This window comes from Talpa occidentalis, unplaced genomic scaffold (assembly GCF_014898055.3).
Source record: "Talpa occidentalis isolate TD23 unplaced genomic scaffold, MPIMG_talOcc4v2.1 talOcc4.11, whole genome shotgun sequence".
In the NCBI taxonomy this organism is placed as follows: Eukaryota; Metazoa; Chordata; class Mammalia; order Eulipotyphla; family Talpidae; genus Talpa; species Talpa occidentalis.
This window is the reverse complement of record NW_023601104.1, coordinates 1,178,018-1,238,965: the sequence shown is the minus strand read 5'-3', so window position 1 is coordinate 1,238,965 and position 60,948 is coordinate 1,178,018. Positions and strand designations below refer to the sequence as shown.

Here is a 60,948-nt window from a genome sequence, read left to right as displayed (position 1 = left end):
GGAGATGCACTTTCCTGCATGCATGCGATCTGCCCCTGCTTTGTCTGCCCGCTCTCCCTCTGGGCTTAGACTGCTGGCCAGAAGGGGCCTGGCATGGAGGTGCTTCCCAGCTCACCTCTGGCTCCTTGGGGTGCTTTCTGCCTGTTTCAAGCAGTCTTTATTGCCAAAGTTATAATTTTTTCTTTCTTTTTTTAAACAAATATACATCTTTTAATTAATCTTTTGATAGAGACAAGCAGCTCTTGCTTTTTAATTTATTAGTTTTATTTCTTAATGCAAACAAGATCTGGGATACAGGCCAGATATGCAGGGGTGAGAGGATTTACCAGAGACAGAGTGGGGAGCAGAACAGGCAGATCTACTGAAATACACTGCTGAGGGGAGCAGCGGGCGAGACAGGAGAGGTCTGCTCGCCATGTGGGTTGCTCTGCGGCTGGTGGGGATCAAACAGGCACTGCAGAGGCTGCAGACAGCTTCACAGCGCTGCGCCCAACTGCCTGCACCACCAGGGAGGCCCGAAAGAATGCATTCTTTTATTCCCGTGGGAGGCTGCTATGCAGCGTCTGCAGCCATCCACAGGGTAAGATCGATTCCAGGGTCCTGGCAAGGCTGGGCACTGGTGGGTCCCTACTGGCCACACAGGCAGGGCAGGTCCAGGCGGCGGCTGCTGCCTGTTGCTCAGAGCTTCTCTAGGTAGGAACCAGGGACAAAACCTCGCTGCCCATTCCGTTCCACTGTCCACCAGCCATCCTCCCCCTCCAGGATGACCTCCAGGATGTCCCCTGCAGAGATATCCAGCTCTTCGGCATTCTGGGCAAGAGAATGAAAGCACATGAACTGGAGGGACTGCTGGGATGGCCGTTGAGGGTGGGGGGATCTCCCACCACAAGAAAAATGTGAGCTTGTCTCCCCCATAGGCTGTCAGTGGAGACTTGTCCAGCCTTCTGGGGCTGCCAGTAAGGCTGCTCTCTGGCCTGGGGCAGCCGTGGGAGACATGCTGCTCCATGGACTTGGCCTCCAGTCCCCTCTGCACCCCAACCCTCAGTTTGTCATCACGGGGCCCCCACAACCTGGGGTTTCTTTCCTTCTCCCCATCCCACTGCTGCAGACAGCAACCAACTCAGGGGCCATGTGTTCCCTGGACCCAAGTCCAAGAGCACACTCCAGGCTCCCCCACAAGCCCATCCTACAAGCACATCACCATCTGGACTCATCCAGGCCTGGACTTGTGGAGTTGGAACCCTGCCCGGCCCAAGGTGGACCCAGGATCCAGCAGAGCAAGGAGCAGGTTGGACTGTCCAAGGACCTCAGCACAGCAGTTCTGTCGCTGCGTGACCCACCCTTCCCCATGGACCTCAGAAAACCCACCCAATACAGCTGATGACCTGGTCTGACCTTGGCTGATGCTTGGCACCCATGGCCCTCACCCAAGGATGCAGAACCTGAGCCTCACCATTCCCTGCAGATCAAACCTGGCTCTGTAGGCCACCTTGCACATGCGCACATGAAGATCCAGAGAGACACAGGCCTGTGCCTGGCAGGGCAGGAGGGGGTGCCTCATCGCAGCACCTGTAGAGCCCTTCCTGAGTGCCAGTTGTGGGTCTGAGGGCACTCTTGGTGCGTGTGCCTATATGTAAGCACCCTCAAGCAGACATGTACCTCCTGAGACAGGGGCGAGGGCCTACCTGGGCCACATAGTCGTAGAGAGCCCTGTAGTCCTGGCCTGGCAAAGTGGGGGGTCTCGGCACCCCTTTCACTGCGATGGCTGCATAGGCTGCCTCGTTCTGCCCACGTGTGGGGGTCAGAGTCTCTGTGGAGGTGAGAGCAGGGTGCAACCTGGAGTCCCTTTCAAAGGACAGTGGCCCCAGAATGCCCTCGCATGGAGCTTTCCTGTGCTGGGCTCAGCCTCTCCCCTTCCTTTGTGTCCGCCTGCTGTTGGAGGGCCATGCGAGAGTCCCCTCCTCCCCCCATGTCATCCCCACTTACCTGTGGAAGCTGCTAATGATGCTGTCTTGGAACTTCCATGCAGCATCCCAGAGAACCTGTGGGCAGGTGGAGAAGACCAAAGCGCCCTCTCAGAGTTCCTAGTCTCCAGCACGGATGGGATGAGGGTCCCCCAGAGGGTGGATGGTACCAGTGGCCCTTATTTTGCCAGCAACACTCTCTCAGTCCCTCAAGTTGGGACTATTTCTCAGCCTCTGCTCCTTTTAGGATACTTTTGGGAGACCTTTGTGCTACAGCTTCCCTGCCAGGCCCCAGGCCCAGCCTCCCCCTCAGGCCACACGCTGCCCTTTAGGGCTCATTCCACCCACACCCCACAGGGACCTTCGCCAGCCTGAGCCTGACCACCCTTCTCCCTGTGGCCCCACTGCGAGCTGGCCTGTCCCACTAGTCCCTGATGGCACAAGCAGAGTCCCTACTACACGGTGACTTTCGGAGAACAGTGCTTGTCTGGTTCACCCCTTTCCCGGTGCCTGGCTCATGCCTGGACTGAATCAGTCATGAACGTTTGTTGAATAAAAGGAAAGAGGGAGACACTGGAGGTGCAGAGTGGGGGCAGATGGGAGCACCTCATGATGCAGACAGTGCCTAGGGGTAATTCAGTAGGACTGACACTTCTTCCCTAGCCCAAGAAAGGATTCCTAGTGGGGCTGAGCTAAGATTTCAAAGACATAGATTTAATAGGCAGAGACTGGGGTACAAAGCGTTGCCAGGGAATGGAAAGGGGTACATGGGTGCAGAGGAGTCTGGAAGTGTGCTGGGCCGGTTGGAGAGTGTCTCTGCAATAGGGCCTAGAGAAGACCCCAAGGGGCCTTGAGTGCCAGGTGAGGCCTTGAGTGCCAGCCCCGTTGGAGGCTTTCTGTAGTTCCAGGCAGGACCCGAGGGACTTTTCCCTTGGCTGAGAAGGTTTGTGGTGCTGAGAACCTGGGAGTGAAAACACACACCCAGGATGGATGTACAGGGATGTGCTTGTGTGAACCCAGCACATGCGAACAGGCCAGAAGCTAACACAGGACACAGAGAGGCAGCACTCATGGGGTATGTAGGGGCTGGGGCAATGCCAGCAGGACTGTAGCTGGGTAGTGGACCTGGTGGAGGGAGCTGTCTACACTCCAATTCTCCCTCCATTTACTTCCCAGCCATTGCCCTGCCCCTGTCACTCCAGCCCGGCTTCTGGCTATCCCTTCCCCAGCCAGTACCCATCTGCTCCAGGAGCCAAACTCCCTTGCTCCACCCTGTTTCTGTTTCTCTCTCACTTATCCTCATGGTGGGGGGACCCTTCTCTGTTCCCTTTAAACACTTCCCCAGAAAGCTCTTTCATCAAGTTGTTTGAAGGGCCATCTTGGGGGACTTGGGAAGGGTGGCATCAAAGGACATTCCCTGTTTCACTTTGCGAAGAACAAACTAAGGGAAGTCCAGGTGGGCCTTGGACTCAGTAACTCCCATGACATGGGACAAAACCAGAGTACCTCACAATTGCCAATGCCTGCATGAAACAGACACTGGGAAAATTCAACTCTGTGAGACAAAATGATGAGTGGGGGAGAGGTGTTCACTGAGGTGGATACTGCAGTTCATACCCATGCCTGGGAAGGGTAGAGCTGAGTGTTGCAGATGTAACCGTGGGAGATATGGACAAGAGTGCTTGGGTGAGCCATGCAGACAGGGCCCCAAGTGAGAAAGACAAAGATCAGAAAGGTGCAACTCTCCCTACCCATTTCCTTCAGGAGCAGGCAGATTCAGGGACCAAACAGACAGTGAAGCAACACTGGAAAGTGCCATGGCTACACTGCAGAGACACCTGCCTGAAAGCTAGAGAGGAGGTCTAGCAGTGGAAGCAGACATGAGTCATGCCCACACACACCATTTTCACCAGCAACAGACCCCTCCAGCGCTCTCCCCCACTCACAAAGGACCCAGCTAAAAATTAGTTCTCCCTGACATACAGTGCCATCTACTGGAAAAGTGGAAACTCTGAACCCTTACTACTTAGAAATCAAAAAATGATGAGAAGAAAAAAACACAACAAATGGCAACTTAATTCCTCAGGGAAATACTACGCCACAAAGAGAGAACAAATCTCCAGGACCCAACCACAAAGACATGGAAGATACAGATTTTCTCCATGTCAGATACAGAGTTCAAAATAGCCATAAAGAAATTCAGAGAAGGGCCTCCTCCCCTGGTGGTGCAGCGGTTGAGCGCTGGAGTGCGAAGCTGCCCGCAGCCTCTACAGCGTCAGTTCGGACCCCGGCTGCAGGTGAGGATCCCACATGGCACACAGACCTCTCCTGCCGTGCCAGCTGCTCCCCTCAGCAGTGTGTTTCGTCAGTCTGCCTGTTCTGGTACCCCTCTGGCTCTGGTGAATTCTCTCACCCTCCCACGCTTCTGACTATATCCAGTGCTTATATAAATAAACAAACAAACAAACAAGCAAACAAATAAATCTTTTAAAAAAAGAAATTCAGAGAAGTGGGGGAAAACACAGAAAAGTTGATCAAAGATATAAAAGAAAACTCAGAAAAATGAATGTTCTAAGAAATAAAATTAATGGACAGAAAATCAAAATTTCTGAATTGAAGCTTTAAACAAGAAAATAATGGAGATGAAGGATGTACAAAGATACATAGATGAGATAAAAATTCTGGAGAAAGCTATGGAAGTAAAATAGACCAAGTGGAAGATCATTGAAAATGACAATGCACAAAGAATCCAGGTGGAAGAAATGACATAGGCAGGAAAAAATGAAGAAATACTTCAAGAATTATCTGATTCCAGAAAAAAAGGCAATATAAGAATAATGGTTACCCCAGAAGGGGGAGAGTAAGAGAAGGGAACAGAGAAATTGTTTTAAAAAATAATAGAGGAAAACTTCCCAAACCTGGAGAAGGAACTAAATACACAATTCCATGAAGCTAAAAGAACACCAGGTTATCTAAATATAATGAGTCCTACTCCAAGACACATAGTGGTGAAACTTACAAGAGTTCAAAACAAATAAAGACTGTTGATGCTAAAGGGGATGAAGCAGATCATCCATAAAAGAACTCCAATCAGGCTTATATCTGACTTCTCTGAGAAACACTATGGGCAAGGAGAGAATGGAACAATGTGATCAAAATACTTAAAAATAAAAATTGCAGCCAAGAATACTCTACCTTATAACCTTCTCCTTTAGATATGAAAGAGAAATAAAGGCCTTCTGAAACATTAGATCCCCCCTCCAAGAAATATTGAAAGATCTCGTATGTATGAATCAAAGAGTATATCCACAAAGAACTGAACAAAAAATAGACAGAACCACAAACTTAAAGACAAAATGGCAGTAGCAATGACTCTAAATGTAAATGAACTGAACAATTAAAAGGCACAGAGTATTTGGTTGGATTAGAAAAATAATCCAACTTTCTTCTGCCTCTAGTAAATGCACCTGAGCTCCAAAGAAAAACAGAGGTTTGGAGTAAAGGATTGCAAAAACAATTCTACAAGCAAATGGAACCTAAAGGAAGGTGGGGCAGCCATATTATATCAGATAAAATAGATTTCCAACTAAAAAAAGGTAACAAGACGTAAGGATGGACATTATATGATTAAGGGAAAAATAGATCAGGAAAAGATAACACTCATCAAGATATATCTACCAAACCAAGAATCATCAAAATATATAAGGCGGTTACTGTCAAATTAGAAAACAGACATTGGGAAAAACACATTCATAGCTGAGGATGTCACTCACCAATGTGACAGATCAATTACACAGAAAATAAATAAGAACACAATAGCCTTAAAGACTTAATAGGCATTTATAGGGCACCCTACCCAAAAAGGGCTGAATACACATTCTTCTTAAGTGCGAGTGGGACATTCTTAGGACTGACCATGTACTGGGTCATGAAACAAATCCCTGAAGACTGAAATCATACAAAGTATCTTCTGTGACAACAATGGTATCAAACTAGAATTGACTACCTAAAGAAGGCAGGAAAAACCTCTAATATGTGGAGACTGAGCAACATAGTACTGAATGGTTATTGGTTAATGAGGAAATCAAAGAAGAAATTAAAAAGTGCCTCAAGAGAAATGATAATGAGGACATAATCCAGAACTTTTGGGACACAGCAAAAGCAGTAGTAAGAGGGAAGTATATAGCAATACAGGCCCACATCACAAAACAAGAAAGAGCTCAAATAAATAATATTTTTCTCACCTTAAGGAACTAGAAAAAGAATAAAGTCAAAAACCAGTGGAAAGAAGAAATAAGCTGTCTTCAGAGGACCTGGAGTTCCACCAGGAGCCCCACCCCCGCCCTCACCCACCTCCCAGGGCAGGATCTTCTTTGCACAAGAGGTCATGAGAGCCCACCACAGATGGGCACCCTTGCCCCCCAGGGACCAGTCTGCTGGGGGACAGCCTGAGCAAATATGGGCTGTCACCACTGTCTCCCAAGGCCTGCACCAGGAGGACCTGTTGGTTCTGACCCCAGAAATCACATACCCAGGCCTAGAGAAGGTGAGTGACTTGTGCAGCTGATGCTGAGGTATGGCGCTAGGACCCTGGCATCCTCTGCACCCTGACCAGGGCGGGGCGCAGAGGGTACCCGGAGAATTCTCCTGCAGCACTGACTGGAGGGCCCACTCCTCTGCTCCAGGCCAGTCCTAGTGGAACGGTGTCATCACTGCAGCCTGACAGTCCCAGACCCCGACCCAGGGCCCAGGGGACAAGGAAGCCAACCTGGTACTCCCTGGGGTTCTGGTCCCAGTCACTAGTGAATAAATGGGTGTTATTGTTTATTTAATGTCTGGGTCCCCTAAGGCTAAGGCTGTATTTGAGCCTGCTCTGGCCTTGAAGAGTGCCCAACCCAGCATGACACCAGGCGCCTGGTAGGCACTTGTCTCAATGAAGATACAAGGGAAAACCGGTTGCAGGAAGCGAAGCTGTCCCCACTTCTGGCCTTCACTCTGCATCCTGCCGCTGTTGTCCATCCGGGAGCCTCACCTCTTTATCATGCCGCAGGATGGCGGAACGCCAGGGCTGCCAGATCCTGGGGCCACCTCCCGATCGTAGAAGTTCTGGAAGGGCACCGGAGCTGCGGGCGGCAGGCTATGAGCCCAGGGTGGCCAAGGGCAGATCAGGCAGGACACCCCAACTTATTCCTATCTTGGGGCCTCCTTCCATCCCGGCCCTCTCCTAACTCTGCTTGGGAGGGGCTCTCGCTTCCAAGAGGGACCCTCAGCGGGAGCCACGAGACCAAGTGTTCGCACTCATGGCCCACGCAGGCTCCACCTCTGCTGCAGGCCCTCACTGCCCCCCTTGAATCGTAGGGCTTGTAAGCGCTGGGAGCTGCACGGTCCCCACCATCCAGCAGGGTGTCGTCAGCCTCGTCTACTGTGCCCTGGCAGCTGAGGCTCAGGGATGAGGCCAGCTTTGTGGCACCAGGCCGCCCGGACAGTCTGGGCTGCCTGTGGGTGGGCGGGCTCACCTGGGGGCTCGGTGCCCGTGCCCTTGACCTGGATGAAGTTGTTGATGTCGCCGTCCACGCTGCAGGCTTCCAGCACGACCCGCACCTCTTCATAGAGCTGGGAGCAGAGAGAGCAGGGCTGAGGGCCAGGCCTCACCTCCATGCTGCCCCCGCGCAAGGCCTGCCTCTTTGTGAGCATGGAGGAGGGGGCTCTGCCGCCCCCGCACGGGCCTGAGAAGGGCTCAGCCCCTGGGGTTTGGGGTGTTGGGGTGGAACTGCCGTAGAACTGCACTAGGAGTCACAGCCTGCCTCCATTTTCCCTATTTTAAGGGTGAGGAAAGTGGGGGACCAGCGATTTGCATAAAGTTGGCAAGAATTCGGCGCAGCAGGACTGCAGGAGAGGAGCCCTCCCTGCCCAAGAAGTCACCCGCCGGCAAAGTCATCTGGGGAGGAAAACCCCCAGCCCAGTGGCTTGTAGGCAGCGGGGGTCAGGCCGGGCAGCACACTGGGGGGCCGGGCCGCTCGAAGGAGACAGCGAGAGCTCATGGCTCTGGGGCTGCCTGAAGAGAGGTCGGGGAGGCCTTCTCTCCTGGAGCACCCGGCCCACCCGGTGTGGGGCGCCCCATACGGGGGCTCCAGGGAGATGTCCGGGGACCTGGAGCAGGACAGCCCGGGGTCCTTTAGCCGAGGGACTCTGTCCACTTGGCTCCTGCACCCCCGTGGAGGAGCAGACGCGGTTAAGGGAGTTAAGGACCAGGGAGCAGGCTGAGCAAAGCCGGCCACACTGCGGGCAGGAGAGGCTGCAGCCCCGAGTGGTCCCGACGCCAGCCCTCAGTGCCCTGCGGGGGAGGTGAAGCGCGAGGCCTGGGTTGCAGGACCAGGGCTGGGTCGCAGGACGAGGAGCTTGTTCCGGCACTCAGGTGGACCTGAGCCCCGTGCTGCTCCGGCCGCCCTCTCCTGCCCCCGCCCCTGGCCCCACCCCCGGCCATACCTCATCATCCTTGACGCACTGCAGCGACAGCTGGTTGCAGTGCACCCACAGGGAGTTGCGGAGGATGGTCAGCCTGTCAAACTCTTGCAGCTGGAAGGCCTGGGGGATGCGTTGTGGAGGGAGGTGAGGAGTGAGATGGGGGTGCAGAGCCAGGCAGGTTGGGCCCCACCTGCAGCCAGCTGGGCAGAGCAGCGCGCCCCTCTGTTGGAAGACCCCGCCTGACCTGGGAGCCGACCCCGAGGCTTCTGGGAGAAAGGCTGAACTGCTGGTGGGAATCCTTCCCCTGCCATATCCTGCACCCCGGGCCCTGCCCTCCAGCCCCACCACATGCTGAGAAAGACCCCAGGGGGAGGTGTCACGGGGGGATCCCTGACCCCCGTGGCCTGGCTCCCCGCCCTTTCCGTCAGCGGGGCCCAGGGAAGCTACGGGCTTTGTCTGGGCTTCAGCGGAGAAGGGTGTCCACCTGCAGGCGGCACCCAGGCCCCAAACCCGGCTGTGGACTCCCTCGGGGGCAGTCCGGCACAGGCCTTAGGGGTGAGTGGAAGAGGGGATGGGTGCAGGAATGGATTAATGATGCCTCCGCCCACCACCACTGCCTGGTTTTCCCCCATGAAGCACCAGCACTGCTGGGTCTTTCCCCATTTTTGTGGCTGGGGAAACTGAGGCCCCGGGGCACTCACCTCACAGGTAGTGCGGTGTTCCTGCTCCCACTCGCCCCGCACCTTCTCCAGCTGCTCGATGTTCTGCCTGTACACCCGCTCTGAAAGCACAGGCTCCCTCAGAGAGGCACCCCCACACCCCACCCTGCATCCCAGCAACGCCCGCCCAGCGTGGCCCCTTCTCTCTGGCTGCCGGTGCCTTGAACACTCGGCTCTCAGCTGCTCACTGAGGTCTGAGATGCCCAGGGCTGGGCCAGCGCCTTGCACACCCAGGGTCACAATCCAGGCTCCTGTCACTCCCAGGCCGCACCTCTTACTTCCCGACAGGAAACCGAGGCTTGGCTAGGGCAGCAGTAAAGGAGACAGAGGGGCGCATCGGGGAGTTGGACTGGGAACCCAGTACACTTGGGCTCCAGATATCTGGGGGTCACCTAGTCCCCCGTCAGGGGAGCAGCTGGCTGGGAGAGACAGAGGACAGGGGAGAGCCCCCCTAAGGACGGAGCAGGGGACCTCTCTGTCCCGGGAGCTGTGGCAGCAGGGACGGGTTGTAGGGGTCTGGCATCGGGGGAAGGAGTGAGGAGGCCGAGAAGAATGTGGGCACCCGTGTTCGCAGGAGCGAGACAGAAGGGGGGAGGGAGGGGCACATGCGTGCGCGCGCACACTTGGGCAGACACGCACACGGGGGCCTGTCTCCCGGGACCGTGGCTGTGGAAGTCCTGGGCTCCGGCTCATTGTCTGCGACCTCGGGCAAGCTAACCTGTGTGCCTCAGTTTCCTCGTCTGTTCAACATGCAGTGGGTACAGAGCAGTGCAAACATGCAAGAGGGTAAGACCAACCCAGCAAGTGACAGGAAAGAAAGGTTTACTTGCGTAAACGTGGAAGTGCATGCGGCTCTAGTCGGGTGTCCCCAGGGGAGGGCCCAGGCGCCCACCCCGGCTGAAGAGCAGGCAGGGCCGCCTACCTGCCTCCATGGCTGCGTCCTTGCACTGCTTAGCTTTGTTCTGGCTCTGAGGAGACACAGGGACCACTGGCTGAGCCCCCAGCACCCACCCCGCTCCGCCCCGCGCCCCCAGCCTCCAGAAGGCTCAACAGTGCCCCTGCCACACACCCCCAGGGGTAGGGCCAACGCAAAGTCCCTTCATTAATCCAGCCTCATGCCACCAAGGAGCACCGGCTGGTTTCAATAAAATAAGAATCACAACAGAGATCTCCAGCCCGGGAGGCACCTGTGAAAACTCTGAGGCCCTAGAAGGAGGCGTGCAGACCATGGACCCTGAGGCCCCTCGTGACCTCTCTGGGGTTCTGGCCCCGGCTTGCTGCCCTAACTCAGCCGAAGGCTCTGCCCTCTCTGGACCGCAGCGTCCCTGTCTGTGCAGCAGGTGGAATGTGCTCCTGGGCCCGGGGTCGGAGCAGTGCAAGCTTGGGCTCTGGACAACCTGGGCTTGGGTCCTTTCTGGTGGCTTCCTGCCTCGAAGACCTTGGACACGTCACTCACCGGGCCTGGGCCTGTCTCCTCTGTGTGCCGGGAGCCTACCGGGCCCTCTCTGAGGTTGTGTGAGGGTTAGCATCTGCTCTCACTGCCTGTGAGCTCGGCCTGTGCGCACTGGCCTGCTCTGAGGACTGGGTCCTGGGGCGCGGCCTGGAGATGGCAGAGGGGACCAGGCTGACCCTGTGTGTGCCCTGAGATTCTGGGAGGCGGAGTTTCGGGTGGGAAAGGAGCAGCCGGCGTGTCCTCATGCAGACCTCGCCTGGGGTGTCTTTGGCACCCGCCCCCCCACCGCCGGCCCCGCCCCCACTTGGCCCTCACCTTCTCCACCTGCTTCTGGTGGCCGTTGGTACTGACGCGCTCGAAGGCCTGCTCGGCGTCATCCGAGTCTCGACACTTCTGCTCGTATGTCTTCTTGGACTGGGGTGTGGAGGGGTGTGACTTGGGGGGCTGCACAGTCTAACTCTGCCATCCCCCAGAACCCAGCCTCCTCCCCGCCAGGGCTGGGGATCTGGAGTGATGGTGGACAAGCAATCTCAGGACCCTTCCCACCAGGGACAGTGCAGCCCTGCAGGTGGCCCGGGCCTGTGGTCACCTCCACCCACCAGCAAGTTCCTGAAAATGCCAGGCAGCATAGCGATGCCAGCCTCCACACCGCTGTCCCTCCCTCCATGGCGCCTTTTTCTCCTCCCCAGGGGAGCAGCTCTCCTATTGGAACCCCAAGCAAACAGCACTGGGGGCTCCTGTGGGTTACTCTGTGAGCCACTGCTCGCAATGAACCCCTGGCCCATCGGCCAGTGCCTCCAAGGGCAGAGCCTGGGCCCATCTGTGTGAGGCCTGGGTGTCTGGTGTAGCCCAAGCACCCAACAGGCACTGTGCATATTTTGGATGGAGATGTGCTGCCAGGTTGGGGGTCCAGCCTGAGCCCTCAAACTTCTGGGCCGAAGACACTGGCACTCACCTCCATGGCCTTCTTGTAGAGCGACAGCTTGGTCTTCTGGATGCGTTCCATGACGGCCTCATACTGCAGGGGGCACAAGGTGCTGAGCCGGGGGCCACGGCCTCAGAACACTCCCCTAGCCAAGAGGATGGGGTGTCCTGGGATGAGGCACAGCATCCCCTCTTGCCTCTGAAGGGGCAGTGACAAGATGCCCTCTCTGCTTTCACAGTTATGCTCACGACAGAGGTGGGGGGATGCCCAAGGCATGGGCGTGCCCACGAGTCCTCTCCCTGCAAGTCTAGCCAGGATGAGGTCTCTCCTTGGGAGCAGTGACCTCCCCACACGTGTGCGTGCTTACACACACACACACGCACACACACACACATGCACACACACATGTCTTTCACTCAGCTTCTGTACCTGCTTCCAGCAGTCACACACTACATACGCACCCCGGCACACACGCACAGCAAGTCCCACACGACACGCATGGAAGTACACACTAGCAGGCTCCCCCTGCCCACACATGCACACCCAGACCTGTACACACACGCTCACAGGGCATAGAGACACCCCTCACAACAGGCTCCTGTGCCGCCCCCCGCCCCGTCCAGAGCGCACACACGGCAGACTCAGTCATGGCCACTGCGCCCCACCGCGCCCCCCAGGCTCCTTGCTCAGATGGAGACGCCAGACTCAGCCTGGACGGCCGGGGTCCCACGGGCGAGGACCAGGGGAGTGGAAGGCTCACGTCGGGGTTGGAGATTTTGCCTGGGATCTGAAGATCCCATGTCGGTGGGGAGACCTCAGACAGGGCGCCCATCAGAGGCTCAGGGGCACAGCGGTACATGTACACACCAGCACGCCCCACAGGCAGGCACTGTGCCCGTGCTGCCCTGCACACACACGTACACACGCACACTTGCGCACACCCCCAGGCAGGCTCCCCGCTCCCCATCACAGCTCTGGCCACTCTGGGGAAGGCAGCGCTCCGTCCAAAACCACTTTTTGCAGACTTCTCAGCTCCTCCGGCCACAGGAGAGCTCAAAATAGCCAGCTGGTGGCCCAACGGTTGCAGCAGGCGCTGCAGGGACGCCTCATTTCCTCAGGGCTGAGCTGTGTCTGGGGACCCACTCTGCTCCGGAACCCAAATTTAGAGCCTGAAAGCGAGACCCTGGCGGGTGGATGGGCAGTTGATGTTCTGGGACCCCTGAGGGGAACCCGGTTCTGGCGGGTCCTGGAGTTCGGGAGGTGGACAGATGTGCCACCCTGCATGAGGGAAACTGAGGCAGAGAGAGGGGAAGTGGCTTGGCCAGGACACCGGCTCCACCTGGTCTCATCTGAGGCCTGGCACTGTCTTCCCTCTCCCGGCTCAGTGGTCTGGACCGCACCGTTTTCAGTTCTATGGACAGTTTACGATGATCCTGCCTCTTCAAGCAAGAAGTGTTCCTGTGTGCTGGCCTCCGCCCCAGGTCAGGGCGCCACCCTCCCCTCTAAGGCCTGAGATGCTGCCCAGGTGTCCCCAGCTGCCCTCCCCGGGACTCAGGCTTGAGAGGGGGCCCTGGGGTACAGATCACCAAGTCCCTCCCCTATCCCATCTTTGCGGCTTCCCTGACAAGTCGCCCCAGTTGGGCCTGATACCTCCTGGCATGGGAAACTCACGCCCCTTCCAGGCAGCCCCCACCCCCCACTGATGGCCCAGAGTGAGAAGTTCCTTGTATGCCAAGGAAAGCCTGACACCCCCAACACCCCCACTCCTCAGAGGCCGTGTCTGTCCCCTTGGTTTGGGGCAGCCTGGCACAGGGGTCGCAATGACAGGTCCTCAGGTCTCTTTCTCTTGGACAAACAGCCCTGGCCCTTGAACGCAGGACCTGTGGCCACTGCGTGCTGTGACTGACCCTCTAAGCTGTTGTGGGGGTCGACAGGGCCCAGTCTCTTGCCCTCTCCCGGCAGATGAGCCTCAGGCAGGAACCCCTTGGGGATGTCAGACCTGAGAACTCAGCTGCCGTCCCCCTGCCCCGGGCCTTCCCTCCTCCCTTGGATCACTCTCACCTCCCAAGCCTAGGGTAGGGCCCTCCCCACACCAGCTCCCTCAAGAGGGCCCTCCACAGCCTTGGCAATGGGGGAGCAGCCCCACCTCACCCTCTTCCTTTGCTCCTTCTGCCTCTCCCGGAACTCCTCGAGGCTCCGCAGCTCCTCACGCAGGGCCAGGGCCAGCTGGATGTGGGAGCTGCCCACGTTCTCCATTTCTGGGAGCAGAGTAAGGACACGGGGCCCCGATGTCAGATCTGAGGGGCCCCTGCAGGCGTCAGCCAGCCCTCACCCACAGCTTGCCTTCTGTCACCCCAAATCCCCTGCCAGTCTGGAACCTGGGCTCCCCCTCCCAGCCAGAAACATCCACCTATCTGTGGGGGGCGGGGGTGTTCCCAGGGGTGCTATTCCCCTGCAGCCTGGGCTGGGAAACAGTTGAGACTTACGCTGCTTCAGGGAGTCAAAGGAGGCCCTCAAGGAGCTGCAACACAGAGAGGACAGGGTCAGCGGGGCGGACACAGTGCGAACCAAGTCCTGGCAGGCTGAGAGGTTTTATTTTGGTGGGAGAGCCCCAGGTCACTCACACCGCTGACCTGGACCCAAGGAAAGCTGGCGTCAGAGAGCGGCCACCCAGTTGAAGCCCAAGCTGGGATTGCTGCAGGCAAAGCTCTCTCTCTCTCAAAGCAGGCGAGCCCCAGCTGCGGCGGGATGCTGGCTGACCCGAGACTAAGCGACTGCCTTCCGGGCCCTGTCCCTCTTCAGGAAGAGCCGAGACTGGAGAGGGCTGTGGTCAGAGCAACTCAGCAGGTAGCCTGAGGACATGCCGGAGGAAGCTGCATGGGGGGCTGATAGTCAGGGGGCCCAGGACAGATGTGGGGCCCTCGGACAGGACAGGCAGGAGCGAGGACAGTGAGAGCTGCCAGCTTCCCTGGTCCCTGGCTGGGGCAACTGGCCGATGGTGGTGATGGCCCAGGGAGGGACCAGGAGGTAAGATGGGGAGTTCATTTTAGGGTGCACTGAGCTCAGGTGCTGGAGAGGCCTGCAGGGAAGTCGGAGCAGAGACGCAGCAATGTCCACCCCTGGACAGTCACCAGGCGCAGCGGGGAAGGGGAGGGCTGCCACGGGGTACGGGCTGGTGCCTGGTGGGGAGCAGGGTTGCCAGAGGAAGCAAAGACTAACATAGGTTAAATCTGAGTTTCAGATAAACTACAAATATCTTTTGAGAACAAGAAGGCCCTGTGCAGTGCTTGGAGAGTACTTACACTCAGAAAGTCATTTCTCCGAAATTCACACCTAATTGGGTGTCCTGTATTTTTTCTGACGCTCCTATTCAAAGGGTCTTCTCTAGAATGACCGACAGAGCCAAGACCCGAGAAACAGTGTGGGAACCCACCCAGGACTCAGTCCTGCCGCCTGAGAGGTCAAGGGGACCCACAAAGCCCAGAGGTCCTTGGGGCAGGAACAGGACCAGTGGGGAAAGCTCTCTCTTCCCTCCACTCTCAGGGGGGAATTCTTTGCCTGCATTTGCACCCCATTATCCACAGAGGCAGCTCCACGGTGGACCCCCTTCTCACCAGGATGCCCACAGAACTGGGGCCAGAGCCTGGCCTCTGCTGCTGGGGTCAGTTACCCCAGCCCTCAGGCCCTCTGCTCCCTTCCCGCCCTGAGCTGGCCTCGCAGGCCGTGCACCTGCCCCCTGGTGGCCAGTGGCCGCAGGAAGCCTATGGAGGCGGGCGAAGCGGGTCCTGCCCTCTGCCCTCTGCCCTCTGCCCTCTGCGGGCCATCCTTGCCGGGCCCACTGCCCATCACAGGACAGCTAGGGAACCTAGGCCAACCTGGGCAGCAGCCCGGCAGTCCCCGCGGGAATCAGGGGCTGAAGGAGAACCGTGGCGGGCCAGTCAGTGCCAGCCCTGGCCATAAACTAGGGATTTTCAAGGTAAGCTTTGCAGCCGCAGCAGCAGCAGCAGCACCAGCTCCTGGAGCTTGTTTAAAACACAGGTTCATAGGCTCACCAGCGTCCTTCTGAAGACTGAAACTCGGGTGGGAACCAGGGCGCAGTTTCCCCAGCCCCCTGGAGCTGCTGAAGTGCATTCAAATGTGAGAACTGCTGGCCCAAAGCAGCTCCTCCTCACAACTCTGCCCGAGAGGGGCCGAGATTACCCCCATTTTACAGAAGAGAAAAATCAAGGCAGAGAAAAGTGAGAGGCGGAGTTGGGTGAGACCTGGTCCAGCCAAGGCTCTAGAGGAGGAGAGAGGTGACTGCCAGGCGACCCCTCTATGGGCCATGGAGTGGGGGGGTCAGGACTTTCCCCCAGGAAATGACTCCTTGTCAGTCATGCAGCTCAGTCCCGCTCCCTCCCCTCATCTCCTGCCTCAGTCTCCCTTTCTCTCTAGGTCAACAGGGGACCCAGAAAAGATGGTTTCTCTGAGCTTTCCCGCCAAACTGGGTCCCACCACCTTACCACTTGGGCGAACGCATCATGTCCTCACTGCATGTCAAGAGCGGGGACTCCCCCCACTCTGGAATGTCCTCGCATCTGACTCTTCCCAGTGCCTTTTGGACTCGCCTCTCTGGCAGTTCGACCTGAAATTCTGTGCTCAGACTGAGTCTAGATTTTCAGTGACGGCGTCTCTGCTATACCCGCCGCAGGGCATGCTCCACCCAAGGCCCCGCTTTGGCACCCCGAAGCCCTGCCCAGTCTCTCGGCTACCGTGAGCCGACTCCCGTTGCCTCCCTGTGTGAAGCTGGGCCCCCTGCGAGGTGCGCCGGAGGACCCTGGACAACAACGGGCCCTTTCTCCCTCCAGTGTGGTGTCCTCCCCGCTCTGAGCTCAGAACAGAGACTATGAAACAAGAGTTTCTTCTAACAGGAAAACCACAGTACTTCCTTGCTTGGGGTAACTGCTTTGGGGCTCGACAGAAGCTCCCTAGCCCTGCTGCCAATCCCCTTCGTTTCCTGGACCGTGTTGCTTCCGGGAGCCGCGCAGGCGGCAGGCGGCGTCCTACCTGGGGCCCGATGAGCAAGAGCGGGAGGAGTGACAGTGTTTTTAGGGGTGGTGTTCCAGGCAGACCTCAGAGGATGGGTGGGACTGGGCAGGGGCGAAAAGGGGAGCACAGTCAGAGCAGAGGCCCACAGGTTTGCAGGAGAGAGCGGGGCAGGGACCTTCTGCAGGGCAGGCTGCAGGGTGGAGGCCCTGCACCCAACCCGATGCCGCATTGAGAGGGCCTGTGGAGATCCCTTACATTTGGGGACCAGGTCTGCAATATTGTGCTATATCAGGAAAATATACATATATATATATATATATATATATATAAATTTGGTCTTCATCCATAGCTCCCGGCTCATGGCTTCCAAAACTCCTGGCATTTCCTAAGTGTTGTGAGGGCTGAGGTGTCTTTTGCCATGTTAATGAGCTGACTTTTGGTGTTGGTTGTCCTGGAAAGCCATGGACTAGTGGGTGGGACCCTCGGTCCTGCCCCCAATGTTCTGGGAGGGGAGGGGGCTGGAGAACAAGTTCAGCTGCCCAAGGCCAGAGAGTTCTCACTGGTTCCTGCAGAATGGAGCCCACATAAAAGCCCAAAAGGAGCTTCAGATAACACAAGAAGGTTTAGGGAGGGGGTGGGTGGAGAGGCAGAGGCGCTCCATGTCCTGTCCCCACATCCGGTCCTGAGCATCGCTTCCTGAACAATGTCCTCTGGAATAGACTGTGACCTAGCGAGTGTCTCTGGGTTCTGTGAACAGCTCCAGCCAATCAATCAAACCCAAGGAGGGTTGTGGGAACCTCGGGTCTGCAGCCTGTTGGTCAGAAGCACAGATAACAGCAGGGCCTGGGGCTGGTGTCAGAGGCGGAGGCAAGTCCGGAGACAGCCTTCCTGCAGGATCTGAGGCGCTCTTTGGGTAGATAGGGCCAGAAGGAACTAAGTTCTCGGAGTCCCTGCTGGTGTGGAGAAGCGCACACGCCCCATGGCACACAGGTCTGTTTTGTGTGTCCTTTATCGCTGCTGTTCAGCAAATATTTGCTGAGCTCATGTGGAAAGGAGGTGAGTGCTAAGGAGCATCTGAGTCTGTAACTTCCCCTTCATGCATGCAGCCGAGCCCCCAGGCCTGAGTGAGGTTTCTGGCTCATCTGAGGTCGGGGATACAGAAGTGCGCTGTCTTCAGACAAGAAGAGGGGGGGCGGCCAGAGGTCTGGGCCTTTTCTGGGGTCACTTCCTGTTGCTTGCCCCCACTCTGTGTAACTGCCCACCCTCCAGGGGGTTGAGAACGAGCATCCCACAACAGGACACAGGGTGCTTGGCCATGAGGAGGCAGGAGCTGCCCCCACTGAATCCATTTTCCCTGTGTCAACCCCAAAACCCCTTACTTCCTCCCCCTCTCTCCCGCCAAGTTTTTATGATGAGGAAGTGACCCGGGTTGTCATGGCCACTCATTCTTTCCACAAGAGTCCCTCAGGTTGGCGAGGGGACAGGGTGACCTGTCAGGCAGGACAGGCCCAGTGTGTGGGAAACCCCAGAGGAGCTGGGGCGAGAAGGGCCCTGGAGAAGTTCTGACACGAAGGACGGGGCAGGGCCGTGAAGTCTCCCTTAGTGGGGCTTCAGGATGGCAGAGTCCTTTATTGTGTTTTATTTTAGATTTTTAAATCCCCCTGTTCAGCTTGGAATGCTCCATACAAGCTTGTAAATGGGTGGATAATGGATACGCAGATGACAGGAGAAGACAGAAAAGCCTGAACGGTCTCACTCGCCTAGCACCTGGGGCGAAGCAGCCCTTGTGGAGCACCTGCTTGTGCAGCCAGCTGAGGTGCTCGGCCTTGACTCTAGCGGATGCAGAGGTGAGCTGGGAGGGGTGAGCTCCTCCCCTGCTGCCTGACCCACCCTGCGCTTCCCACCTCCAGCCTTTGCTATGAGTTGCCCTCCCTGGTCCTGCAGCTCTGCCACGCTCCTCTGGCCCCTCAAGCCTGATGTGGCTGGACTGTGGGTCTCTGGGGTTTGCTTCTCTCCTGCTGCTGACTTGCCCGAACCTTGGGCTGGCACTCCTGCCAAGGCAGCAGCTCCTCCAGCTCCTCCGTGGAGCACAGTGAGGCTGGCCCTAGGTCTGCCTTCCGCCCCAGCTTGGGCCCTACTGTTGGCACACCCTAAACGAAGGCTGTCCCTCCAGGGGCTCCCAGCACCAGCTCTCTGGGTCAGGGAGTGGCTGGTCCCCACCGAAAAAACGATCTACATTGCCCAGGCAGGCTTCTCAGCCCAAACTAAGCAGGGTGACCCCAATTCCTTTCACTCACTGAAGGATCTGCGAGACTGCAAGGAGCCCCGATATTTATGGAGCATCTTTGTGGCTTCTTCGGCTGGACATTGTGACTGTCCGAGCAACTCCTGGGGTGACCATCCCCTTTCACAGTGGAGGCTCAGAGAGAGAGAGGAAGTGGCCGTCCCAGGGTCACACAGGAAACAGAGTGGGGGACCTCGTCCTCCTCAGCCTCCCGTAACGACACCAGGTGTCAGGGCACCCAGACCCTCCCATTTCAGAGCCCTAAAATATGGGACAAGATGTAGCCTACTTTCCCACCTTGACACCCACCCCCCCACACACACCCACCCCGGCTCCACCCTATTCTAGTCTATCCTTTAGTGGCTCCTCCTTCCCGGTTTCAAGTAGCCTGTGGCTCACAGTCCTGGAGTGTGGGATCCATCCCCGCTCTGCCTGGGGCACACTCTCCAACAGTCACCCCTGCCATCACCACCACCACCAAGGAGGTCACCTCTTTTTCTGGACAAGGCCTTTTTCAGCTGGCCAGGGAGGTGGCCAGGAGGCAAGCAGGACGGCCAGGTCCCTCAACCCCACTCTGAGAGCAGCTCCGCTGGGGAAGGGGGTCGACAGACTTCCACTCATTGCTGACTGTGTCCTGAGTCCTCCTCTGAGCCCAGCATGCCCTTGGGAAGCCCTCAGGCCATGTTCCTGCACAACAGCCCACTGAGGGGACAGATGAAGGCCAAAGTCAGAGAGGTCAAAAGTCACACAGCTCCCGGAGGCCTGGCGAGACCTAGCTCTCCCGTGTTCCTGCTCCTGCGCACTCTGGTCCAAAGTATGGGTCCTCTGGGCATCTCCCCGAGTTCATACCACTTTTAAACCTCCTTCTAACCCTTCCTGTGTTTCCCCCGGCTCCTTCCTCTGGAAGCGGGAACCAGCCAGGGTCCCTGCGCCTGTGGAGCGCCCGCAGAGTGTCATAGCTTCAGGCACTCCAGTGAGTAGCCGGTCCAGGCTTGGACCGCAGCCTTCAGGGCCATTTTCCTTGGCAGGGCTGGACCCTCACAGGCTTGGCCTCTAGGGGAGCAGATGCTTGACCTCCAGGGGAGCAGGTTCAGGGGCTGCTATGGCCACTGAGGGCTAGGGGCTGACCTCAGGGCGCCTGGGTGGGAAGTCGCATCAGAGGCCTTCCAGAACTTGAAGCTGAGTGCTCCGTCTGCCCCTCAGCCTGGGCTGGGCTTTACCCCTGGGGAGTCACGCTATCCTAGGGCAGGCCCTCTGCTCTGCTGCTGGTGATTTCTCCTTCAGCTACCCTCAAATCATCACCCTCTCCCCAGAGGCTCCCCTGAACCAACAGAGCCAAGCCCAGGATGTGCTTAAACCTTCAAGAAGGCTGTATTGTTATCCTACTCGCCAATAACGAGATGGAGGTACAGAGAGTGTTGGCAACCAGCTCAAGGTCACACAGCTTAGACAAGGAGCTGGCTCCGAAACCCATGCGGGCCCTGCCTGGAGGGCCCTGTCTCTGGCCACACCTTCTGCAGCCCAGGTGGCAGACCAGCGTAGGGCCTCTCCTCCCACTCAGCACTCTCAGAACTGGGGGGAGGCCGCCCAGGTGGTGCGGCTGTGCTACATGCACCTGAGGACAGGTGGACTCAGGCCCCCTGCCCTGGGCCTGGCTGGCATTGGGACCACAGGCTTTTCTCCATACACAGAACCTGAACTCACCCGGATCCCCAGGGGCCACCGAGGCCCTCCTGGGCTCCCCCAGTCCCTCCCACGCCAGGAAGCCCTGAGCCCTGTGTGAGGGCCTGGAAACGGCCACACAGCTGGAGAGGGAGCCGGGCCGGGCCACTTACTTGATCTCGGACTGGCCGCCCGCCTTCCGGGCTATCTGCACCAGCTCCTTCCCATAGCGCTCCTCTGCCTGGGCTCTGCAAGGACACAGCGGCTGTTGACCCCTTCACCTCTGCTCTGCAGGTCCCTCGCACACCTGCGCTGGAACCCGAGGGAACTCGCAGCCCTTGGGTGCAGGCTGGCCCTGCAGGCTCCCCCTTGAGGACATGAATTCCCCTGCCTCTAGATCCACAGTGGCCAGATACAGCCCGTGGGACACCCCCGCGTCTGGGAGGCCAGGTCCGGGAAGCACAGGGCGGTCACCCCTGACCTTCAGAGCAGGGGTTGCCCTGGGGCGGCTTGGCTGGATGGGGTCCCCCGCCCCCTCTGAGCAGCCAGGTCAGAGTGCCTCCTCTCTGCACCCCGCCCCGCCCCGCCCTGCCTGCCGGTGCTCACCTCTGCCTCAGCAGTTCCTCCACGTCCTTGCACATCTTCCTGCCGTCCAGCAGCCGCTGCAGCAGCACCTCGTAGCCCGTGTGGGCGGTGAAGTCCCGACACTGCGACAGAACAGAGGGCCGTGTGAGGGCCACTCGGGCCACATGGGTGGGGAGCCCGGTGTGGTGAGGCCCCCCCTCCATCTGCTTCTATCGCCCCATTCAAGGCTCTTGGGATCCAGGACCTGCTTCATGGGCTCACATTCCCCCCACTTGGCACGGGTGGGACCCCACCTGGTGTCAGATCTCACAGTCCAGACAACCAGCCTCACCCCACATGGCCCTGGGAAGGGCCACCCAGGTGGTGATGAAAGCCTGTGGGGGGCCTGGAACTGCCCACTCCAGTCACCCCACCAAAACCCTGTGATCTCAGGGGTCCACGTGAGAAACGGAGGCACGGGGGTGAGGCATGCCAGATGATTCAGTTTGACAGCATTTGTCTCTGCTCCATGCTCTTCCCTCTGCACCACACAACTTCCACATCGTTGCTGCAGTGGTCATTTCTCAACCAGTAACTGTGCTGCTCTACTCTGGGCTGATGTGCCTGGCCGTCCTCCCGCACCCACCCTGGGAAGTGATCGGGACCAGGGCACTGCTGACACGTCAGATACATGGCACACGCAGGACACAGCTGGTACACCCAGGACACACCGAGTACATCCACGCCTAACACGCTCTAGGCCCAGCTCGTAACCAGGGGGAGAGGCATTTGGGGAACCCTCCAAGGCATCGCCTCTGTCACTTGACACTTGCTCATCTGTCCTGGTGTTCTTCTTTCTCTCTCTGAAGTAAGCTCTGAGTTGCTGGGATGGGAAGTTGGAGGAGGGAAAGAGCACTTGAGGACTATTTGGGGACAGAAGGTCTCCTGGGACATCCCTAGGCCCAGGCCGCCCCCTCCCAGCTCTTGTGGGCCCTGCGTACACACACACACACACACACACACACACACACACACACCCCTGACTGCTAGGAGAGGGAAGTGAAATGATATGCTGAGAGTAGGGGCTTCTGTGCCCTTAGCTGAGCCTGTCTCCCACGTCCTTTGCCCAAGAAGGACGCCCCCCCAGTGTGCCAGCCAGGTGATTGCAGATCAGACAGTCCCTGGGATTCGGCCCCTCGTCTGCTTTCTCTTCCATCCTACAATCCCCCAAAGCCTGGAGACTGAACCACATCTAAACCCCTCTCAGAAATGAGAGAATCTGAGGGGTGTCCCCAAGGCCATACTCTTGGGGGAGGCAACTCTAATCAAAGTGGGTTCTGCTCCACAGGGTGACAAGGAGGTCCAGGCTTGTCACCCAAGAGGGAGGAGAAGTTGTTCCCCAGCCCTGAGACCTGTCCTGAAGCAGACATCAGCCCCAATGTTAAGGCCAGCCAGACTTCCATGTCTAGCTTTTGTGAGCAACCACTTGCCCACCAACAAACCAGCACATCATGGCCTCCCACGGCCTCTGCCCTCTCTCCAGACCCTCATGGCAGAAGCCAGTACTAGGGGAAAGGAAAAGGAATCTGCAGCCTTAGCCCTCTGCTCTCTCCCTATGAGCTGGACACCTGTCTTCTGAGTCAAATTCCACAGACCCCTAGAACTGGGAAGCTTCTTGTCCCGTGCCCCTCAGTCCTCAGGGAAATCGAGGCCCAGAGAAGGAAGCACTAGTCTGAGGTAACACAGGCACAGCTGGGGCAGGAACCTGGATTTGCAAGCAAGCTGATCTAGTTATTACTGTGTTGCCTCTGGGGCAGTGAGATGAGCTGGGAGACACCAGCCGGAGCCCAGTCTGCTGAAGGACCTCTGCTCCTCCCTGCAGCCCACCAGCCTCGAATCTCCAGGGAACTCTGCATCCTTATCGAGACCCCGCTGTGGAAAGAAGCAAAACCAAACTTACACTGGCCATTCTGGAGGTGGTAGAAGGCAGTGAGGGGCCCTGCAGGTGGGGTCCCCGGACCTCAAGTCCCCAAAGTGCCGCAGGCTCAGGGATCTTGTCCAGCCCCTGCTCAGGGCCACCGTGTTGCCAGCAGGCGCTGTGGCTGAGTGAGCCACTGCCACAAGTGATTAGACTGTTCCAGGGAAGTAGCTATTCCCAGGGGCTGCTCATGATGTATGCCTGGTGCTACACCCCTTCCCCCAAGCTGCATCCCCCGCTTTCACCCACATCCCAGCCCCTTCTCAAGAGGCTGGGTTCTGATTCATCACTCAATTGGGCTAGTTGGTCACAGTTGCTGTTGAGGAAATGAATGTCCCAGCCATTTGGTCATTCCTTCTGTCAGTCCTGCAGCCCAGAGACCCTCCCTGGCCCCTCTCCCCACACCTACCAGCTCTACCCTGAGTCCGGTCCCTCTTGTATAGGCTGAGGCTGACATTTCCAGAAGATGGTAGCTACCAGGGGCAGGGTCTTTTACCTCCTCTGTCTGCCTGAAAACTGCTCACAGCCTGGCCCTTTGTGAAATGGCCATTTACTGTTGCCCATTGGTCACACTGCACCAAGAACAATATTGCTGTTACCATACTAAAAATGCCACACACCCCAGGGAGTTAAGGATGGAGAGAAGGAGGTGACGGGACTGCCCATGGTCACTCAACTTGTAAAAGTCTGAATCTGGGCCTCCCCTGGTGGCGCAGCGGTTGAGTGCTGGGCTGCAAAGCTGCCTGCAGCCTCTGCAGCGCCGGTTCGTTCCCCGGCTGCCGGCGAGGGTCCCACATGGCGCGCAGACCTCTCCTGCCACCCGCTGCTCCCCTCAGCAGTGTATTTCATCAGTCTGCCTGCTCTGTTCCCCGCTCTGGCTCTGGTCAATTCTCTCACCCTCCCACGCTTCTGACTGTACCCAGTGCTTGTATAAAATAAATAAATAAATCTTTAAAAAAAAAAAGTCTGAATCTGGGCTATGAACCCAGGTCAGCCTGTGCCCCAAAGACACATGCCTAGATCAGTCACCCCCTGGTTTTCATTTTGGAACAGTAAAAAATGATCTCGAAATATAAATTATGAAAATGATTACTCAAATTCTGTCCACCTCAAGTCAAATCTGTATTCTGGGCTATAGTTCAGTGACCCAGGGTTCACAGAGGCCAGGTCTACACCCAAGCTGGATTAGAGGGTGCTACTCTAGAGCAGCTGGGCTGCGAGGCAGCAGTCAGGAGCCACAGCCATCAGGTGGCACAGGGCCGTCTCCTCCAGTCAGGGTTGCCAGCTGCAAGCAGGTGCAGTCCCTTCCTCTGGGAGGCCCATTAGATGCAAGAGCCCAGGCCTTGGACTCCATGCTGGGAGACAAGGTTGGGCCTCCCTTTCTCTGAGAATGGGCCAGGCAGGGTGCAGGTTGCCTCCCAAGGCTTCAGGAGGAGGCTTCACGAGAGCTCTGGGCAGGAGATGCATATTCCCTCCTCAGCCCCTGGCTGATCGGTGCTGGTTTTCCCCGGGGACAACCCACTGCTTCCTTCTCTTGGTGGTATGAACCTTTGTTTAGGCTTCGAGAAGCAGTCTGTACCCTTTGTGACTTTTCCTGCTGCATAATTCTTGGTGGTTGCGAGATGTGACCACACAGACCAGGGCCCCAAGCAGCCACTTCCCTTCTTGGGACCTGCTTTCCTCACCGAGGAAGTGAACATGGAAGCCGACCTATCTGCTAGGTGACAGCCAGCTCTGGGGCACGGCCCCCTCAGGCCTGGTCTGAGGGACGGGAGAGAGTTGGGCAGATGGGCGAGCCCTTCACTCCATACCCCGTGACCCTGGCTGTTCTCAGCTTCTACTTGCCTCCCTGCAACAATGGGCCACCTAAGCTTTGATCTGCGGGCGACAATGTGTGCGGGTGGGCAGAGCGGACGCAAGGTCAGAGCTGGCCTGAGGTGGGGGTAGGGATCCGATGATGACCACCCCCACTTCACAAATTACCTAGTCCGCCCAGGACCTCCGGGACACAGTAAGTCCAAGAACTTGGCTCTGAAATTCCCATCCCTGAGTGCGGTGTCTGTTCAGCAAGTAATGGCTGCCCAGGCCTGGCCCCTCCCTGCCTGCCTGCCACTGCCTCACCAGACGGAATCTCCTCCAGGTTGGCCAGGCTGGAAAAAACAACTCATCTCCCCGCCACAGCGCACACACATTCCCTAGCCCCCAGCACCAAAGGGTTCATTAAAGGCAGCACAACCTTTTCCAAATGCTCCCTTATATGGAATTCCAGAATGTAAAGTACCTCAGAGGGGAGTTAAATGTCTACCTTGCAAGGAAGAGCCCAGTTGCTATCAGCAGGGAATAAGCTGGGGAGTCTTGGTAAAGCTGCTTGCCCTCCCCGGGCCTCCCTATGGAGTACAGGGAAAGGATGAGCCTTCCGCCACCTCCCCAGAAGGGAGCTGATGTGCGTCTGCTGACTTTTGGAAGCCGTTTTGAGGATAGGCAGTGGGCAGCAGCTGCCTGGGCTGGGAGGTGCCTGGGAGGTAGCTGGGCTGCCCAGGAGGTACCTGGGCTGGGCATGCTGGCATGTCTGGGAATTGACTCTGAAATTTTCCTGGGAACCAACTGGGGGAGTGGAAGGTGGCTGGGAAGAGCTGCATCTAACTCTGACCACCAACTGCCTGACGGCGAGGGAAGAGCCCCCAGAGTTGTGAGGAGTGGACTGCTAGAATGACCGTGAGGGGTCAGAAGGGGACAGCCGCAAGAACAGAGGGTGAGTCGCCAGAGGAGCTGCCAAGTGGGCCCGGAGAAAAAGAGAGGACCTGAGACACCTCCACAGCGTCACTGTCCTCAGGCAAACAACACCTCCTCTCCCTCTTGAGTTACTCATCCTAGCCCCGTGGAGGTGCCAGAAGTAGTGAGCGGAGAACAAAGTATGTGAGGAAACAGACCTATTCTCTCTTCCCACGGTAGGTTCCCATGTGGAGCTGGGAGGCTGCATCCTGATGTTGAACGAGAGTGAAATTTTGATACTTGGTTGAATGATGGGAATGAGCTACACCAGAAAAGGACTAGAAAAGCTCTAACCTGGGCCCAAGGATGGGGCAAGGAGATTAACAGTGGGCTTGGAAAGCAGGAGAAAGAAATGAATAATGATCAGAAGGGAAGAGTCTGAGGCACTCTGCCAAGTTCAAAAGTCATTTTGTAAAATGTTAACCATTGTTGTTGGAGAGCTTCCTCTTGTTTATGTGCTCTTGGGTTGATAAGTCAGTGAGTAGAAGCCAGGCTCTTTCCACAGGCTCTCAGCTATTATTCTGCAATGGGGCTCATCTCTGCTAGTATTGATTGGCAAGTAGAGGAAGGTAGAGAGCCGAACACCCAGCTACGACTTGGATGGGTGAATGGATGGATGGATGGGCAGGTGGATGGATGGGCAGGTGGATGGATGGGCAGCTGGATGGATGGGCAGGTGGATGGATGGGCAGCTGGATGGATGGGCAGGTGGATGGATGGGCAGGTGGATGGATGGGCAGGTGGATGGATGGGCAGCTGGATGGATGGGCAGGTGGTTGGATGGGCAGCTAGATGGATGGGCTGCTGGTTGGATGGGCAGGTGGATGGATGGGCAGCTGGATGGATGGGCAGCTGGATGGATGGGCAGGTGGTTGGATGGGCAGCTAGATGGATGGGCTGCTGGTTGGATGGGAAGGTGGATGGATGGGTGGAGGACCAGAGACTCAGTAAGTAAGCTGGTACCTATCCAGAGTATCCCAGAAAGAGGGGAAGGAGAGGACTCCACGCTCAGGCCCTTGAGGAGCCATTGAGAAACACTGTTACCTGCAGACCTCTGTGGGGCCACAGGGAGCCCAGGGAGCACCTTGGCTGCTGTTCCCAGCAATCCTATTCAGGACTCGCAGGTAAGGCAGGGAAACCAGCTCCAGCTCAGTGCAAGAGCCCCAGATGTGGAATGCAGGGTGAGTTCCTTCAATGGGGGGCTTCCCTGGGTGTGACAATCCCCATCACTGGCACCTATAGGCAGGGCAGGGTTCCTGGAGAGGACTCGGGTCCCAGAGGCTGTGCTGAAGGAGGTACTTAGGCCGGGGTGTCCTCTGTTTCAAGGACTTGAGGGGTCCATGCAATCACTCCAGGATAAAGGTAGGGTGATTGGTAAGTTTTTAAAAGATGGCTCAGGATAAGTGTCAGAGGGAGGGGACCAAGAAGGCAAAGATAAACTTTTATTTTTAAAGAATAAAAGCACATTGAATGTGGCTGATGAGAATTCTGGGCCCTTGCAGGTGCTTAAGATTAGGGGTGACGGGCCTCCCTGGTGACTCAGGGGTTAAAGACAGCACTATGCAGCTTTCCGCAGTCGCTGCAGCACGAGTTCAATCCCCTGCCAGGGAGCCACCCACATGGCGCTGCAGACCTCTCCTGTCTCGCCTGCTGCTCCCCTCAGCAGGGTATTTCAGTAGATGTGCCTGTTCTGTTCCCCACTCTGTCTCTGGTGAATCCTCTCACCCCAGCACCTCCGCCTGTTGTACACCCCAGCTCTTGTATGCATAAATAAATAAATCTTTTTTAAAAAAGATTAGGAGTGAGTTTCCAGAGGGTCCCAGCACTTCACTGAGTCAGAGTCTGAGGGCCCCTCCAGGGCCTCATGGGCTCTCTCACCACAGTAGTGAGCAGCCCCACCCGGGACCCTGAAAAGGTGGGGCCCCTCAGACTGGGTCCTGGCTGAGCTCCAGGGCACTGGAGAACCACGGGCCTGTGGCTGATAGGTCACTCTGCAGCCTTCAGGGGGCCCAGTCAGAGCACTGTGAACTCTCAGGGGCCCCCAGCAATCCCTCAAAACTTGGTGCGGCGGGGTGGGCAGCGAGAGCCCCAGGAGAGGGCCTGTTGTGCTTGGTCTTGGAAATGCTGCCCACAGGGTCTGCTGCTTAGGGAACGTGAGGATGAAGCTGTCTGGCTCACACAGCACTGCTGGGTAGGCCGGGCTCAGAACACGCCTGGCTGGCCAGGAAGCTGTGTTCTTTTAGAGAGGCCTCCACGATTAGTGACAGGAAAGGAGAGTGGCTGGCCACATGCTCCTCCCCCACCCTCCGTACTGTCCCTTCCCCTCCCACTCACGTCTTAAAGGCCCGGCTCCTCTTCCTTCTTTGTGAAGCCAGAGGATGTAGAGAAGTGACAAGGGACGAGTAACGCAAGGCCAGGAGGGGCCTGGGGGTGGGAATGAGCCCCTCGGGTGGAAGAGCCTGGAAGCGTGACACTGGGAGATCTCTAGGACTCTACAAGCCCTGCTCACAGGCCACAGTAAGAGGGGCTGAGAGGGGCCAAGAGGCAGCCTGAGACCAGAAGTGGGGAGCCCTGGGTCAGGCGGAGTGGGGTGTGGGACCCTCCAGGAGGTGAGTGGACCAGGACCAGTTTCCCAGTCTGGGGAAGGGAACTGAGAGGAACAGACAGGCGGAGGCTGCGTGTCCACCCCAATCACTTCAGAGGCCCCTGTGGTGTCAGTGCTGGGCTGTCATCACCCCGTGCTACAGATGAGCAGCCACAGTACCCCCACCTGCCAGGGGCACTACCCAAGGGGGGCCTCGGCACCAGGGTTGGGGAGGGTTTGGGCCCTGGGCTCCAGGCCCCGTTGGTCCCATGTACACAGGCCGTGTGAACTTGGACAAGTCACTTAATCTCCTGAGCACAGATTCCCTTCTCTGCAAAATGAGTGTGAACAAATCACCCCCTTGCAGAGGCTCTGAGGAGTAAATCCAGGCAGGAGTCCCAGTCCAGATACCCCGACTCTCAGTAAGCACCTGGGATGCACTGATCATGGTGGTTAGAACATATTAGGAAAAAATAAACCAAGAAAGGAAATTTTAAAAGAGAGCAAGGTTTGAATACCAGCTGTCATACATATTTTTCAATCTCTCACCCTTGATTTTTTCATAGGGAAAGTGGGGTGAATACTTTGGCCCTGTACCCTCACAGGGTTGTCATGGGATCTTTCTGGGTGGTTGTAAACTGCTGCAGGTGTGAGCACTGGCAGCCTACCCTGGGCTTGGGACTTGCTTAAGAGATAGGGATGGGCCCCTGGAACTGAGGAGGAGCCCCAACCCCACCAACAGCGTTCTGCAAAGGTAGAGACAGACTCTGCAGCTTCTGAAGAAGGCCTGAGGCCTCCTCTGTTGGCCTCAGCAGGTTCTCGGCCTCAGAGCTGACCCTAGGCTCTGGCAGCTGACCCTAGGCCTCCAGGATGGGGGCTAGCTGGGTTTCTACATGCATGGGGCTTGCACGTGGGGTTTGTTGCCCTTGTAGGACACTGGCATGCAGGTCTCCATACCTCAGTCTTCTCAACACACAAGTTGATCCCCACAGACATGGGGCTGGAAGCTCAGACAGTAGAGGGACTCCCAAGGCCATGCCAGGAACGTCGTAGAGCCCAAGCAAGGCACCAGGGTCTACAGAGTGAGAAACAAAAGTGGTGCCCTCCAAGCACATGTGCTGTGTTGTAGAGTGGGGGGATTTGCCTTGCCCTGCCAACACAGCCAGTGTGCATCGGGGCCTAGAGCCACGCTGTGCGAAAATGCATCTCTAACCAGAGCAAGATGCCAGCCCCTGGATCCAGGGGTGCTGGGTTGCCTAGAGAACCCTGTACTCTCTGGGGCCACTCATGGCTTAAATTCCACTCTCAGCCTCTCACATGTGTCCACATGGTGGTAAGACTCAGGCCAGATTTTTAAACCCTAGAGTAGAAACCCCTTTACGCTAGGTTTGGGGGTTATCTGAGGACTGCTGTCCCAGCAGCCACATGACAGCTCCTGCCCTGACGAGGCCTGGTCATCAGCTACCCCGGCTGCTCAGTTTCCATCCTCAGAAGCACCACAGACACCAACACGCAACCTGTGCTGTGCAGACCTCAACACCCCCTTCTTTGTCAGTCCCCAACAGCTCCAGGCGCAGTCATCCAGACTTCGGTGCTGATCCCGTGGCCACACCCAACCCTGCTTACATGGACTGGCCCCAGCTGGCTTCTGAGACCTTCCTACCACCCATATCCTGGCCCCTCACTGGCTGGGCGAGTGGGGTCAGAGTCCATCCGGGATGAAGAGAAAATATTCAGGAGGTCACCATGAAGGTGACCTGCCAGCTAGGAAGTGGGGGGGTCAGAAGTCCTGGTTTTCAAAGGCCACTCAGGTTCAGGCAGAGGAGGCCAGTGTTGACATCCACTGCTGACAGAACCTTCGTATGGTGCACTGAGGAGATCAGTGACCCTGGGCCATGGGGCAAGCCTCCTGGAATAGTGAATGCAGGTGGGACTTCAGAATATTCAGAAGCCATGGGCCTTCACAAAGGGAAGAAGACAGGGCAAACACACAAAGGAACCCATCACGCCCATGGGCTTCTTTGAGGATCGTCTCTCCAAGTGTTCACAGGTTGGGAGAGATATTGAGGATTTGTCATAGATTGATGTGCAGTCTTATTTAGTCAATGTCAGGAAGTGCCAAACCTCATTTCCTCAACCTATAACATAGGAACAATAAAAGCACTTCCACTCATGCCCCCAAATAGACTATAGTGGAAAAAGGACAAAGTTGGAAGAGTCACACTTTCTAATTTCAAAACTAACTACAAAGTTATGATAACTAAAACAGTGTGGTGCTCTCATAAGGACAGATACATAGATCAACGGGAAAGAATAGAGAGTTCAGAAATAAACATTGACATATTGGCTAATAGATATTTAACAAGGTTGTCAAGACCATTCAGTGGGGGAAGGACAGTCTTTTTAACAAATGGCACTGGGAAAACTGGTTATTCACATGCAAAAGAATGAAGCTGAATCATTACTTATACCATATACAAAAATCAACTCAAAATGGATCAATAATATAAATGGAAGATCTAAAACTGCCATGCTATGAAAACAAAACATAGGAGAAAAAAAATTTCTGACCCTGGATTTGGCATCATCCAATCTGGCTATGATACCATAAGCAGATAATCAAAGAAAAAATATATAAATTGGATTTTATCAAAATGACAAAATGTGCATCAGAAGACTAGTAAAAGAATGAAAAGACAATCCACAGAGTGAGAGAAAATATTTGCAGATCATGTATTTGAGAAGGGTTTGATATCCACAGTATATAAACAACACTTATAAGTCAACAACAAAAAGACTAACAACCCAATTCAAAAGTAGGTAAAAGACTTGAGTAGATGTTTCTCTACAAAAGATATATAAATGACTGACAAGTACATGAAAAGATGTTCAACATCATTAGTCATCAAGGAAATGCAAATCAAACTCATAGTTTGATGCCATTTAATGCCTACCAGGATGGCAGTGATGAAACCAAAACAGAAAGTAACAAATATTAGCAAAAATATGGAGAAATCAGAGGCATTGTTTAATGGGAATGTGAAAGGGAGCAGCTGCTGGGGATGAGTGTTTCTCAACTAGTCAATCATGGGATTACCATATGATCCAGCACTTTCACTCTTCAGAGTAGTCAGAAAAGAATCAAAAGCAGGAATTCAAGCAGGCATTTATATACCTAGGTTGATAACAGCATTATTCTTTTTTTTAAAGATTTATTTTTGTTTATACAAGAACCAGGGTACAGGCCAGATGCGCGGGAGGGTGAAAGGATTCACCAGAGACAGAATGGGGAACAGAACAGGCAGACTGACGAAATACACTGCTGAGGGGAGACAGGAGAGGTCTGTTCGCCATGTGGGTTGCTCCGAGGCCTGTGGGATCGAATCCGCACTGAAGAGGCTGCAGACAGCTTCACAGCACCGCGCTCAACTGCCTGCGCCGCCAGGGAGGCCCTGATAACAGCATTATTCTTAATAGTCAAAAGGAGGAGGAACATCCCAGTGCCAATCAGCAGATAAATGGATAAACAAGTAAAGGTAAAGGTGTGGAATAGAATTTTGTTCAGCCACAAAAAGGAATGCAAATCTGATATTTGTTACAGCACAGATGAACCTTAAAGACTGTATGCTAAGTAAAATGATCCAGGAACAAATGGAAAATATTGTATTTATATTGATTGATTGATCTGAGGTTTCTAGTGCAGGCAAATTCATAGACGGGAAGCAGAATAGAAGTGGAGGCATAGCAGGGAGAGATGGGGAGTTACTGCTTGTGGGTACAGAGTTTCTGGATTGGTTGCTGGAAAGTTCTGAAAACATGCAGTAGTGATGGTTGCATGACATTGTGAATCTACTTAATACCACTGAATTGCACACCTAAGAATGGTCAAAATGCTAAGTTTCATGTTACTGCTGTTTCCACAACAAACAGAAGTAACTATATGAAGTTCTAAGGCTAAAACAAAACAAAAATAAACCTTAACTTCTTCTTTTTCACAGGTGAGTCAGATGAGGCCATGCACACGGTAAAGCAGATGTTTGCTCAGTATCAGCATGGCCATGAGTCCAGAATCACCACAGCTGTCAACGCCAATGTTCTCAGCCCTGACCGAGTTTTGGAAACATGGGAGAATGCTGACCAATGCAGATGCCCAGGCACCCCTCCCCCACAGATTCGGATGGAATTGGCCTGGGGCATGGCCTGGACATCAGGATTGTTGAGAACTACGGTTCTGAAAGATCTGCCCCCTGCCACTTGTCTGATCTTACTGCTGGCCACTCTCCACCTCAATTGCTTTGCCTGGCCACACAGGTTCCTGGCCCCTTGACCAAGTATGTCATTCCCCTCCTCCACTCATCACCGCCTCCTCACCTCCCTGCTGTGGTTCACTTCTTGTTTGCCCATTTCTGCAGCTAGGGAGCTCTGAGTTCCATCTGGTTACCCCATCCCCATCCTGGCTGCTGGACCTTGGAGCTCCAGCTGTCATTTCCTGTTGCCCAACACTGGATGCCTGTCAACACCAGCGGAAGGGGCTGTCACTTGCCTGCCTGTTCTGTCACCCATTGCTTAGGGTTCCAGCTCTCAGCAAACTTCTACACTGCTGTACTAGCCCCAAAGACTGTCTGACCCGGCTTGGCCCCCAAGTCGATGGAGATGGCACCATCAGGCCCATCTCTCTTTGATGAGCCTCAGTTTTCTCTGTAAAACAGAAATAAGAATGCCAACCTCACAGGGCTATTGTTAGAATTCAGTGTATCTTGTTACTTGAAACCAGGGAACTGACTCTTTAATGGTACAATTTAATATGCAATGATGAAAAGAGTTGGGGAGGCATCCCAGGCCTGGGAGGATCCACTCGTGAGGCTCACCTTGTAGGTGCAGAGCCACCCATTCCTGGTCTGCTCTCTCCCTAGGATGAGCAGCAGGACGTGGCCCCTTTATGAAACACATTCATAGAGGAGAAATGATTCTCCCTGGCTGCCCAGCAAGCAAGGCTGGGAGCCAGGTGAAGCTGTTGCCTTCTGAGCTGGAGGACAGGGACCTTCTGGAGCTGGCCAGCAGAGCTGTGGCATGGACGGTCCCCAGGGCACAGGGCACCACTCTCTTGCTCGAAGTCAGGCAGTTTCTATTTCCATATCATGATCCCTTCATCGCATGGTTTTTAATGACACCAGCAGCCTTGGGGGAGGAAGAGGATATCCCTCCCAGGCCCCTTTGCATGAGAGGAAACACCAGAGAGGGTGCAAAGAAGCAGAAGAAAGTATCTGCCGCTCCTCAGCCTTGCAAACTGCCTTTCAAAACCCAGCTGGGACTTCCCTTCTTCTTGGTGACCTGCGAAATCCTCTTGACTGGTCACTGTCTTCCAAACTGCTGTGCCCACCCCCATTTGCCAGTGCCATTCTCTCCACCAACAATTCTGGCCCTCCTGCCATCTCCCAAATCCTCACCCTCATTTCAAAGTCCAGGCGGCACCTGCCCTCTCCATTCTGGGGGGTTACCCAGCAATCTGTAGGTACCAGGGACAGCCAGGAAAGTGATGCCGGTCCCCTGGGAACTGAAATGCAAAGAGGGTCATTGAGAGCTCATCCTGTTTTCCACCAAGAATCAAGTCAAAGACCAGGATGACATTCTTGACCCAGGCCACTACAGTCAGTTAAGAAATTCTAGGGTGACCATCTGCAAGAATCACAAAAGCAGAGCAAGTGTAACCGCAAACCTCTGCAATCTTTTCACACCATCAGAGCTGGCCACGGCCTGCAGAGTGGGCAGAGAAGAACCAGGCCCTGGTGCCCGCACACCACAAAGTATATGAAGAATAAGTAGAAAGATAGTGTTAGCAAACCCCAATTCGGTCTAAAGCACCATCTCAGCCTTGCAAACAGGATTGCTTAGTTTTGTTTTTTACATATTTGCCTTTTAATAACTGTATAATGTGTTCTTTTGCAGAAAATGAAGGGGCATATGGAGAGAAAAATCACCCTCCTTCCAATTTCAAAGAAACCAATGTTACCCTATAGGGTGCCACCCTTCGGCCTACTGGGATCATCACTGACCCAAGAACAAACCTACAAACTGAACCAAGAACAAGGTCTCCTGAATGCAGGGCAAAAGGACACGGTGTCCCACAGGGTGGGTGTGAGTCCCTGCTGTGCCCCCGACGTGTGGCCGGGGCCGTGACTGCGCTGCCCAGGCCCTGTGCTGGACGTGGGGGACACTGACAAGCCCTTCTCGCGTCGGGCCTGGGCGCCCAGAACAGCCGCTCCCCACTCTGGCACTGTTGCCGCTCCCCTGGGGGTGAGCTAGGATTCAGAGAAAACAGCTTCATGGAACATGAAAGATCTTCTTTCTCATCTTTAATTGTGCCATTTCATGTTGGCAATGAGTAATACATCTAACTGGTTCAAAACTCTAAGTGTTAAAACAGCACATCCCATCAGCCCTGCCCCCCTCTAATGTCTCTTCTCACACTCCTCCAAGTCCCACTTTAATTAGCCCCCCTGCAAGGACAATTTGCAGAACTCTCCTTGTTAATATAAGCCGGTGCCAAAGCACATGCCAGCTGCCTCCGCTTTTTACAAAGGTTGTTTACCAGACACACCATTTGGCTCTTCTTTTCCACGCAAAACCATGTCTTGAAGAGCTTTTCCAAGAGGTACAGAGAGAGCCTCTGCCGCTTCACCTCCTCAGAGTCATGGCCTCCGGGGCCTCCCTCTCCACCTTTCACATCAGCACTAGGGGAACCGCTCCTCGGCTGCTGGCCTCAGCCTCTAGACACAGGAGCCTCCCCTCTGGCAAATGCTGCCCTGAAGCCTGAGCACCCTTTGGTTCCCAGCAGAGCCACTCTAGACCTGGCCCTTCCAGGCCACTTTGGTTCTGCTTCTTGCATAAACGGTTCCTGTCCAGCCCAAAGTGACCACCAAGTCCCGGAGAACCAGCACCAGTGCTTCCCCTGGAAATGCCGCCTCCTCCTCAGAGAACTAGATAAAAACCTTCGACACTCAAGGATCTACCCCCGGTGTCACTGTCCAGAGTTGGGAACAATGGAGTAACATAATGTCCAAGAGCGGGGGACAAGGAAAACAAATCAGAGCCAATCTCCCAGTTCCACAAGCGGAGGAGCGGGGAGTGGCTGACCCGGTGTGTGGACAGTGAGGGAACCGCACGCCCCCTCCCGAGTTCAGAACCGCCACAGACTGAAAGCTGAACTGCATGCAGAAAGGTACAGACGGCACTCTTCGTGTTCTATGTATCTCACCACAATTGAAAATGGAAAATTTTAAATGCAAGGGGAAACGAGCTGGGGAGAACACGAAATTCTGCACACAACGTGCTTATGAAAGAGTCTCGGGGAAACCTAGCAAGACAGTCGCTGCTGCGGTCTCTGTGTGAAGAGATCAGGACTTTCCCCTGCTTTTCTCTCATTTCCCACCTTCCTTCTTAGAGCCCGGATTTGGTCTCTCTGGAGGGCAGATGCAGAGCTCCAGGTGCCGGGGCAGAACACGGCAGTGTTCCTGGGTGCAGGGCAGCTTCAGGACCCCTCTACAGGCTCCTAATTGGGGAACTTAACATCAGTCTCCAAAGTGGAAAGGGGAAGAGGCGCCCACAGGGGCAGGGAGGCCGGGAGGAAGGCCCCCCCACCCGGGCCCCAACCCCCCTGTCATCTCCGGTGAGTCATTCCATCCACCCCAGGAAGTGGCACCTTCCCCTGCCAGATGGGGAGCGCGGCCTCTCCCTGCTCCACACGGAGGTTTCCACATGCAACGAGCTCAGCCTCAAGAGGAGAGATGTGGCCGCAAGTCAGAGGGAGAAGTTCAGGCCTGTTCTCTGTCCCCTCTGATGGCTCCCACTCACTGCAGGGTCCTGTCTGTGGCCCAGCTTCCTCGGGTCCTTGCTTTTCCTGTTAGTGACCCCAAAAGGGATCGGACACAGATCACAGTAAATCCTGGTGTACAGCTAGATTTTCACTCTTAAAACAACATCCAGTGGCATCTGCGAAGGCAGGATAGGCCCTGGAGGTGGGGGAGGGAAGGCGCATCCGGAGCTGCCCCTGTGGCCCAGGGGCAGGAACCAGTTCTGCATGACTCTCACGCATCTGATATTGGAGGGGGTGAGGCTCAGGGGTCCAGCTTAGGCTGCAGAGCAGAAAGCCTGCTCGAAGTATTTATAGAATATAGTTAAGTGAAATGAAGGAGAAAATGGGCTCAGGAAGGCAGGTGGGACGAGGGAGACGCCACTGCTAGGTCTTTCATTCTGCAAACCTTGAATGTGCACAATGAGCAGATGCCCCTGGCAGCACAGTCTGCCTGCTGGGATCAGAGCCGTTGACCACATGATGTGCACAGAGCACGGGGGCCTATACCCCTGTGACGAGGTCTACGCCGCTTTGACGCAGCGCTGCAGCAGGTAACAGGAGAGGTCAGCCCTCCCCACTCAGACACCAGCATTCTTCTCAGCCCCAGACTGATCTCACGGGCTGGCCCAGTTCTGAGGCTCAGCCACAGACTTCCTGCCTAGCCAGGTTGTTCTTTGTCACCCTGTACATGTAACAAAATCAAGTTATCCCTTCTTTCCCCCTGCGGCTTGCCGGCTCCCACCACACTCCACAGCAGCCCATGTCTCAATGCTCTGCCACAGATAAAACGCTATTAATAAATACTGGGTGGCCACACTGACAGCATCACAAATACAGGCCCACGGAGGGAGAGGCAGGCTCGTTCTCACACTGACTGTCCCCACCACTTCTGAGCCATTGGGTCAGCTTTTAATAATTTTTCTGTCTCCTCTCTTGCCACGGGCCTGCCAACTACTGTGAAGCTGTCTCTGGCAGTTCAGGCCCAGCAACATTCCTCAGTCACCGACTGCATGTCAGGTCCCACGCAGAACCTACTCATAGCTGCATCTGCTGGTTAAAAGACCACATGGCCAAGCTCCTTAAAATTGTGGGTAAAATCAGTGTTCATAGACCCCAAGTAAGAGCTCAAGTGCACTTTTCTGAGTGCAGTGCATGTTTAAATGCAAGCTCTTAGTGGCTCAGAAACCACTTTCATTTCCCTCCGTGCTGCAGTCCAGGGCATCCAGAGTTGAAATGCTGTGCTATTAGACACGATCCTTCTAGGTCCAGGTTGGGGATTCCTTCCATTATTAAACCAGTCAATTTCAAACAATGCGCCATCCAACCGCAGGCTTTAATGGTCCTACCCTAGGCTGTGGGCAGGGCAGGCTGGGCTCTGTCCCTGGCAGCCCAGTTAGATCAGCATGCCTTTTCCATTTTACAAATGTGTCTATAAGCTGAACACATATTTATCCTGACCTCACCTGATCTTTGTTCTCTGGGAGGTAGGAAGGGCAGACTTTCTCCCTCCATTTCAGCTTGACAAAAAGATTCAGTGATCTGCCAGGGAGTGAGAGGGATGATGAAGCACCATGGGTAAGAGCCCCGACTGCTGGGGGTTAATCCCAGCGCAGACCCCGGCAAATTACTTAAACTCTCTGTGCCTCAGTTTCCTCCTCTGAACACCAGGGATAGCAATAGCATCGGCAGCGCCGGTTACTGTAGAGTTAAATGAAGAATGGACGCACAGGCCTGTAACAGCCCCTGGGACAGTCCTCGCTGCTGGGCTGAGCTGAGCCTCAGGGAGAGGTGTGAGAATCAGAACTTGGGGTCTGTGATGTCGACAGTGACCTTTGGGGGCCTCTGTCCAGGTTCAGTGTGCAAGGATCCCTCTGGCCATTTCTGTCCTCCTCATCCCCTCACTGGCTTTCCCTAGGAAAGCTGTACTCTCACCCTGGGCCCAGGGGACCAGCAGGGGAGGAGAGGTGGCACCTGGAGGCCATGACACAGAGGTGGGGCCAGTGCAGATTGTGGGGAGGTGCCCCTCAGGAAGCTGCCACAGGTGGGCCGTTTCCTGCTGCTGCCACCACACCCTGCTCCCCCCCATGCCATCCTCTCTGCCCAGATCCCGCCCCAGCTCTGCCCTAGGGAAGGTGGGCCCAGGGGTCGGGACTGGGACAAATGGCCTGGTAGCAAATCAATCCAGATCTCCTGGCCTACCTGAGCTACAGGGCACCCTGGATTTCCCAGGCCCCACTCTGTCCTTCAGCTTTGTATTCCAAGTCAGAGCAGAGATGTGGTGACTCACTGGCCCTGGTCTACCCCAACTCTGCCCTAACTCCCCCACACCCGCAAGGACCCCTGCCACCAGCCTGGTGCTTGGGATGGGCCAAGCCAGGGCTGCCTCCATCAGCTTCCCTGGGCTGGTCCTCTCTGTAGAGATGGAGAAACAGAGGCCCGCCATGCGGTCCATGCACTTAGGAAGCAGGCCGCTCACACTGGCCGTCAGCCCCAAGTAGAGCCAGACCTGCCACAGAAGGAAGGCCTGCTTAGCTCTCGCCATCTGGCCACAGGCCAGGAAGGGTCGTGCCGAGGGCATGGCTGAGCTGCTGAGCTGACAGCCAGGGTGTGTTGTGTGTTGTTAGAGGGGGTGCCCTGGGAACAACCACACCCCAACTCTAGCCTTTCCCCTTGAGCCTCTGGGGACAGCCAGAGCTCGAAGAGCAGGGAGATGGTTGGGGCTGCAAAAAAGTGGAGGAAACTGAGGTCTAAACTAGGCTTGTTGGCTACGTGGGTCAAGCACTTTACCAGATGCTGAATCCACAGGGGGACAGAACCTGATTCATCCCTGCACTGACTTTAGGGACAAAAGTGAGGGCTTGTCCAGCCCTACTGCCTCCTCAGAGGACCCCCAAGGTCTGCGAAGGAAAGAGTTGGGGTGAGGGCAAGAGGGTGAGCACTTGGCTGCCAGCAAGGTGCCAGGGACCTGATCACACAGACGACGTGTGTAATCCCCCGTTGGGCATGCATGTCCAGAGGCGCACATGAGGATAGAGTGGGAAAGCGGTTCGCCCGGCTGCTAAGTAGCAGAGCCAAGAATTGAATTCACGGTTCTCTGGCACTTAGACCTGTGACCGTCTCTCTCCTCTGCCCCACCCGGCCTCCTCAGTGCCCACCCGCAGATCAGCCTCTCCTGAAGGGATCCTGTTATGGGGGAAGGGAAAGCAACCCCGAAAGCACGAAGATCCAATTTGTTGAGAAATGAGAAATCAGCACCCCACCCCCCCCGACCCTCCAGCTCAGAGGACACAGCGGCTCGTCACCTTCACAGCAATTTAAGACCAAAAATCAATCACCAGTACAAGAAGACCCCTCTCTTGGAGTCGCGTTCCCATCCACGACCGTGGAGATCCCAGCCACATCCCACTGGCATCGTCACTTACCCAAAAGGTGTCTCTGAACAGAAGCTGGGGCATCATCCTCAGGTCCGCCGGCCACGCTCACTCGCCGGCCACAGGCAGGGCTCGGGGTGGCCAGGAGCCAGGAGCACTGTCCCGGAACTGGCGGGGCTGGCCCCGGCCCCTGCCCCACTTGGCGCTTCCGAAGGCAGCCCCGGGCCAGAGAGCTGCCGGAGGGGGAGAAGGACTCAACCCGTTTTGTTTGGGACTAGAATCAGCAGCAAAATGAGGAAGGAGTGGTGCCCAGTGATGGGAGGGCGGTTCCCGCGTCCGCCCCGAAGTGATGGAGGACACAGTCCCGGCAGTGCCACTGCGAGCGGGGATGCCAGGCGAGGGTGGCCGGCGGCGGCCGGAGGCAGAGGCAGGCGCGTCCGCGGGCCAGGCCGGCGGCAGGTAGCCGGAGGCCTGTGCAGGAAGGTTTGTGCAAGCTCCCCCAGGGTAGGCACCAGGGCCCCCACCCACAGGAAGTGGGGCAGCCGTGCTCTCCTGTGCAGCCCCGCCTGCCACCTGACACCCCGCTACTTGTTTCTACGGGCCCTTCCCCTGACCTGGCTGAGCCGCCCCCAGAGGGAGCCTGCGCCCACTCAAGGTGTGGGTGAGGAGGGCAGGAACCCAGTGCTGTCGCCCAGCCATTGGCCCCAGGCCAGGGGTGCCAGACAGCCTGCCCCGCAGACCGCTCAGGAGGGGTTCCCCGGGTGCCTCATGGCTGTCCCTCGGCACCCACCCCCAGCATCCAAGTCTGCGCCCCCACCTTGGGAACACATGGTGTGGGGGCAACACAGCCACCTTTGGGAGTCTGTGGGGGGGGGGCAGAGGTGGGAGAGCAAGCAACCAATCAAGGGAGAATAGGGGGGCTTTGTGGGCACGTCCCCCCAAGTCTCCAGATCAGACCCTGCAGCAGGGAGTCCTCCCTCTGAAGAAGGGGCTTGAAGGTGGAAGGATGTGTCTGGAGAGAGATTAGAAAGAGGCAAGATTATAAAAGCACAGCAGTGGGAGTTTGAAAACCCAGGTTACGGCTCCAGTTCTCGTTCTGCGTGGGCCGCGCCCCTGAGCGCTGGAGGAACCCTCACCGACCCGTCAGTGCTCTGCGCCTCAGCTTCCCCATTTCCACTCCCAGTCTTTGGAAAGGAGACAATACTGGACTCTCCGGTTTGGTGGGGCAGGGCTGGGGGCGCTGGGAAGGCGTGGGTGGGCCTGAGAAGCAGGGTACCCCTCAGAAGATGCTGGGAGGGAGGCCGCCGCCCAGGGTGGGTCAGCCGGAAGGGTGAGTCAGGCTTGTCCAAAGATGACCGCCCTTGCTGACACCTCCCTTACCTTTGACGGGGCCAGAAGACAGCTGGGGGCTGCAGCGGGGGAGAGTTCAGCCCTCTAGGGCCAGTTGCGAGTGCCCAGGGCTGGAGATGGGCACCCCAAGCTTCTGTGACAACCCCCTGAGGGGAATTACACAGCTGCAGCATGCTCCCGGAAATGGCCTGTCTCCAGAGTCCTGGGTTTGAGCTAATAGCCATCGTTAGCCTGGGTGGTGCTGCAGACGGTTTTCTGTTGCTTGTGTTTGGAACAGCTAACAGTCGAAGTGTCACCTTGAGCGCCGAAGGCCCAGTGCCAACATTGAACCTCATCCCAGAGGCATCACCACCCCTACAGCAATGATTCAGCCTCCCTGCCTTGGTTTTCCATCTGTCAGATGGGGTGATTCCCTCTAGTTGTGGAGCTAGACTAGAAAACCTCTGTTAAGAGAAGGCGCCTATCCTCGAATGGGCAGAAGATTTCTCAGCCGTTCTCCTGCCCCCTCTCTCCAGGGGCTCCTCCCGCTAACTTCTGATCCAAAAGGGACTTTGCCCTTTCCCCAAGGCTCCCTTCCTAACCCACCCCGCACCTTGCCCTTTGCCTGCAGACCTCCCGGCAAGCCTTTCTCCGTCTTTCTTTCCCGAGCAAACCCTCCCACCCCTTAAGGCTGCCCTGCGCAGAACCTTCTTTCTGAAGCATGCTGGTCCTGCTCCTGCAACCCCAGGCAGGCGCCAGGCCGGCCATCGGCTGGAGCAGTTGGGGAAGGAAATGATAGAAGATCCTCTAAAGAGACCCTCAACTCTCCACTACAAAGGGGTCTGCCTGCTCCCCTCCCGCTGCCGGGCCCCTGGCAGCTCCCACAGTGGGGTCACCAGGACGGCCAGCTAACTTTGGAGCACTTGTGAGCACCAGGGGCACTGGTAAGCTTTTTACGTGGGCTACCAGCTCTCTCATTCCTCACCACATCTTAGGGTACAAGGTCTCCTCATCCACACTTCACAGGCAAGAAAATTAGCGATGAAGAGTTTATTCGGCTCACCCGGGATAACAAGCAGCAGGTTCGTTCTCTCTCAGCTCTGAAAGTCTCCAGGTGTCTTTTTTTTTTTTTTTTTTTTTTAATATTTATTTATTTATTTATGCAAGCACTGGGTACAGTCAGAAGCACGGGAGGGTGAGAGGATTCACCAGAGCCAGAGCGGGGAACAGAACAGGCAGACATACGAAATACACTGCTGAGGGGAGCAGCGGGCGCGGCAGGAGAGGTCTGCACGTCATGTGCGACACTTGCCGGCGGCCGGGGAACGAACCAGCACTGCAGAGGCTGCGGGCAGCTTCGCAGCCCAGCACTCAACTGCTGTGCCACCAGGGGAGGCCATCCAGATGTCTTTTAGCCCTTACTTAAGGGAGGACTTCCTGCTTTCTTCTCCAGTTTCTGCCTCTAGCACCTCTCATTCAATGAAGAGCTGGGGAATCTGGGTCTAGGACTGCTGCTGGGCTGGTGGTGCTGTGGGAGAGAGAGCAGCCCTGGGGCAGGGCCTTCCCAGCTCACTGTGTTGGGTGTCACTGAGACAGGGCAGCAAGGGGCACTAAAACTGGCCAAGAACAGTGTCTGAATAGTTTACCAGTCACTGTCTGAGTTCACCTGCATGCACAACTGCAAGACTACTCAGGTTCAGAGAACAATAATGGGATTTATTTAACAAACCAGGGAAAACAAAAAGTCACTGAGGCCACAAATGGCTGTTTACCTCGCCCGAAGCAGTGTCCAGTGTTTTCAAGTACTAAACACAAAGGCTTCCAAGATAGCGTCTTCCCACCACTGCAGACCTGGAGCACACGGCAGCCACTACAGGCCAGGTTCCAACTCACGAAGATAGCAGAAGACACAACAAGAGATGCTCCCAGAGCTGCTTAGATGCCCAGTGCAGCACCAGACAAGACACACTCAAAACAGCAGCTGCAGTGGCCAAACAACCCGACAGATGGCCACACTCAGGCAGCTCAGCGAGGCGCCCGGCTCCAGGTCATTGCCTTTCCTTCCGGGCTGTGACAGCAGCAAAACTGGGAACGGCTTCAGTCTCTCTGCTACTTGCAAAGCTTCTGAACATTTCCTCTATGAGGTTGGCTGCTGGAGGCCTCTCCATGTCCTTCAGAGGCCCTCACCAGCCTTCTGGAAGATCGATTGGCATGGTGGGGGCAGACATAGCTCATAGCTCACTCTAGAATCACTCAACATCCAAAAATGCTGAAATCCCGAGTGACGAATCCGGAATGCTGGGGGCTGCTTCTGCAGTCCCTTATATTTCTTATCAGAGTCTCTAACCCAAATGAGATACGTTGTTGGTATTTCCCCTGGGGTGCTCCATTGCTCCATCCTCACCAGCACCCAGGGGGCGCCACCTGTAACAGTCTTTGGCTTCAGCCACCGCTTACATTATCGGCACCCATGGAGGATGATTTTGCATGAAGGAACAGAAGGAACACCCCACACAAGGGGTTTGGAGGTGGGGTAGCCTGAAGGTGGGGTACACTAGGGCCCCATCTCTGTGATTCTCCTTCATTTCTGTCCCCCTCTCAGGCGGCAGTCTGTCTAGTCTCAGGTCCAGACATAGTCACAACTATTGAAAGATACAGACTCTTTGTATCTCATTTCTGTCCCAGACCCCCAAGAACCCCTCCCACCTGTCTCATTGGTCAAAAGTGAGTCTCATGGTTATACTTGACCACTGTTGGCCCTGAGAAGGGGACCCCAAGTTTGGGTCGTGTGGATTCTGGGATTCAACAGCCTTCTCTCAACCAGGTTCACAACTCCTGCCAGACCTGCTGGGAGTGGGGCCCAGACAGGAGGGGACCACAGCCAGGTTCTGGAAAGATCTCTCCAGATGGAAAATGGAAGGGGTAAGGCCAGAGGAGGATGCTCTGATAATTCTGAGAGAGAGATGAGACCTGGACAGGGCAGTGGGGCTGGCCATGGGGGGCAGAGGGGAGTAGAGGGACATGGGGAGGTGGAGGAGCAAGGCAGAGGCTTCTGAGCCCCCTGAGAAGGGGTCTGCCCCTGGGCACCTCTGTCAGCTGCCCCCAGGGAGGGGATCCAGTCCTGAAAATCACAGTTTTTCAATGACTGTTCCAGCTGCTTCAAAACACATTTGCCTTGAGGTCTGGGCAGCTGTGCCTTGGACCAGGCGGTGGCTCCTCTTCGAAGGGGAAGTCCCTGTCACAGGCAGAACCCATCCTGTTTTGCATGATATTTAAACACATCTGCTTGAAGGATTCGAGAAGTAGTGGGCCCAGGAATTGAGAATAAAACACAAATTCCATTGTTACAACGTCAGTGACACAGCCTGCCCAGTTTCAGTTCCCGTGGCCACTTCATACCTTTGAGCCACATAAACAACAAAAACTTTCACGCTGGTCACTCTTCAGGGAGCATTTGCGCCACTTTTTACACGTTTGATCTTATTCTAGCTCCACCAGGACAGCCATGTGGCTCACTGGGTCAGCGCAACATGAATAGGAGGCCTCTTACTAAAAAAGTAAGGAAAAAAATGCTATGAAAGGTACGCAGATAGAAACCATTTTCCTTTCCCATGGCCTCCCATCCTGCCCGGGATGTTGCTGGCCAGCTGACTTCATGGCCCCTTGGGTATGGGCGTGACCCTGGACCCACGCCTGCTACCTCATCTCTGCTTCTGCAAGGAACCCACTAGCTGCTGGGGATCCCCCCTGCCAGCCACCCTGTCTGGAAGCCGGGAAGTAGGCCGGTGTCTCTGTCTCCTGTGATAGACGGCATCCCCAGGGGGTGATGCAAACTCTGCCAAGGTGTTGGGTTACCTGGGTCGGGAGTGGGTGAGAGGCTCACATCCCCCTTCCCCAAGTCACCTACCAAATGTGCCACTGGCTGTTAGTCTGGGGCATGGCAGCTCTCCCTGCCCACACTGAGGTGCCACCTGGGAATACTGAGCCCCCACATCTGCAGAAGGGTTCAGAGCCAAGGGAGGTAGTGGTTGCTAGGAGTAGGGGAGGGGAAGCTGAAGATGGCAGCTACAAAATGGTGATAATGGCAGTGTGCTCTGTCCTTCCAGAAGGAAGGGAGGGAGGGAATATGAAAGCAGGGGGGTGATTTGGAGAGATGGCAGGATTTGGAACCACCCATTAGCCCAGGACCCAAGCTCTTCACGCGTCATCTCCGGTCAGACTTCACTAATAAGATACAAACTCCAAGACAGTATTGTTAGGAATTTCAAGATGGTGCTGGCAGAGCGTGGAGCATTGAGTGCCAACATGGACTCTCTGAGATGGGTGACTGGACAGGCACATGAGCTGCACGCCCTGACCCAGCTCCTCATGTCTGTTCCCCACACAGCACAGAGGCTCTGATGGGGGCCGCTGCCTAGTCCCTCCCCCTAGGCACACTGCTCCAGGGCTGTGGTCTATGTCCCTCCCTGGCCTGTTGGGCCCTCGTGGTCTGCCCAGTCTGCTCTTCAACCACATCTCCAGGAAGATGTGAGGGATACTTGGAGCCTTATAGAGCAGGGACAGACTGTGGGCAGGCGGGCCTCACACTCCTTGATGAACTTAGGAAGCTGGGAGGCCATGAATTTCATTTGGCAAGAGCCTTGCTGGTGGTGCAAGGGGCATTTGTTTTTTCCTCTTTCACTAATAGGGCTGTCTAGGTAAGCCCTGTTATTTTCTCTCTTTCCTTCCCTACTTCTTTTTCTATTTTGGGAGGAAGAACTGGGGCACAGGCCAGAGGTGGGGGGGTGAGAGGATTCACCAGAGACAGAGTGGGGAGCAGAACAGGCAGACTGATGAAATACACTGCTGAGGGGAGCTGCAGGAGAGGTCTGCTGCACCATGTGGGTAGCTGCCTGGCTGGGGATGGACTCAGGCCCGATCGCTGAGTTCCACCAGCTGAGACTTAACCCCAGCCCACCAGGGGGGCCACCCCCGTTGTTTTCTAGGCAGGCTGATGGGCTCGTGCCCTTCTCTCCCTCCCTGCTTTCTTACTCCTCCCTTTCCTGACACTCCTCCTTCTGGAAGGACAGAACACACTGCGATTATAGCCAGATTCCTCTATTTTGTAGCAAAAACTCCCCTAGACTAAAAATTAGGACTAAGTTGAATTATATTCTATCCAGTCTTTGTTCTCTTTCCTTCCTGCTTCCTTCTTATAATTGACTTTTTTTTTTAAAGATTGATTTATTTATACAAGAACCAGGGTACAGGCCAGATGCGCGAGAGGGTGAGAGGATTCACCAGAGACAGAGTGGGGAACAGAACAGGCAGACTGACGAAATACACTGCTGAGGGGAACAACAGGAGAGACAGGAGAGGTCTGAGGTGCCATATGGGATTCCCGCTGGCCAGCCAGGATCGAACCCACGCTGCAGAGGCTGCGGACAGCTTCACAGTGCGGCGCTCAACTGCCTGCGCCACCAGGGAGGCCCTCTTATAAATAACTTTGAACTTGCAGCTAATACATTTCTTTCCAGCTGTATTTCCAGATACTTGGAGTTTTGATTGTATCATATTCCTAAGAAAAATTCTTCGTGCTCCCTTGAGGTTGATAGTAACATCAAAAACCAGCATCTGTGCTTGTTGCCAGATAGTGGCCTGAAGGGATCACTCCCAGCAAAGCTGGCAACAGCTGGATCTGGAAATCCAAAGTCCCCACTGCCTTCACATTCTGCCCCCCTGACTTTCTTCATGCTTCTTATATACAATCACAGCACTCCGGTCATCCAGGAAGCTGGCATGTTAGGGTGCCAAAGCTACTGACTCCCTTAGTGGCTGTGGAGAATAAATTCCTCTGAAACGACATCCTTGTGGGTCAGAGTTTGGCTTTCTGGGAACTGAGGAAGACTGGTGGCTACACCATGACCAGTTGGCCATGCAGGCAGGTGCTCCCCCAACATCTGCACCCCCCTCCCCCATGCATTCCTCTCCTTGCTTGCTGTGGCCCACTGCTCCCACTGGAAGTGCCTATAGGGTCCCTTCAGGTGACCAGAGCCACATCCACCAAGCTGGGGTCCCACCTGCAATCCCTGGAATGGAGTGAACCCCACACAGGGTGCCCCACAGCATCTACTACATGCATCTTTTTGTCTGAGAGTGTGGACATGGACCAGGCACAACCCCTGACAGTATGGGGGTGGAGTGCAACCCGGGGATGGAGATGGGCTGATGGGCAGGGCAGCTGTGCTCCAGGATGAACAGGCTCTGCGGAGGCTGGAAGTCCTCCCACAGGAGAAGAGCAGGGTCCCATGAATGAGGAGCTCTCTATGATGATACAGGGCAGCAAGGGGCACTAAAACTGGCCCAAGACACTACCCAAATAACTGGTCACCCGAGTGCACAATTGCAAGACTACTCAGGTTCAAAGAAGAACAATAATGGGATTTATTTAATAAACCGGGGAAAACAAAGAGTCACTGAGGCCACCAATGGCCGTTTACCTCACCTGAAGCAGTGTCCAGTGTGTTCAAGTCCTAAGCAAAAGCAACTAAGATGGCATCTTCCTGCCACTGCAGATACATTGCAGCCAGACTCTAGGCCAGGTTCTGACTCACGAAGACAACAGAAGACACAGCAGGAGATGCTCCCGGAGCTGCCTAGATGCCCCAGCGCAGCACCAGACAAGTGACACTCAAAACAGCAGCTGCAGCGGTCAAACAACCCTACAAATGGCCACACTCAGTCAGCTCAGAGAGTCGCCCGGCTCTGGGTCTTCGCCTTCCCTGCCAGACACTGCCCCAAGGCAGACACTGCCCCAATGCAGACACTGCCCCAACAGCCGCAAAACCGGAAACAGTTTCAGTCTCTCGGCTACTTGCAAAGCTTCTGAACATTTCCCCTAGAGGTTGGCTGCTGGAGGCCTCTCCAGGTCCTTCAGAGGCCCACAACACCCTTCTGGAAGGTTGGCATGGTGGGGGCCGAAATCTCTGACCCCAGAATCGCTGAAGATCCAAAAGCACTGAAATGCAGAATGATGAATCCGAACACTGGGGACTGCTTCTACAGTCCCTTATTTTTATTTATTTATTTTTTTTGTGGGACCCTCGCTGGTGGCCGGGGATCGAACTGTCACTGCAGAGGCTGCGGGCAACCTCGCAAGCCAGCACTCAACCGCTGCGCCACCAGGGGAGGCCCTACAGTCCCTTATATTTCTTATCAGTGTCTCCACCCCTAATTCGAAGCTTTGTTGGTATTTCCCCTGGGGCTTTCCATCCTCACCAGCACCCCCTCCAGGGTACGCCACCTGTAGCGGTCTTTGGCTTCAGCCACCTGCTACAGTGAGACCAGGCAGGAAGGCGGTCCAGAGGAGCAGGAAGAGCCTGCAGGGGTCTCCCGAACCTCTCCGTTTCATGCACTTTAAGTCCCGCTAATCCTCCCAACACCCACATGAAGCATCCTTGTCCCCACTCAGCAGAGAAAGAAGCTGAGGCTCAGAGAGGTGAGTTAACTGGTCAGAATCCCATCACTGAGTGGGTCTTTGCTTTCTTGAGTGTGGACTGGAGCTGAGGGGCCAGGGCGGGTCTGGGGCAGAAGCCTGAGGTGGGAAGAAGACGAAGATGGGAAGTCCTAGCAGAGACCAGGACAAAGTGGGGTGGGGCTCCCAGATGGCACAGCCGACCCAGGAGAAGCCTTGCACCAGACCCCGGTGGGGGCCCCCCATGGCCTCAGCCCTCAGGACTTGCTAGAGTTTGTTTTTCAGCTTGCACCAGGAAAGCAGTTGCAAACAATTTCTTCCCACTCACACGGCTTTTCCGAGTTGACAAGGTGTTTCAGATTTACTAATTGCAGTCGTAAGAACGGAACCCTAAGTTTCCAAGCTCTGTCAGATTTCAGAAGCTGGTCAGGACCCTTGAAAGATGCTGAGGCGTGCAAAGCAGACAAGGCAGCTGGTAGAGCAAACAGGTCCAGCAGCAGGAGAGGGGCTCCCGGAGGGAGGGCCAGGGGTCCCCAGCACCAGCTCACTGGTCGGAGGCTGCGTGACTGCGGGAACTGCAGAGCCCATCTGGAAGGGGACCTCTCAGAAGCTCTTTGGGACTTTGTGAAAATTAGTTAGACCAGGTCCCAGTCTAGAACTGCTCGCTTTGTGAGGCCAGGGAATCCGCATAGATTTTAGGTTTCACAGGCCAGTCAGACTTACACCCTTGAATCAGAGCTCCTGCTATTGCTTACCGCTTCATTTGACAGATGGGGAAACTGAGGCCCAGAAGGACAGAACAATCGATCTGACTAACATTGGAGGCAGGTCTAGGCCCCCCGCAGCCCTACCCCTGGACTTCCTAGCCTGCGTGTGTGTGCATGTTTTCTGTTATGCCAGCTGTCTCTCAAAAGAGCTTCAAAACAATCTTTTGACATGCTCTCCCCAGTTGGGTTGGCTGTAGTTTAGTCTGAAAATGACTTGTTCATCGTAAGGCAAAGCTTGATTTCAGCCCAGTTGCTGTTCATTTATCTCCAAGAACCTGGGGCCCAGAGGCAGGCGAGCTCGGCTCCAGCCTCGGCTAGGTCAAAAAGTCAGTAAGTTGAGATAAGAGGAGGCCCTGGAACGGCTGCGCTAGCATGGAAGTGGGAGTGGCTTTCTGGGGTGGGGGTGTGTACCAGCCTCAGAGTCAGAGGGCTGGGTTTGAACCCAGTTCCTGCCTCTCTTTGAGGACACTTGGTTTCCTCGCCTGGAAAACAGGGATGATGAACCTGCATATTTGACAGTCTTGCTCTAAAGCTTCAATAAGATGTTTCCAGCATGCCCTGCCCAGTGTTGTTGCTACTGACAGCTGGTCCTTTTGTTCAGGTGGAAAAGCCTCAGGACATCAACAGCAGAACCAAGCTGAGGGGCCCCTGAGAGCCTGGCAAGAGACTCCTGTCAGGCTACAAGGCTCCACATTATTTGGGTGTATGATCCATCTCCCCTGTTCCCTCTCAAATCCAGCAGCACTCTCCTAGGATATGGAAGAGACACATTTTTCTCATATATATATTTTTTGATGCAATTTTATTTTTTAATTTAAAAAAATTTTTTAAAGATTTATTTATTTATTTATTTATTTATTTATTTATTTATTTATTTATTTATTTATACAAGCACTGGGTACAGTCAGAAGCACGGGAGGGTGAGAGGATTCACCAGAGCCAGAGTGGGGAGCAGAACAGGCAGACTGACGAATACACTGCTGAGGGAGCAGCGGGTGTGGCAGGAGAGGTCTGTGTGCCATGTGGGACCCTCGCCGTTGGCCAGGGATCGAACTGGCGCAGTGGAGGCTGTGGGTAGCTTCGCAGCCCAGCACTCAACCGCTGCGCCACCAGGGAGGCCCTGATGCAATTTTAAATTTAGAGAAGAGTACTAAGAACTCGTACCCCTGTACCTTGGTTCAGCTGGTGGTTTAAAATTTACCCCCATTTGTTGTATTAGTGTTTCTCTATGTTTATATACTCTGAATTTTTCCCATATTATTTGAGTAAACTGGAGACATGGTGCCTATGTTCTTCAGGTCAAAGACATTTTCTCATATAACCAAAGAGTGATTTTCAAAATTAAGAGATTCAATATTGACACAATGTTATTCTCCACGTTCTGATTTCATTCCCTCAGCCACAAAATCCCTTAATTCTACTTTTTCCCCTGGTCTCCTTCAATCTCTGACCACATCTGCTTTAGCTTTTAGGCTCTCGAGACCTTGGAAAGTTGCAGGCTCCTCGTCTTGTGGAGTCTCACCACTGTGCATGTCTCCTCCTTTCATCTTGATTAGGTTCAGCCCCTGCATTTTGGGCGGGACCAGCACCACAGCAGCGCCAGCTCTCTCCTTGTGTCATCTCAGGAGGTACGTTCAGTCCATTTGTCCCCTCACTGGCGACATTAGTTTTCATCATCATCCTTCTCCATAAAATTACTGTTTTCCCCTTGGTGATGAATAAGTGTTTTATAGGAAAGTTCTTTGGACACTATGTAAATATGGCGCATTGGGTCCACCTTCTTCACCCATTATTAGCTTGGCCTCTACTGATGATGATTTTCTAGCTCCATCTGTTAGTTGGCATCCTACTAAAAGGAAGAGCACCCCTTTCTCCCTGCTTGCTCATTCATGTGCTTATATTAAGGACGACTCTATTTCATAGGACTTTCTATCTCATTCAGTAGGTTGAATCTGTGACTATTATTATTTATTAATATTTTGATGCTCAAACTGCCCCAGATTTGTCCAACATGAGCCCCTTTTCTGTTTCCTGTTGATGTGACCCCATTCTTTTTTTGAATACCGCCTTACTCTCTTCCTGAAGTTGTTTCTGCCTCATTTTGTGCATTATCTGCCCCCCAGTTCTGGAACCTACCTTCCTCCAGGGACTCCTGGCTCCTTTCAGTGGTTTGTCCGAGCCTTTGCTCTTAACTCATTGCTGTTTACCTCGGATGTCCCAGACATGGTTGGAGGAGACTTTGCGGTGAGAGTCAAAGTTTTGTATAAACAGGTATCCAAGAGACTTTAGGTCACTGCTAACACTACAGGCCTAGGAGAGCCCAGGGTCTGATGGGCCAAGAGATATCTGAGTTCTTTTATTATCATGATCACTATTAATAATAATAAATACTTCCTTTCATTCAGGGATACTCGCTGAGCCTCTGCTCTGTGCTAGGCCAGGAAGGAGCAGACCAGCTCGTGCCAGCTGAGGGCTTGGACCAGCCCGAGCACTCCAGCAGCAGCCAAGGGGACTAGGGGACACTTGGAGCCAGGGGGTCGCATCTCCCCCTTTGAAGACTCAGGTCTTCTTGTCTCCTTCCTGCCTTCTCACTCCCTGACTTCAAGGCCTCATGGTCAAATGCCACAGACATGGAAAAAGGAGAGAAATGAAGTTCTTCATTTAAATACATCTGAAGAATGGTCTGACCCCCTCTTCCACCAGAAAGCATATTACCAGGTCAAAGAACTAGAGCACCGAGTAGAGAGGGAAGTGGTGAGAAGTAACAGCCTGGGCATTTCAAAACTGCCAGGTCAGAAAGTCAGGAAGCAGCGTGCTCAGAGCACCCCACTCTCCTGGGGACTGCCTAGGCATATCACAGTTACCTGCTGTGGGGTTTTCTTTTCTCTATCTGAAATTTTTACAGCATCTGCACAAGACCCGTGTTTGTATCTTCTAACATTTCTCCTCACAGGGCTGCCACGTATAGTTGTGCAAGTGGTTCACTGCTCAAAGTGTGATTGACTTGCAGATCCACTGCCCAGAGCACCTTACAGGGAAGCACACGCTGAGCAGCTATGGGGAGTGCAGTCTGCAGATATTGTCCAGCTGCCAGTTCCCTCAGAGTCTGCAGAGGGCTGCCTTGTCTGAAGCCACAGTCATATTGGAGCAGCCGCATCTAGTGACTGCTGGAGGCAGACATATAAAGTCCCTTCCATTTAGCTCCGATGCTGGATGGCTCTGACGACCACTACTCGCACTGGTGCCGGGTGAGACGAGGCCGGATGGTGTCTGAAATGCAGGTTGCCTTCCCTCTGCCCAGTCTTTGTTCCCTCTTCCTTTCAACAACCATCATGTACCCTAAACTCGGTTTCAATGTCTGCTTATGTGGAACCCAACCTATAGCAATGGGCATCCAACCCAGCAGATGAGTGAAGGCTGAAAACTGGAGCTTGTTCCTCCAGCCAAACTGTATGAACCTGGGCCTCCTTTGGTCAGAGTGCGCCATTTTCTAAGTCTCCTCCCTTGCCTTGCGGCTCTCCAGCTGGTACTTGCCACCTTGGCGCTCTCTCTCACTCTGCCCCTGCCTTTCCTTGTCCCCTCTGCTCTGACTGCAGCTCCTGCTCTCCAAACAAGGCCCTCCTTTCTGACTTCTGCCCTTCCCCTTTTCAATAATCCTCCAGAAGAGTTTCCGCACTGTCTCAAGAGACCCAGGAGCTTCCAGCAGAGAAACTGTCTCGTAGATTTTTAAACTTATTCAGAGGGATGGATGGGGAGGGTCAGAGCATGTCCAAGGTGGAAGGACACCCAGGGACTTCTGCAGATGGTGCCCAGTGCCCAGCAAGGACAAGTTTCCCAGGCAGGGTCGTATGGTGAAAACCATGTCACTGGCAGCTTGGCAGAGCCTCCTGGTGCCCACAAATGCCTTCTGGCCCACCTCTGACCCCCCGGTGCCTGGGTTCACCTTATGTCCTGGTATTGAAGCAGCCCTTCCCTTTGATCACACCCCCACCCCGCCCTCACCTCCCTCCTCTTCTTTCCAGCTCCTCTTCTCAAGCACCTGGCAATCATTCCCACCTCTGTTCTGCCCCAGAGTCCTTGACCTTGCTGTCCAGTAAGCTTCTGGGGATCCTGCCTGGACCAGTGTAGGTGCAGAGCCTGGAGCTGAGGCCTCACTCCACAGTGTCAGCTCCCAGGAGGCATGCATGCACCCCTGTCCCAAGCAAAGGTTGTGAGCAATTACCATGGCCCTCCTGCCTGCTAAACACATGGAACTGTGTGCTTCAATTCACTGTTTCTGGTCCTCACACAATTGCTTAAGGCTGGTACTAACCACCTCCTACCCACCCCCGCCAACTATGGATGAGGAAATGAGGCGCAGGGCAAGAAGAACCAACAGATCAGACCACGTGATGAGTCCAGGGAGGAGCTGGGGCTGGGCACGGAGCCTGCTGAGTCAAGCCCCAGCTTTCTCCATTGAGGCCTCTCGGCTCTGAACAGACTCAGGGACGGACGATGTCCGGAATGCTACAGGCAGGTCAGGAGAACTGCGTCAAAAAGCCGCCTCAGTCTTCTTGGTCTCCTGTCTCCAGGAATTCCATGAGTGGACATGTACCCCAAGGAAACCCCAAGAAACAATTTCTGTACAAAGATGTTCCTAACGGTATTATTTATCATAGGGAAAAAAGCTGAAACCGTTGCTACCTCAATAAATAAAAAAATTAAAGAAATTAAAAGGAAGTGTGACTTGTAGGCAGCTGCACTCCCCACTCCATGCCCATGATGCCAGCAGCTCTTCCTCCCGGTCCGCTCTCCTCGCTTGAGTCTCTCCACGGACCCTGGTGGCGGGCGGGGAGCGGCCGGGTCTCGGCCTTCCCCGTGGAGCCGCAGCCGGGACGGGTCTGCTCCCAGGGAGGGTCCCAGCTGCGTGGAAAGGAAAGGAGGGTCCTGGGGGTGGGAGGTGAGGACTCCATCCCCCTCACTTCCTCCAGGCCCATCTCCCGATGCAGGGATCTTCCATGTGTCAACTCCTGCCTGGGGTCCCAAGCCCACCGCGCTCCCAGGCCCTCTGGGAACACTGTCGGAGAAGCCGGCCGGTCTCCCCGATGGCCCAGGGCTGAGAGGGCCGGGGACGTGGAGTCAAAGGCCAGAACCACGGCTTGGAGTATGCACTTTATCAGTGTCGTCCTCGCTAATCCTGAAGTTCTGGAATACTAGAGCTGCAAGCCCCGGCATTTGTAGAAACTAAGACTGTGGTTGCGACTTTCTCTAGCTCTGCTAGCTGGTGGGGGAGCTGGACTCATACTTCTCCGTCTCCAAAACCCAAACCAGGACGAAGAGTGGCCTTGGGCAAGTCCCTTCCCCCAAGTGCTCCCCAGCTTCCCCTCCAGGCAAGTTGGCTGCTGACTTGAGGCTCAGTCATCCTTTCCCGCTCAGAGAGCTGTGATGATAAAAACCCTGACTCAAACCCTCTCCCCAGTTCCTGGAGTTAGGGGCTGGAGGGCTGAAGACAACCCAGTCAAATCCACTGACCCCTCACTGGAGCCTCGGGCTGAGGAAGCGCTCCCGTCCCTCCTCAGATGATAGCAAAGAGCCCAGGAGCGTGGGCACAGCTCGCCCGCCTCAGCAGGGTGGGTGTGCCTTGACCAGGTCGCTGCCATCCCCCTCCCGCCTCCAGCCTGTTACCCAGGTCGGCCTCAGTGGGTTGTGGGGGGGGCCTTGAGCTGGTTCTGCTCTGCTCAGCTCTTATGACCAAGGGGTTCTGTTTCTCCCACCCCAACATGCACCTGGCTTGCAAGGAAACCATCCCAGTCTCAGAGATGGGTGAGACAAGGATAGCTCCATTTTACAAGGAGGGCAGAGAAAGACGGTAGCTCTGAACAGGCCACATGGCTAAGTGGCACCTGGAACTGAGCTTGAGCCTCCCTGTGGGGCTTGCCTTTGCTCCATTCACATGACCCATGTTTATTATGGCCCCTGCTACTGGCAGAGCAGCATGGAGCTGCAAACTGGGCAAGACAGAGCCTCTGTGAACCTTGAAGCGACTCCACTTGAGTGGAGCAGTGGAAGGAGATTAAGGTATAGCAGGAGGTTAATAAGAGATGGTTCAAGAGACCGCAAAATACAGGCTGAGGAGCAGAGCCGAAGCAGCCGGGAATGGCTGGCACAGAGCAAGACACCTGCTAACTGACCAAAAGTGGGTTGTTTATTAACCAGATGGAGAGGGGCGAGCAGGGGAAGTGGAGAAGCTGGCTGAGCTGTGGTGTGACCATGGGCACAAATGCACACACAGTTTGACACACACGCACGAGGCACGTTGGAAAGGAAGGAGACATAAAGCTGAAAAAGACAGATTCTGGAACCACTTCAAATGCCACGCCCAGAAGTTTCAGGAGAAGAAAGCCGCCATGTTTTTGGACTACCCCAGCAAGGCAGTGAGCAATCAGGAAACAAGGCGACTGGCAGCTGGCGTAGGAGCAAGCCCGGCAGAGGCAGGGGAGCACCATGGAGAGACACGGGACGCAGGCTGGTCAGGGGCAGCTAGACAGGGGAGGACTGATGTGGCAGAAAAGGGAGAGGACCTGGCTCCTGACACTGCCTCCTCCGCGCCGACAACTGGGCTCCCCATCAACGAGTCTCAGCCTCAGCCCAGCTGGGGGTCAGTCCCGACCCAGGAGGGAAGGATAAGAAGACACCCGGCCGCGGGTCTCATCCAGTCTGGCTGGTGGACCGTTTTCTGTCCAGATGAACCCAGTGACACAGGAAGGGCGGGCTGGGTGCCCAGCACAGGGTGGACATTCAGTCTGTGGAGGTAACCCTGATCCTGCACTGGGCCTTTGGACCACATCATGCCATTTCTCTGCCTGTGGGACTGCCCTGCCCTGCCTGCTAGAGCAGGAGTTGGAATCCCTAGCCCCAGATCAAGACCCCAGTGGTGGCAGTCACATGACTCCAGATGGACCTTGTTGGCCCTGCTCATGGGGCTACGCCATCCCATAGGCAGTCCTTGAGTTTCACAGGAGCCTGGAGTAGCAGAAAGGGGGAGGGAGATGAGGACAGGTGAACTTGCGTGTGGATTCAACTTTGTCCCTGACTAGCTATGTGTTTTTGGAAAGTTACCTAATCTCTCTGAGCCTTCTTTGTGGAAAGTGGCCAACGATACTCGTGTTAAAGGAGGTTAAGCAGGGCTTTACTGTTATCTCAGAGTTTTGGCTGGTGCCCAAAGGTAAAGATGAAAAAAAACTTTAAAAACCTGTGTGTGTGGGACCTGCTGAGAGGCACAGACAGACCCTGGGTTGATGCCATCACCCACCTCCAGCTTGGCATAGGGCAGAGAGGAGATGAGAAGGAGGATGATACTGAAGAGCATTTCGGAGAAGGCTGACGTTCCTCTCCTCTGCCCTCCTGCAGATTCAGGGAATCCAAAATGGTACCAGGGCTTCATCAACAGACCTCTCCCCGCACCTCCTCACGTCTCAGCTGTGCTTTCCTTGGGGGTGACTTACAATTTATAATCGTATACTTGTTTACTTATGTTTGCTTGTCTCTTCTGTTCTCCAATATCAGCTCACAACAGCAGGAACCCCACGTCTCTCGCTCAAAGTAACATCCTGCAGGTAGCGCAGTGTCTGACGCTAAGAGAGGCAGAAACACTAAATATGGAATAAACGAGCAAATGCTACCCCCATGGTGAGTGTCTCATCTCCAGACCATTGCAGAACTATTTCCCAAGGGCCTGCCAGCCACTTCCACCCTAGGCTGCCCCCCAGAAGTACTCTTGCCTCTTGGGATCCCACTGATCTTCCCGCTCTCCCACCCCTCAATCTCACCGGTCTTGCTCCAGGTTGTCCCTATCAGGCAGCCATACCCATGAGACAAGAGTCCAGAGGGCAAAGAAAAGCCCTCCCAACACTACTCTTGCACTCTTTGCTGTGTGGTGGTGCCTGTTATACAGAGAAGTTGTGGTGGCGTCGTCCTGAGTAAGACCAGCTTGGGGGCAACCAGGAAGGCCTCTGCTCTCCTGTGAGGCAGGAGGGAGGCAGGAAATAGAACTGCAGGCCTGGCAGTGGGGAAGAAGGCTCAGCCTGTCTTGGTCCTCATTTGGAAGGGTCTAAGAGCAAGAGAAAGATGGTGCTTTGGAGAAAGGCGGAGGAACTGTACAGGCTTGCATTCTGGCAAATTCCCCTTCCTTCTCACCATATCTTTACCATGGTGTCTTTACCATCAGTGGGAGGCCCCACAGACCTGCAACCTTGGGATCCCTTGGCGCCAGCTCAGACCCTCAAATGATGAGTGAATGTCGCCCCCTGGGGGCCATCAGGTGGCAAGGTGCCATCAGCAGGCGCCTCCCAGGTCACAGCTTGGGGTGGAAGAGCTCCTTGCAGGCGTCAACCTGGAAATTTCTCAGTTTCATTTTCTGCAAGAAGACTGAGCTTTCTTGGTGACTTCAGTCCAACAGGTTGGCCTGGGTGAGTGGATAGGTGCATAGGCACAAACTGTCCCTAGGGCGTCTCTGCTCAGGTCTGCTCAGACTTGGGGTGAGAGGTGGCTGTCACCCATCCTGAGCTGTGTAGGAGGGTCAAGTGCAGTGTCCAAGACTTGCCAGCAACTTGTGAATGAATTCTTCTGAGCGGTTATAAATGAAATATAACTCACCCAGAGCAGAGGAGGGGACACTGGCTACCCTCAACTCCTCTGTTCCTGCCCCATCCTCTAGTTTTGGGGTTTACCCCTGGTGCTAAAGGAGGCATTGTGGCTCTCTAGACTTCCAGAGCTTCTCTTCCAGGCCCAGGAAAGGTTTGCACACTTGCTGTGCTGGCATGTTTCCAGACTAGAGCCTCATCTCCAGTCCTCTGACCTAGAAATTGTTTCTCCCTGTCGTGGGAGGGGCTGACTGAGAGTCTGCCCAAGGGGTCAGGTGGGTGCAATGTGGCCGATGTACAGCAGGCACACTCAGCAACATGAACACATCTTGAAATGAAAGTTTTTCGTGAAAAAAGAAGTCAGATATGATTTTATAACACAACACCTTTCTTGGACATTAGTAATACGTCTTATTGGTAGCAGTGTGCTATTGCATCTGGTATTAAAATCAACAGGGATGAATTATTTCCCAATAAATCTGGAAAATTTTTTTAAATAAATAAAATGAATATGACTATCTCATATCAGAGAGTGAATGAGTTCAAAGACTCTGCTTACTTTTAGGATATTGCAGGACATATTTTCACCAAAAACATAGATACTAACTTCATAGACTGTGATTGTATACCATCTCTCATATTAAATTTTTTTATTTTGCAACTTTTGCATATTTCACATAGTTAAAAGGTATTTCAGTGGTTGTGCTCAATAATTTGGTACTTTTTTATTTTTAAAAAAGATTTATTTATTTATGCATATAAGAACTGGGGTACAGGCCAGAGGTGTGGGGGGTGAAAGGATTCATCAGAGACAGAGCGGGGAACAGAACAGGCAGACTGACTGAAATACACTGCTGAGGGGAGCAGCGGGCGAGACAGGAGAGGTCTGCAGCACCATGTGGGTAGCTCCCTGGCCGGCCAGAGGGATTGAACTCATGCTGCGTGGCTCCAGATAGCTTCACAGTGCTGTGCTTAACCCCTTGTGCCACCAGGGAGGCCCCTCAGTACTATTTTAAATGTCCTTGAAAATTCTATACTTCAGCTTAGGAATAATCAACTTAAGTGAAAATGTAAATACACATGTGCTACACATTGCCTGGGTCCTGAACTTGGAATAACATGCTTGTCCTACATTTGGATAGTCTTGATAATGTATGGATGCAGTAAGTTTCCCTTTCCATTTAAGACAAAAACATGATTTTCCAAGCTAAAAAATATAGTCACATAAAACACATGCAAATAAAATGATGGGCATTAAGCATGTTAGATGCTCGTTTATAATAGGGAGGGAAAGCGGAACATGGGATAAAGGGGGTTCATCAAAGCCAAAGAGAAGACTTATAATGTTCAAGGGCCATGAGGCTGAGTGATGCCAGCACGTAAGGGGGAAATGAAACACCCTGCAAAGCTCAGGTCTCCAGGTCTAGCACATCTGCTCCTGCTCTGAGCTCCAGATCTTCTCGAGTTTCAGCATAGAGACCTGTGATTTTTTTTTTTTAACCCATTCAAGACCCTGTGTTCCAGAGAATTCCTAGGAAATTTCTAGAAGTCAAGACTCAAGAAATTTCACCCTAGAAAGAGGATGAGACTGAGAGTACTGCCAGAAGGTGGTCAGGGGCCACCAGGAGCTGTTTCTGGTCTGAGCTGAACCAGCACTTCAGGAGAATGAAGATGGGGTCTGTTCTGCTGATCTCCATGGCCTCGACTGGGCCCAGTTCGGCCCCCTTAAGCTGCCACTGTGGGGAGGGCAGGAAATGGCAAAAGCACGGCTGCTTTTGGTCTTCTACATGCAACTCCTCAGAGAAACAAAATCAGCCCCTGTTCCCAGGAGACACAAGCCTCAAATTGCTGCCTTGCCACAGAGCCCCCCTCCCTCAAGCGCAAGGCAAGAGCCCCAGAACTAGGGCAGATGGAGTTGGCCTTCCTGAAAAACGGCTGACTTTATGGCTGCGAGACACCTCGATAGAGGAGCCCTCAGCAAAATTAAGGCAGACTTTGGGGGGAGTCAATTCTCTCTCAGCTCTGTGCTCATTTCTCAGCCTTCCGTTTAGCAGCCAGGGCAGTGGCCCTTCCCGTGGGAAAAGCAGATCAATTTGTTCTCACTAAGGTGTGAGGTTCTGAAAGGTTTCCCTTCCTAGGACAAGCTGCATGCTGTTCTAAGAGCCTGGTGGGTATTGTTCCTACTGCCCTAGATGAGGGGACTGTAGGTTCTGAGATCGTTCAAGTGAGACGGACTTGCCTCCGCCTGGCCGACTGGTCTGCCAGTAATCCTGGCAGTAATACCCCTGCTGTGTGGTCTTGGAAAGTGTGCCAGTGTCATCTTGGAGGCACAAGATGATTTCAATTTCAATGAATGCTGTGATTTTCACAAGGTAAGCTTTGTATAGTTGAGCTTACATTTATTTTCCCCTCAAATCAAACCTAAATAAGTGTATTATTTATAAAGTCACTTCAGTCAGATTTAAAACACCTCCAAGGGTAAGTCAGTCCCATAAAGTGGTCTTGTAGGACAATATTCCCATCTGTGTGCCTCGATTTCTCTCTGGCTTGTCAACTTGCTTTGGGGCTAGGGCTCAGGACCAAGAAAATTATCTTCTTTCCATCATCCTTTAGAAGAAAGACATGTATATAATTTTGCTTTATGAAAGCTCCAAGGGCCTCCCAATTTTGCCTAAGCTGAGATAAAATTCCAGTCTTCCCACCAGCCTTCAATGGTATCACCCTAAGGACCCACTGGCCCTGGCCCCCATTTTGACCCTCCCTCAACCATACCCCTCTCCATGATTTGAGGAGGAGAAAACCCATGCAGAGCTGGATCTACTTTCTAGAAGCAAACTTCCAGTTCCTGAGATTCAGCAGCCTGCCCAAACTGCTTCCAAACCTGCAAGGGCTGCTTACGATTCTGTCTTCCTGCAGGTAAACTCAGCCCCAGGCCCTTTGGACAGCATTTGGCATGGGAAGTGGGATGTCCATACACCTGTGCACAAGGTTTCTTGTAATTAGGGACAAAGTTGGGATGCCAAGATTCCATATTCCAGCATAGAGTCTGAGAATTTTAAATTCAAACCTGATCTTCCAGGCCTATATAAAAACCTATTTGTCAGCAGCAGCACTCCATCTGCCCACCTGTGACTATGCAGGTGTTTCTTTTCACCAA

At 54.7% G+C, this 60,948-nt stretch overlaps 1 protein-coding gene across 1 annotated transcript; it reads right to left on the bottom strand.

Moving 5' to 3' along the window:
- Positions 1-251: 251 nt before the first annotated feature.
- Positions 252-39,768, bottom strand: PSTPIP1 (proline-serine-threonine phosphatase interacting protein 1). The gene is made up of 15 exons (XM_037502054.2): positions 39,673-39,768; positions 21,107-21,207; positions 20,674-20,748; positions 14,013-14,047; positions 13,678-13,784; positions 11,557-11,619; positions 10,917-11,015; positions 10,071-10,116; positions 9,131-9,210; positions 8,451-8,549; positions 7,481-7,577; positions 6,997-7,087; positions 1,987-2,042; positions 1,686-1,810; positions 252-810 (listed from the first exon to the last, which is right to left on the bottom strand). Exons 1-15 carry the CDS (start codon positions 39,706-39,708, stop codon positions 679-681), a joined length of 1,242 nt encoding a protein of 413 aa, XP_037357951.1. The 5' UTR covers positions 39,709-39,768; the 3' UTR covers positions 252-678.
- Between the last annotated feature and the right edge of the window lie 21,180 nt (positions 39,769-60,948).

Coding starts and splice junctions, on each gene's coding strand:
- PSTPIP1 (XM_037502054.2), bottom strand. CDS start 39,708: ATGATGCCCCAGCTTCTGTTCAGAGACACCTTTTGG. Junction 2,043..6,996: donor TCCTGCGGCATGATAAAGAG/GTGAGGCTCCCG, acceptor ACCTGCCCACAG/GTTCTCTGGGATGCTGCATG. Junction 1,811..1,986: donor ATCATTAGCAGCTTCCACAG/GTAAGTGGGGAT, acceptor TCACCTCCACAG/AGACTCTGACCCCCACACGT.